At 35.8% G+C, this 61,663-nt stretch overlaps 1 protein-coding gene across 2 annotated transcripts; it reads left to right on the top strand.

The window, feature by feature from the left end:
• Nucleotides 1-2,918: 2,918 nt before the first annotated feature.
• On the top strand, nucleotides 2,919-22,190 carry LOC132555431 (innexin unc-9-like). Of its 2 annotated transcripts, none has more exons than XM_060219780.1 (2): nucleotides 2,919-3,054; nucleotides 19,028-22,190. In XM_060219780.1, exons 1-2 carry the CDS (start codon nucleotides 3,044-3,046, stop codon nucleotides 20,292-20,294), a joined length of 1,278 nt encoding a protein of 425 aa, XP_060075763.1. In that variant the 5' UTR covers nucleotides 2,919-3,043; the 3' UTR covers nucleotides 20,295-22,190. The 2 variants fall into 2 exon arrangements, with proteins under 2 accessions (XP_060075763.1, XP_060075764.1); XM_060219781.1 differs by lacking the exon at nucleotides 2,919-3,054 and adding an exon at nucleotides 5,801-5,935.
• Nucleotides 22,191-61,663: the final 39,473 nt, after the last annotated feature.

Raw genomic sequence — 61,663 nt, 5'->3', positions numbered from 1 at the left:
TCCTGACTTTATCAAATTGCTGATGGAATGTTATCGAGTCTTTGTCTTTACTGTGACGTCATCTATATTGTTATGATTCAGAGATCCCTTTTCCTTGTCCCCATTTAAACATAACAACGAAATACGCGCAGTTCAATAGAAAAAGGGAAAGACAAAGATGCATTGAATGAGGAAAGCGGGATCTTGAGTTCGAGGGAAGCTCATAAAAACCTCTATCCAAGGAAGAAATTATCGGATGTCTCACCGCAGTTTTGTTGAGGGTTTAGAGAAAAGACCTCCGAGGAGATGAGGAATACTTTGTCTCGAAGATGACATGGCCCATGTTATTACTGCGAACAGTTTGTGATTCCCTTCTATTAGAATGTTCCTGGTGTCAATTATTCTTGGCTGAATTAGGAAGAACTTACTGTAGAACTATCTACTAAGTATACAACTTATATTGTTTACGTCAACGACTTTCGGTTTAGCACGTGTTTCTCTCAAGAGAAAGAAGACATCTCCAGAGGAAGGAGACATCTTTCCCTGACCGGGAGTGTTGCAATTTGTATTTGACGATGTAACAAACGTCGCCTTTCTCGGTTTCCTGTAGCCCGGTCGTTTCCACGGACAGATGTCTGGTGCGAATCAGAGCGACGTTACCATCAGATGTCAGTTACTTGATGTCGGTAATTTACTAACAAAATAAATCCACCATGACGACCTAACAACAGAACGAAAATGCTTGCTTTCTGACTTCCACAAAGTAGGGTTTTTTCTTGTAGATTTATTCTTTTTTATTTCCATATCACCACAAATATCCTTCCCAAGCCCCACGTCCCACGCCCCAACCCCAACCCCACAAAAAAAACCACATACATCACTTCTGTCTTAATTCCATTAAATGACTATGTTTAAAAATTGTGTTTTTACTATCGGTGCTATATTTGTTTTCTAAAACAAACTTTTGGTTTTATCTACCGGAGATTTTTTTTTCAGATATGTCTCTTTCTTGTATGATACTTTGGCATCAATCCTCCCCTCCTAAACTCAAACTCTCCAAACCCAGGTCCTTAACCCTGCCAAATATAGACCACGCCGGAAATTTGGGTTTCGGTCCGGAATGTTTGTGTGCTATATAATTAAATATCTTATTTGGTTAAACAGAGTACTGTTAACATGCACTTCACACCACAAGTATCGCGGGCTGGTAAATTATTATCAATGGCCTTTTAAATCGATTCTTATGCTAATTAGAGGCGTGGTGTAACCAACACGTGTGTGCTTTGAATTCCCCACCTACACAGCTGTGACGTCATATAGGCGTGGTGATTGGAATGTTCTATAATACGAGGTCGCCGATAACTCCGATATTACGAGTAATAACATATAAAATACCCACAACTCTTTGTTTTAACATTGTGTATTGAAGTATCAATATTAATAAAATCACGGCTATTAATTATATCGGGAATAATTTATATATTCATTTTTTTATTAGAAACCGCAATATCATTTGAAATTTTGATACAGCGAAGGCGCAACAAGTCCAGACGTAGATTTTAACATAGAAATTATATTATGGGGCGATAGTGATGTTTACTTATATGAAACTAATTGTAATATTGTTAAATCTGTTGAAAAGTTTATAAAACAAAGACAGCGTTTTAACACTACACTGTTTGTAGTCGGCATTGAATTGATATAAGATTGATATGAAATCTGTACTATCTTTTTCTCTCTGTTTTTCTTTCTATCATATCATCTCTTTTTTTCCTCCTTTTGACAAAATGATTTAAATTTACAATTGTACGTCTACGAATAACTTTTCTTTATATTTATAGTATAGATATGTATCACGAGCAGTATATTAATTATTTGTAATTTCATTTATGGAGAAGACTTCATAAGTTGCTAGAACTTGTCTCTGATCTATTTATCTGCCACTGATAATAAAATATGTTTACACCAGCAAATCCAAATATATAAAAAATATATTTATCAGAACTGTCAGTTCGAAACATGATAATTTATTTAAAGTGTTGATTTCACAATTTGTTATGCATACGTTTAGAGAAAAATGGTTCAGTCATCGATCAGTTAACTAGAAAAAAAGTGCTTTAGTACATAAACACTGTAATTCACTTTCAGTTATTGACTTTTGATACTTGTAAATATTTCCCATCTCTCTGCAAGGTTGCGTAACGCTCAACTAATTTGGATATGCCTGATTGAAATTGCAAGCCATGTTTTATGTTAAAAGTTCTTTAAAACCAACGAAATTCTCTACAAAAACTGTATAAATTATATCGATCCATGTCTGGCCTAATACATCAAAGATGATATTTTTAAAAGTATTTACATGTCAAGATATTTTACTGTAGAACTATCAGTCCTAAATATTTACGTTTGAAAGTAACCTGAGAATCATTCATCTTTTTTACATTAATTACCATAAATACAATTACAAAAACAACAACGACGCTAATGTATGGCATAAATCCAGTTTATCGTTAAAGAAAACACACTAAATTTGTCAAAATTGATAGGTAATTACCTGTGCACGCTGTGCAGTACACATGTTACAAACAAATTTTATCATTCTTCGCTCTGTTGATAAGAATGGGTAGTTTTTAAAGAAGAATCATTTGTGCTATATAAGGTCACTATATGAAATCCATATCTACACTTCTACCAACACACACGTACAGTAGTGTGTCACATATTTGTTGACACATCGCGTAGGAAGTCAAGCCCCAGATAGTCTCTTTTCCTTTCACCAGATCATGTGTCACTGGAGTAGTTTGTAAGACATATTTGTATGAGTGTCCCGAGCCGGAGCGTAACCCAAATTAACCCAGACTTTACAGTGGTCTTCGTGATCGAACGCAACTGTGATATCGGATATAGCCACAATGAAGCGCCAAGATCTAACAGCCAGCTAGGTCAAGCTGAGTTTTATCTTGGTTTGAGGAAACACGATTCACGCGTTTGTCAAGTTTGACCAGTACACCCCCACATTAAACAGACGACCGGGATACTGACCACAACCTGACCAGCATACAAAATGGGTGACGGGTAAGTTTTTTATTTAATTGTCAAATTGTTAACAATGCAACCGATATTTGATAAATCTGATGTTTTATTCTGTCTGCAATAAGATCAATACAAAATACAGATCACAAACAAATGACCAGGGACAACTGAGCAATCATCTTATATATGGGAAAGGTTAAAGTTATTCTGGACAAGTGAAATTTACATGATGTACCTGTCAAATGGTAGAGAGTGGTTTCCATTGTCTTGCAAGTGAATTATACTCCACGTGCTCATATTTCAATTTGTATTCATTAATATTAAAAAGGACGACAGAAAGTCTTTTGTTCAGCATCAATTTTATCTGTGTGACCTGATGTGACATATGCTCATAATTTGATATCTACCAATTTCTCATTCGAAATATTCTACGCATGAATTATTTGAATTCAAATATTTAAGAAAGAGCCGTTAAGAGGTTATATCCAGCTTAGGGACCAGAGTTTTTCATAACTGGATGTTGGATTGTATTTAAACCGAACCATTATACATACTCTCCTTCTACCCGGTTTTAACTGTTTATATATAGCAAAATAATTCAGGGTTTGATCGAACGCGCCTTTATCTGTTTATATGTGAGTGTCATTGCATACCAAATCCAAAGTGGGTTCAATAGAAGTTGATAATGGACCGAGTTTTCTGTGTACTTTCAATTTAAATCCCATATCAGAACATTAATATCCGGCAGGTACACGATCGTTTGTGGACAATCTCCATGTCAGCTTGTTCCCTTCTTTGTCCTCCATATTGGACCGGAAACAACAACTCATGTTTACATTTATATTTACACGAAGTTGGACACAAAGAAAGTGTTGTCCAGTGTTATTTTATATGGTGGTTGTAATAATGGGTTTATTTTGCACGTTTTATCGTTTGTCTTAGTCTTATTCATTTAAACGCTTCATCCACACGCGTGTACAAATATATGGTTCCGAATAGAAATTAACAGGTGAAGTAGTTCCGAATGTGCTGTCCTAGCCTGTGAGCACGTGATCTTAACATTGCTGAACGTTAATGATGTTGTTATGACAACCCGTACGCCCACCGTGAATTATGATAATGTGCTATGGGTCAAAGATAGTGACCAGTGATTAATGGACAAAATCATCGCACCAGAAATTATAACTACGAGGAATTAAAAGGTGAACCGGAAACGGAAGTTCAGTCATTTAAGATATTCTTTTAACATGATTTTATATCATACTTATAAAATGGATGGTATACATTTTCTGCTGCATATCAGCCAGGTATTTGAGTGTAAAGTTTAGACTGTACTTTTTATAAAAGTTTGTAATCGCTGTGTAGTTGCCACAAGATGTGCGACACACGTGATAAATAACTATTTATTTTAAGACAACATATCTCTTACCTGGAAATGTTGAGTATATACCTTTGGGCGACTGATAAAGGACAGGGGACTATGACCCCTACAAAACATGTTCAAAACGCAAGTGTTGTTTTGTTTCTTTTAAAAAGATATGTATCTCTCTTGTTTACGTGAAATTATTGTCTATGCTATCGACCGCAAGAACAAACATACTAAAATGTCATTATCATATTTACTGGCCTGTGAACAGCCTGTTTATTGTTACAAGTCTGAGCAGTGATTTTTTATATACGGCAACTGTAATAATATTTAACTGCTGTAAAACTGTCGCGTCAGAGGTAATTAGGGACAGAAAGTGAGTGAATTTCGGACTAAGTAAGGGCCACTTATGCTAAAAGTTTTATACCGATGTAAGTTACAAGGCAGGTTATATTTAAGGACGTTTTTCATGGTGCCCTTGGCGAGATAATGTATTCGTCAGTAAGATTTGTCCTTTTCCGTATAATAACGATATAATACTCGGCCGCCCTGCCTGTAGGTCACACTACACGTAATGTAGAGAACAATTATCGTGAGTTCACAAATGCCAGGGTTTAACGCTAATGTTGCAAAATTCTCACAGTTAAATGCGTTTTAGAATTACATCACAGGGGTTCGGATCGCGTCGATATATCGTACTGAAGTCTGAACAAGTTCCTGCTTCAGCGACAACATCAACAGGAAGTACATCAGCAGTGAAGTTGATCACGAACTAATCTTGTTGACATCCTGTGTGGAATAATACTGTTTGGTATATATGACATGAAATACGTATGTTCAAGGTCAAGTAGATACAAGAGTACAGAATAAAGCTGTGATTTCAACCCCAATGTCACCCTAAAAATATGCATGTTCTAAAAGTTTTGTGTCTTTAATTGTATTAAGCGTTGTCCATCTTCATTACTTGTTATGTAAGTGTTTATCAGCGCCCAGTCATTGCTAAATTACGAGAGATCCATGGATGAAAGTAACATACATTTTAGTCAAAACGCCGAGAAAAGTAAATTGGCATCGGCAGATGTTCGACAAATAATCACTAAAAGGCTGTACCAATCGTGATATGATCCAGATTGTACTTCACCCAAGTATTGCAAACGTGACAGTATTAATATTGGGAGAATGTTGCTATACACAAGTTGTACATTACGCATTTATTGGCATTTATGTTCCTTTTTCTTGTATATATATTCGATTATATAAGATAGGTGTCTGTGTGGTGGTGGTGGTGGGAACCGCGCTGCCATTTATAATCACATCATCAACCATAATTATCACGGATGACATTAACAAAATAAACAAGTGCATGTAGCCATCACGCGCCAATATACATTTATTACTGGGCAAATGACATTCCGCGAGATAGAAATAGTCCAATATCATACAGATGCTGATCATTGATACGAAACGATGCATTGGATTTATAAATACTGACTCTACAGGAAGTGACGCATGCCAGAGATTTTATCATACAACAGAAGTTTAATCCACCATGCCAGAGTAAGTCGTAACGCATGACAACACTAGGTTTTGTGTCATAATCGTTGTGTTAATTAAAAATGGCGAATCATGTGCATTTTCTACTCAATAACTCGTATCTTTCCGATAACTTTTTGATCAATATTTCTTTATTTATTTTTACGTAAATAAAAGTTATCAGAACCGTGAAGTCAGTTTTCAATTTGTATATCTGAGAATGTTGTGTTTATTTGCACACTTCGTTCATAGTTTTAAGTTTTAGATAAAACATGTCTTTAGAAACAAGCCTTTCTTACAAGAACTGATACAAATATATCTTTTTCTTTCAACTTAATGATATTTGGGCAGTGGTAGTTTTTGTAGTCACGTGATAGAAGGTAAAAGGAAGTATTGTTTGATTTCCGGGCGAAAAGTGAAAACGTACAAATAAAACACGTTCAGGAAAAGGTCATTTCTTAAACAGAGTTGACATAGGCGTCTGAAAATAGTCCGACAGTTTGATCGCAAGTTTGTTACACTTCCTGCTAACAACAGGTGATAATCACTTGTGACGTAATCAGTGTTGACTACGTTCGGTCAAAAGGTCAGTGGCCGCTATTCATATAAAGATATAAACAAACAATTTCCTTAGCTTTCCCATGTTTGTATTAACTGTCTTTGTGCTATAAATTTTAGTTATCTAACCATGCTCAGCATAAAGGTACAGATGTGAAGGTTGTCTATGATAAAATCCAATTAGGTTCGATCCCGAAGGACTCCATTAGGGATCACTTTTCACCTCCATATGTCGTATTCCTCACCACCATGTGTGCTCGTCGTGAAAAACAAACAAAATGCCTTAATGAACAAGTCTTATGGATATCCAGTCGGAACATATTGTAATAAGTAGAAAATGTAAACAAAATGCTATGAAATATGACGTCACATGATGACGTCATCACCTTTTACGAAGAATGATAGTAAAAGACACAGTTCAGTTGTTAGACAGGATTTTTATTCGATGATTATGGGACTCACAATGGCTTTCATAAATCCTAATTTTTTTTCTTGCAAATAGGGAAAGTGCGTTGCAGATACAATTCTTACCCTCAGCCTGCTGGAGAGTAGTTATAAAAACCCCAAATTTTGTCGCCTGTTATGATCATTCATTGGGAACAGCAGGTACATTTCTTACACCCTACCTGCAGGCATTTAAAAACGTAGGTGTAATAATTACTTAAGAATGGATTGGGCCATTAATGCGATGATGTAGCAGCTATGATTGTGGTGTGAATAACTTATTGTCTTGTGCTGTCATTTATCATCTAAAGCAGATCGGTTTGATACCAGACAGTTGTGAAACGAGCCATGTTTAAAGCTGATAATGCAAGTTTAAAAAAATTGAGAGAAAAAAAAATTAAACTTGTGTATTGTCAGCTTTAAGTAGAATATTATAGCGTACAGTACATGTTTAATATTTAGAAAGTATCCAATATATTTCAACTTTAGGTTCTAAACAATTTAGAAAATTGTTTTTGTTTTTCGATGCCTCCGCCAAGGACCGGACCTTGTACCCCTCTGGTTTACTCAAGTTGACGAAGGTTAAATGAAGTATCTAATTTGCTACTACAATAGCAATTAGTTGACGTTCAGTACTGATGAACGATGAACTTCACAGAAGTATTGATTTGCAGGTCCAATAGGAATCACATTGATGGTGTTTCCCCTTTTTTCTTCCACTTTAGTCGAAGATCCCACATTCCGTCAGAAGATTTGAACAACTGTTTACTATTCTCTATCAGAACCTCTAGGATTGTCTTAACTACCATGTATCGAGAAAACCACGTTTGTGATTTTTCTTTGTAAATGTAAATTTCTTTTTTGAAAAGTTTAGAAATAAACGCGCGTGCAGTGTTTCGCGTGTGTAGTGTTTCGGACATGTAGTCTAGGTGCGTTCGTGTATATATTTCTTCATCTAGGTCTACGTCACAGATTTGTATGATGGTATATTGGGACTGTGCTCTGTTTTTCCACAGGATAACTGATGAAACAAAAATGAGATATTAAAATCAGTTCATATTACTACTGTTTTTACTGTAATCGAATTCAGCATCGTTAATTTACAGAAACTAGAAATGTACATATATTAGTACAATTTTAAGACTGCAGGTGGTAGACACTGCTGATGGGCTTAAAGTACCTGAGGTTTGCCGTCATCTGCTTGCCACGTTTAAATGCAATCGAATATTGGCACGGTTCAGAAAACACATATGTACTTGACACTATTCTAGATTTATCTGATCTATCAAAATTACGAAATTTATCTAATTATGGTGCTGCTGCACCTCCCCGTCTCAATCAAGACTTTTCTTTTGATCACTTCGGATTTTCCTCAGTCTCCTCCTGGGCTTCAAACTGTAGACCCTAAGCATCATTGACGAGTCCTAGAAGGACGAAACAGCTGTATGATGTAGCATCATTGACGAGTCCTAGAAGGACGAAACAGCTGTATGATGTAGCATCATTGACGAGTCCTAGAAGGACGAAACAGGTGTATGGTGCAGTTTAATTCATTGTTTGGCTCTACTGTATCTCACTGTAAATCATGAAGAGGCGCTTCTCACTGTGTGTACAATCTGTAATGGTAGTAGTATTTTAGCGCGTTTCGTCTTAAAGTATTGTGGTAAAACTTACCGGCGCTAATTATAGGTTGTGTTGCTTACATAGCAATCATTGTCGATACACAAATCTATCATCATTATACTAGTTTGCCAAAAAGTGATAATGTGCTAAAATTTGATCGTTCCTAAATAGGTAGATTTTGTATGTTTACAGTACTGCCCTACAATAACAATTTGCTAACCATACGCATTTTAGCAACCAGATACGTGTAATTCACTAGATATTGAAATGACGTTCAGCTGTTGGTGAAACATGATTAGTGTGTTGTCGGTATAAACCTATCGTGTCTATGTTAATGCGGTCTAGTTTGATGACGCTTTAATATGATCCGTATAAGTGCCCCTTCCACTCGCATAAACTTCTGACACGATGTTAACGTGACGTTTATTGTTCCGAAGGCGTAAACTTATAAACGACGTAAATTGAGAAAGGCTCCGAAGGCCCGGCTTTGGATGGGTGAATACATACAAAATAAGGATATTTCCTCGTTAACGGCGTAAATAGAGAATGGAAACTACTTACATATAATTATACTTACTCATACAATACATTTCACATAGGTAACCTTTACAGATGACGAATCTGGACTTTGTACCACACAAAGCATTTTGACTAGTACATCTTTTTCTTCACCGAATGGAGCGTTTTTCAGAGGACTAAGTTACACGTTACATATCAGTGGGTTTGATGTTATTTCCTTTTTTTGGATCGCTGTATGTTTTACCAGTTGATGGCCCTAATGGCCGTTAAGAATGTAATAATATTAAAAGTTTCACATCTTATTTTCTGATAGAGGTTCGTTTGTCTTATTAGATTGACGTGTTGGTGTCTTTAATTAATCTACTTTTTTTCCATCACTCTGTCCTCGTTCACTTCTTGCTCGTTTTTTACACGATTATTATTATTCTCTTTATTTCCTCCTTTAAGAAGATTTCACAAAAAGAACAACATTAATTTAGTGAAAGAGAACGCTGAATTGGCATACAAATCAAAATTATTACCAAGATATTATAACATTAGGATTATTATAGTAATTAAGTCGTTCCAAAATCACACCGGAACATTGAAGTACATCATTTTTGCAATAGTGATTATTATAACATAAGTATAATAATGATTAAATAGTTACAAAATACCAAATCTATCTATTTATCTATCTATCTATCTATAGTCCCACAGAACACACGTGTTTTAATCACTCTCCTGATATTGTTACCGAGTCCAATAGGTTGGGTAGAGAACTGTGATTCCTGTGGTCTTGTCTGGTTTGGGTGGGTATCAACAATGCAAATTCTATGATGAAAATCGATATGGAGATATTAATACCCCAGCTGTGATATCCAAATTATGCTCAGAATAGAGGAGCTGTCGGGTCCTTATCACTGATCAATCTTACTGGGTATGAAAACTTATCGATCTATCGATATCCACGGTATCACACGAGACTAGGACCCTCCTGATAGCACCACGACGCCCCCTCAAACCCCTCCCCTCCACGATCGACAGGATTTTCCGTCTCCATGACTCCTCATGTGTCCGGGTATCGTCTCACCGACGTACGTCAGTGTCCTCCCCCGCTGTTCTGTATCCGGAATCCGGTATCCGATGTTTCCCACAAAGTCTTATAGTGGAGATTTAACAATGTTACAATCACCATTGTTTATACAGGTAGATATCTCACTGCGCTATATTTAGATTTAGACTAATCATTTCACATTTTCTCATGGTTTGTATCTTAACACGTGACCAGAACTGTATGAAATTGGCTCATTTACCGAGTAAATTGACTTTCACCATTATTTTAAATTGGTCCTCAAGAGATTGTCGGAAGCGATTGTTGAATATGGTGATATTAGTGTTTACTTAAACAAACTGGGGGCTATTCAAATGATTATATATATTATTGTAAGTTAAACAGAAAACAACGCGTATATCAAAAAGGAGTGTCGAGGTTCTACAATTTTTATTTGGACAGGACTGTACAATATCTATCCACGTTGTGATAAATTCATTTCTCGATCAGAAAATCTTGAAATGTGTTTAGCAACGTAGGTGTTTTAAATCTAATTTTATGGGGGAAAAGTCCTGTTTGCAGTTCAATAGTGATTCTCGGTGTTGATAGCCAGGAATTCAGTGAATTTTGACGAAGTGAAATGGATCTGTTCACATTGCGGTGCATTTTAACACAGCTGTAACATTGACGTTTTCACCCGAAAAGTTTGAGGATTGGGAGTGCGAGACCATACATAATGTAGGCTCGGATACTCTTATTATAACAAAGAAGCACACCTTTCACGGGTTTATACATAAACAAGATATATACGGACTCTAATCCCATATCACCCGTGCGTGTTAAATCCTGCTGTAATTGGTTGTGGGTATTCAGGGCCTTACCCCACTGACGCGCTCAAGTTATCACATCAACAAATACGCCCCGCCCACCCGGGATAGCGCATCCATTTTGTTGGTGTTTCGAAGGCTTACGGTGATCCTCATCTGAAGTCTGAAATGTATGTATCTTATTGTGTGTTTTATAGACTTACATTGTTTTTATCATTAACAGGTATGTTTTTGTTTTGACAGTATTCGCTTGTTGATAAGTGGTACTAATACAAATAAGATAAGTTTTGTACCTGAAATGTTTTGGAGAGGATAGTTCACTCTGGACGCTGATAGTTATGGCCGAAAATGTATGTATATCTTTATAGCCTTCTAATTATTGTGTGAAGGCTTTTTTTTAATTTCATTCCGAGTTTAAAGAATTGAAATACATATTTAATTAAGTAACGCACGTTTCCCATATATAACAGAAACCTATATCGGCAGGTAGTGGGCGATACATTTGAAATCGTTATTTCATTTTTAGTCAGAGTAGCAGCTATTTTTGGACTTATTTCAGACTTTTCGTTTATTATATCTATCCAGATAGATGTGGCTAGGTTCCGTAGGACCAAACGAACTGACAGGAGGCCATTTTCTGTCTTGGTTTTAGTGCTATAAAAGAAATATTTCTGTGTGTCTACTGAGGCGGATGGTAAATTGGTATACACCAGGCACTTCTCACATTTTTGTCACGCAGAGCGAAACTAATTTTTGACAAGTAAGACTCTTAAACCTTCTCAGATTCAACTATTGTATTATTTAAGAAAAAAACATGAGGTCAAACAAAGGTCATATCCTAAATAGTGATAGCACATTTTAAAAATACGAAGGAATACAGCGCTAGTAGGACAATCATTCAGCCAAAACAAAAGACTGTTGTTAGGTACGTAAGCATCTTTTTAAGTTCGACAAGCACAGGTTTGTTTTGAAGGAAGGAAAGAATTTTATTTCAATGGTGAACCAAGAAACAACTAGCATTAGGCCAGGCTATTTCGAAATTATCACAAACCGACATTCCTGTGGATTCTATCTAATCCTACTACCAAAGTGAAGGGATGAAGCAATGGTTATTTGTCATGTGGAAGGTTGACCTGTTTTCTAAGAAAGATTTTAGACCATATTGTGACACAGACAGATGAGAGAGTGTCGCTCGGTCTGAGGAAGCTGGATGGGACATAGAGGGATGATGGAGTGTCGCTCGGTCTGAGGAAGCTGGCTGGATTGATACAGCATAGGTCTACGAATGAAGAGGCTTTCTTACACGTAAATTTAATTAATTCAGAGGGAACATTCAATGTTAAGTGCGAAATAACTGATGATATACTTTCAACATATACTTCCAAAGACTCTTGATCTCTGCATTTGAAATTGAGATCGACGTTGTATACCAAATCACCCGTAATATGTGACTTCCGGAACATGGTGTTTCGAAACCCGTGGAACGATTTCTCAATGTTCAGATAATCTTCTGTTGTATGTAAACCCGAACACTTATACTTTAGCCTTCGATAAAAATACTAAATCAAAAATAGGTAATACAATAAAACATACGGAATGATTTGCAAAAAAACGTCCCTATCTCAAGCTGCAGGTGTCTCTGTAAATGCTGTAGGTGTCTCTGTAAATGCTGTAGATTTCTCTGTAAATGCTGTAGGTGTCTCTGTAAATGCTGTAGGTGTCTCTGTAAATGCTGTAGGTGTCTCTGTAAATGCTGTAAGCATCTCTGTAAATGCTGTAGGTGTCTCTGTAAATGCTATAGGTATATCTATAAATAGTGTAGGAATATGAAACTTTTATCTTTTATACAGGAAAAAAACTTAAGAATACTAGTCTCATCTTTTATCTATTAAATTATCTAATAAAAGGCTAAACCAGCTTAAATTATCCTGCCTCTTAAAGGTGTTGTCAGTTTGAGAATCTCTGAAATCACATATCTAATTAGCAATTCAGTGCCTTAACGTTATAAAAGCGACACGGAGGACCGTGTTGGACGTAAACGGATTACTTGTAATGTAAGACATATATCGTTCATGTAGTAACCCGCTGAGATTTTAGCAGTTTGCGGCTGACCTTCTTTTGACCTTGAGTAGTATAAGTAGGGCATATATTATACTCCTCTCATAATATTACATATGTTTAAAAGGATGTAATTTATTTATGGTGTGATAGAATACATAGACCTGGTTACACTGGTAACACTGTACAAAAGTCTGATGGTCGTAAAAGTGATATGTGTTGAAAGTGTCAACCTCCATAGCTCAGATCACGTGAATTTTATGGTACGAAAACTCCCATGAGCCAAATGTGTATGTAAGGCAGGGTTGGTTTTATTTGTGACACGTTTTACAAAACAATAGTGGATTTATTATGATCTATATTCCACACGCGGTGTTTTCACTGACAACATGTAATATCACTTCATGGCTAAGCCACCTCTCTTGGCTTTAAAGCAACTCATATATATATCACTTCCGGGGCAACGAAATGCATATATTTCTTAACCTTCTTATTGAAGGAGTTTTGATTGATGTCACGTGATAACATGGCGTCAGTCTGCTGTTAGGTTCTCTGGCTGAGAGGGTCCTATATTTGGTGGTCACATATACGAAATATCATAAAACAAGCAATCGAACGTTATTTAAGCGTCTTGATTCTAGTAATATTTCAGTTACAACGGATATTAAAACATTAGGGGTGTTTTTCAGCATCGACACCGGTACACTCTCAGACTTTGTACATGTTGTTGACTTTAGCAAGTCTCTGAGAGGGGAGGTAAATATTGCATGTCAAATTATACATACCTGGTATTAATTTCCCACACCGATCCCAGCGGACCAATGTTACAGCTGGTAGTGAACAAAGGTATCTTACAAAACCAAGGAGAATTGTCTTGCATTAAGTTTTACTGTGTATGGCGGATGACTTAAACTCGTGTTATAGAACACCGAAGGACGCCATCACGTATCAAGGTGTTCCATATCAGACATTTTTATTTGACAAAATAAAACCCTGTTCCTCCCCCTTGCTTTCCGTTTCACTAGTTCTCTTACCTATGTTTTGTTCAGTGTGTCAACCCTCTGTAACTGCCTTTGTCCTTTGTTTGTTGTGACTGATAGTCTTTTCTTCTCTTTCTACATTCTCATATCCCTCAGAAGACAACGACTTTGAAGCTACGGTGCAATCTTTCAGTTTCGTTCCTTCTGTCAAGTGTTGAAAATGATGTTTTGGAAATTTTGTCACTATAAATAAAATATTGCTGTGTAAATTTGAATGACTCATAACATATGTAAACATGCACAGCGTGCACAAAGAAGTTCCGAACTGCATCACTGATAACTCTGTGTTGTCTTTATATTTAGATCAAGAATAACTTCGATAACTAGATATCAAACATTAGATCTTTTGTTCTTAAATGCCTATCTTTACAGACTTTGTGGGTCATGTTGAGTTTTGAGCAGACGACACACCGTTTGTGCCATTGAGGCGAGATATTTAAAGAACTACTGTGTTTCCCCCATGACGTAGGTTGTGTATTCAAATTAATGTGCTACCCTGTTTGTGGAAAGTCCTTTAAACGTATATATTTTTGACTGAAATCGTCGGCCATCTTTTGTGACATATAATAAGTAACCCTGAGAAATCCCTATAATGGCGGAGGCAGCGGAAGCAGCTGCTACTTACGAAGACCAGGACTATGAGTTGACAGAAACACAAATAGGAGCCTTTGAATGGTAGGTAGTGATGCAGGGTATTACAGTGGCTGATTGTTTACATGTGCTCGGACTAATGACACAAAATGGCGGAGCGATTTCATTTTCTTGTACGAGAGTACAGTGTGTCCTTGTTGTTTGGGTCTGTTTCACTTTTTAAAGTCGATTTGTTATTTTCAATTATGTCTTTGTATACATCCGAAATCGAGTTGATTCCTTGCCTACCCTGTTAATCGGGTATATGGTTTGATAATCGTGAATCACTTACCTGTATCTACTATGTAATTGGACGCAGCAAGCTTCTCTGGGATTTGTAACAACTTTAATTGTAACATAGCTTCTGAACTTCCTGGCTACGTATTGTAGAGCTTGACTTAAATCGTGATCATTGTAGATAAGCATTGTCTTAAAACTTTAACAACGACTGCTGACGTAATAGAAATGGCCATGCTACGTTACCATTACAAGAAGTTTGCCTGCTTGATCCTGGATTAAATAGTTCGTGGTTGTCGTCTGAAGATTCATAGTTCGAATCGATCGCGCGCAGGGTGTCAGGGGGGACACCAAGAAAAATGATATTCGTTATTTTCAACTGAACCCCTTAACACCAGAAGTAAATGGCAGAAAAAGAGAAAAAAAATTATGTTTGTTTCATACCTCATAACACTAGAAAGCAAAGTAGAATGAGACAAGGGAGATAGTGTTTATAGCAAACCCCCTTAGCACTAGAAATAAATTTCAGGAAAAACAAGTTGGTATCAAACCTCATAACACTAGAAATAAGAAGTAGAATGAGAAAAGGGGAGATAATTAGTGTTAATATCATACCACCTTAATTCCATATACAAACAATAGATAAAGGGGAGAGAGGAAACCTGTATCATAACCCTTTAACCAGGTCACAAACAGTAGAGAAAGCGGAGAGAATTGATGTTAGGATAGCTGTATCATAACCCTTTAACCAGGTCACAAACGATAGAGAAAGCGGAGAGAATTGATGTTAGGATACCTGTATCATAACCCTTTAACCAAGTCACAAATGATAGAGAAAGCGGAGAGATTTGATGTTAGGACACCTGTATCATAACCCTTTAACCAGGTCACAAACGGTAGAGAAAGGGGGGAATTAAAAAACGTTAGAAAAAGGGGAGATAATTAATGTTATGACACCTGTATCATAACCGTTTAACCAGGTCACAAACGGTAGAGAAAGGGGGGATGGGGGATTAAAAAACGGTAGAGAAAGGGGAGAGATTTGATGTTAGGATACCTGTATCATAACCCTTTATCCAAGTCACAGACGGTAGACAAAGGGGACATAATTAATGTTATGACACCTGTATCATAACTCTTTAACCAAGTCACTGACGGTAGAAAAAGGGGAGATAATTAATGTTAGGACACCTGTATCATAACTCTTTAACCAAGTCACAAACGGTAGAAAAAGGGGAGATAATTAATGTTAGGACACCTGTATCATAACTCTTTAACCAAGTCACAAACGGTAGAAAAAGGGGAGATAATTAATGTTAGGACACCTGTATCACAACCCTTGAACCAAGTCACCAACGGCAGAGAAATTGTTGGGACCATTACCCCTTAAAGTCAGTATTGTAGCGATTAGAATCCAGATAGAATCGCAAATAAGCAAAGGTGATGTAGTCATGTTGACATACACATTTTCTCGATGTGTGGAGTATCACTTTAGTATGACAGACAAAAGTAGAAAAGCACGGCATCAAATTTTTACTTTCCTTGATAAATGGAGACCGTTTTCATTTCCGGTTTCTTCTGAACTGTTGGCAGCATCTGCATCAGAGCTCAGAACGAGGCAGATTGTCATTTTTAATACAAGTGGATAAATGTTCATGTGTGGCTGATATAATTAACAAGAAGTTAGCTAAGGTCACGCAAGAAGACAAGATGGCGAGATTTGTACGTGTTTTTCCAAAACCACTTTAGTTACCTTGCCAACATATCTTTCTTACGTCATGTAAGATCAGTTGAATTATTGTTACAGTGTTTGAGATACAATCTTGTTGCAAATCATAGTATACCGGAAGCAGGACTGCTTCGGAGAAAACAGCGTTGGGCTTAAGACATAGTGGCAAGAATTTATTTGTCGTAGTGCTAGTGGATGAAGGAAATATTCCAGACAGTTACGACCATATCGTTTTTCTTTTATTTTCCTTCTTTCGTCTCAAACTTCCACAACCCAAGATTCAGTAAATAAAATGTCTTCTTATCGAGTTTTCAAGCCGCGACTAGTCGATAAAAAACGACATGATAACATCACGAGAAGTCCTAATTATCCACCCTGTATAGTCGTAGTGTCAGACAGTTGACACTCTGATCCTGTTATACATATGATCATAAGATTATGATATTGACACACATTTAATAGGATGTGGCGACGGATTAATAATGGCTGAAACATCGACTAATTATGTATTGGAAAAATATTCTATGTCTTAATTTATTGATAAAAATTCAATTTAAAATGACGATCATTGATTGTATCGAATCAAGCTAATTAATTGATGATTTGATTGTCTGTAGTGATTAATATAATTGATTTATAAAGACAGGTTATACCAGAATAAACAATGGATGGCCAGAAATTCTCAGAATAAAAAGGTCCCCGTTTCGTTAGTTGGAAAATTGATATACACGCATTTTTTTAACATATCGAGAGAATATCGAGCGATGCTAGTAGTAAGGTGTCCTTTATGAGACTGGGGCTTGAGTAAGTCTAAAAGAAAAAAAAAATACATCCGAACATGTTATACCACATTTACAGGTAAACACTGTGTGGTGTCACGCATTCCTTACCAGGTATTCAGATTTGTCACGACTGCACTTACGTTCATCAACATCCCAATACACCAGGATGGGCTGGACAAGATTTGTCAGCTTCACGACTGATTTTTAACCTTTCTGATCGTTTCCCATACTGTATTATTACGTCATAAAGAGCAGAATAAATATTGTATTAGGAACACCTATCTTCAATTCAGTCTCATTTTAACGTTGTTTGATGAAGATTTTAGTTTGGAGCTTTATTTGCAAGCTTTAAAAGCTGGTTGATGACATTTGTACCCGAAGGCTATCAAGTAAACAGGTTTTCATGTGACACCCACGAAAACCACATCGCTTTATCTATATGGTACATACACTCAGAAAGTGCTTGGACGGGTGGATTTCTTCAGCTGATGTCAAAGCTTTCCTTGACTGTTTTATATGTTTATGTCTGTGTAGTAAATTTGTATTAAACATATAATAATCTCTCCTTATGATCTTGAAATTCAAATTTCAAATTCAATTTCGAAGGTACTCAGTAAAGAATATTTACTTGAAAATTAAAAACGTAATTGTTTTTTCCTTTTTATAGCTGTTAGTTAGTGCGTAATATATAGCATCTTATTAAAGTTTATTTCCAAATACACAAGCCCTCTTATGTATTGCGAAATACCACCGCCTATAATATACAGTGCAGTCGCCTTAGCCTGTGTAGACTGACCCACATTCACACATTATCTGTGTACATACTAAGTTGTTACATAGAAATATATATATATATGTAAGTATAGCTGAAAGCGTTGCCGCTCTGGTTACTCCGTTCTGTTTTATCTCAAATTGTCTAATGGTTATTACTCTATCTGTAAACGAGTATAAAATATCTAAAATGTCTTCAATATTTTCAAACGTCATTGCTAATGCCTAGTTCCTAAAGAATTATGATCGTAGGGAGTAAAATCGGGATCAGAAAAGACAGATTTAGAGAAAGTCAAATGTGTATGTTATTCAAATAATACCAAATCGACATCTTCATTAATATTTTTATCGTTCATTTCGAGATATTGTTTGCTCATTGTTACGTCCTTTTCCATTTCTTCTTTATATTAACCCCCGTTTGTGGTTAGACATACTTAAAGCGATCTTAATTTGGATTTTTCTAAATTGAGTTCAAAATTTTAATTCAGATTAAAGAAGTTTGTATAATTATATAACTTCATATGTATTGTTTGATTTATTTTCGTAAATAGTAAACAAAAGTTTTATTTTATGTGAAGATTCCCAAGCCCCTGCCAACCAACTCTTTTATTCGATTAAGACATGCTGGTTTCAAACATTAGGCATTGATAACAGAAACAGATTAAGTAAAGCAATGGACAAAACATATACAATTGTGTAATATGAAATCACCAATTGTATCTCAAAAGATTTTTTGTTTATCTTTGTTATTCCAAGTGTTTATAGCCATTGCAGTGTTTTTGTTTAGAGCGTTTCCATGGTAACTTTGCTATGGACCAAATACCAGTGATTGAGAAGCTTATGATATATGGTTTGTATTTTTCAGGGTGTCCGAGGTGCTGGGGTTCGTCCCCTCGTTAAACAAGTTACGAGGGAGCACGAGTGATGATTGGATAGATCGTATCAGTCACATGTACACGGTCATTATGTTAGTGATTTTCGCCATTGTGGTCAGTTCCGGTCAATTTTTCGGCGATCCGATTCATTGTTGGTGTCCAGCAGAGTTCACAGACGCTTTCGAAGAATACACCAAATATGTTTGCTGGATTTCCAACACTTACTATATCCCTATGAAGGACTCCATTCCGGATGAGGACGAGATCCGACAAGAGAAGGAATTAACCTATTATCAGTGGATTCCCCTAATCCTCCTTCTTCAGGCGTTCCTGTTCAAAGTACCAAATATTGCATGGCGAATGCTTAACACACAAGCCGGTATAAATATCGACAAGGTAGTTAGACTGGCAGAGGAAACCCAAGATGGTTCACCGGAAGATCGACTGGAAACCATTGAAAATCTGGCCAAGTACATGGACAAATGGCTCGGGACTTATCAAGAATACAAACGGAACATCATTGTAAGGGTGCGCGCGCAGATGACCAAGGTCATGTGCTGTTTGATGAACAGACGTGCTGGCACATTTCTCACGGGTCTGTACATGATCATTAAAATCATCTACGTCGTCAACGTCATCGGTCAGTTTTTTATCCTCAATGCATTCATGGCAACGGATTACAATATGTATGGCTTTCAATACATCGAAAGTCTCATTAGAAACGAACCCGTGCGAGAAAATCCGAGATTTCCCAGAGTGACCCTGTGTGACTTCCGGATTCGTCAGTTGCAGAATGTTCAGCCTTGGACTGTACAATGTGTTCTTCCCATCAACCTGTTTAATGAGAAAATTTTCATATTTTTGTGGTTTTGGTTCGTGTTAGTTGCAACACTAGCATGTTTCAGTTTGTTGAAAACTGCTATTTATCACATCTTCAAGCAAAATAAAATCAGATACGTGAAGAAGTATCTTAAAATTAACAACGAAATTCACAGCAACTATGACAAAAAACTCTGTGCACAATTCGCCGAGGGATATTTGCGAAATGACGGTATATTTGTGCTGTACATGATAGCCAAGAACTCCACAGACTTGGTTGTTGTCGATTTGATGAGGGAATTGTGGAAAATTTTCAAAGCAAAGCACAGTCCAAACAATAACGTCATGAATAATCATCCGGGTATCGAAGACACCGAAATGGCGCCACCTCTTGACGAGAAAGAACCACTCACCGACGGTGCTTACCAACCGCAGTGATCACGTGATTGTCAAAGATTGTATTTTCAGGGTATAAAGCAACCGATTCCAGTTTCGCTTTTGTTTTGAAATTCATTTGACCTACACCAGAATATAGACCCAATTCTGACAATATTTGACATATCTGTCCGTTTCTTGCTCGCGAAACTTGAGATCACTAGCTGCCATTTTGGTTCCGTTTTGATTGATATTTCATAACGTAATACACAGCGGAACTGGTAAGAGAAGTTCCGAATAGAAAGATCTTGCCGCGGAATGCACTGCATTTTGCCTGCCCCTGAAGGGTATATCCCCGTGTAGGAGACGACAGTCGCCAGGTGCTATAACTACTTGTTTATTGTTGTGAATTGTTATGAAGTATTATGCTTTATCTAGTACCACGATATTTACTATACAAGTGGATACGTAAATCATACAGTTTCAGGAACAGGAAGATTGAAGCATGGCTGAGTATTTATGATAAAATGGACAGAAACAAACTATAGGTAACCTAGTGTGTTAAAACGCTGTGCTAACCTAGACGGCCTTATGGGAAATTAGATAAGGGAGATAACTTACTTCACTAAGGTCACTAATGAACTGGGTGTTGTCGTATAGCAAGTCAAGTCTTGAACAGGATGTAATTGCACAGCAACTCCTGAACGTGATAGCGTAGGTACTAGATTACAAGTATGTCGCATAGATATCTTTACGTTATGAGAGAGGCGTGCAAAAGAAATTGATGGGACTTGTATAAGTCTAGTGGATGGTTTTAATTTTGCGTACTAAAACATTGCACATATTTCATTTACCTTGTCAGAAAAATGGTGCTACACATTAACAGGTTTCCTCTTTTGAATTCTGTGTTTTGCATTCCCTGTATGACAGCTCTTGGTCAATGATATTAATTATTTTTCGATATTTGTATAGTTTTCGTATTTTCATTTTGTCATCTATTATAAAAAGAGTTTGAGTTTTCTTAAAAATTGATAGATGTGGGAAAAATACGCTTGAAGTCTTATTTTATGTTGACAATTTAACAGTTTTTATATTTGTATAAAGCTACGCTATTTCATGTTAAAATATTATCGCTTCTTTAATGATATTAATACTCCTAAGCCTTGTCTAGTTTATTGATATACGCAAGTAATGTCAGCAAATGTTTAAGGTCTCGGAACTCTATCTTAATATCGTTTTACTGTCATGACCCATTAAGTTGTTTGTAAAAGTTGAGCCCTCGTTTTTTCATTACGTGGCAGACAGGATTGTGCCATGGTGTTTTAATATCATCCCGTCATTCCAAACACAATCAACTCCACCAGTAACACCGAAGTTTATACAAGATCACGGCGATTTCATCACTACAATCTTATTTCCGTTCATGACCTGTGCATTCTTTTCTGTTGTTTTTGAATTTTTATACTGACTGGCGATCTGTTTTTGAATATTTTTTGCCAACAAAACCTTTCTTGTCTCGTTCTTAAATCAACAGAACAGCGCAAAACATTCGATAGATTTTTCGAAAGTGTTTCCTAAGTTTTCGATATTTATCTTTTACAGTAATTACAGAATGTTAACTACAAGTAATATGATTGAATCTTGATTTACATAGTTTTTAGAGTTTTATGTGTTTTGTGAGTGATTTGTTAACCCTGTGGAGAATTAACTTTCGAGGGTTGATAAATCATGCTATCAACATCGTTGTTAGTCAATAATTGTATCATATTACCAATTGTAGTATTGTTGCCTGATGATCTACCAATGAATGCAATATTTCTTTAACTCAATGTTTATTATGAATCACGTGTTGTATTACATTTATAACAAACTTATATATTTATAATGTAAATACATTTAGTTACTTTTGAACCGGTCATAAATTGGTATTCTCTGTTGAAAATAAAATTCTGAAAACAATGTCGCCTTTTCATGTTATTATATATTTAAGTATTGAAAACATTACAAAAAGTGTCAAAACTTTTTCATCGCTGATGATCACTTCTATATCTTGAAAGAGATGTCTTATGTCTTAATACAAAGGACCGTGTTTAACTTTCATGATTTTTTATATATGTCAATATATATATATTCAATTCTGAGAGTTTCCCTTGAAAACACATTAAAAATTATGGTTTAAAGAGGAAAGTAGATACCATGGTGTTTCCCTGCATGTTTGATCAATGGTGGAGGTTAGTATATATAGGGAAACCCGGACAATAAAACAGTTATATTACAGGGACTTTATTTCAAGTCCCTGTGTTTGAGGTCAATGTTTGTCAGTAACCAGTACATACGTGAAATATAACGAACAAATTAAGGACAATAGTGAGAATCAGACGCGCGTGGTTTCCTGTGTGAAACCCATGACGTCACGACAATGAGAGTTTTGTAATAAGCCAAATCTGCATGCCAGAATCACTCCCTATATATAGTTTTATACATGTGTGTAACACGAGTCATCAGCTGTTGTAAATTTCTGTCCAATTTGTCACATCTATGGTAAAGGGTCATTACGGACGTACTAAAGGGCCATAAAGGGTTACGACACAAAGCTCTGGTCAGACTTGTTTACAAAACTTTGTCCTAATGGTCATTTTGTCAGTCTACCAAATGTCAAGACTTACTAGACAATTACCCACATCATAACATGCCACTAAGCACGGGCGACTTTTAGTCAGGCAACGGTCAATCGATGGGTCATTACTACGCTACAGATGTAATGATTGACCACTTGACCAGTACTTATGTTGGCCGGAACACATTGATGGATGGCAGGCCAAAATGCCAGAGGTCTGGTCCGACAGCGTGACATCTCTACACAGTAAGAAACAAATTAGGGGACAGTAATCTCGGGTCAGATGTCAATCACCGCCAGCCAATCACAGCCGAGCTATTTTGTTACGCTATACTTGGGGTTGAAGACTGTCACGCCACTTGCTGTGGTGAGATTAATCATCGGCTAAAATGATAATTTGACGTTATCCGTTCTCTCTTATAAGGTGTTATGAATATCGGTGCTCATTGGTAAAACAGAACCATTTGTTGACTGGGTTTGAGGTCAACATATGTTATGTGAACCACAGGACTAAACTTCGATCATAGACAACAGCTTGGTCCGAGAGTGTTCGATATAACACATGTTGACCGAAAATCCAGTCTGCAAATGTTTTGATATACTTTCTAACGTTGATATCAAAGAAACCGAATCATTATAGATAATTATCTGTCCATAATGGCAGACGTCATTTAAACGTCGGGCCGGAAGCTAACGTGTGGGGGTGAGGGAGAGAGAGGGAAGACCACTATTGCTTAACGGCGTAAATTGTCGAGTAGCGACCGGAAAGTACCGAACACTAATTAGTTGTGACGTAGGCAGTCAACATCGAAATGTTGACCTCTGGAATTTCAGACTTTATGCACTATAGAGAAGTATAGAGAATAAACAGTAAATGTATAACAATAGATCACTTTTGTTGGACAGTTATCCGACCCAAAGGAGATGTCCGACTTTAAACAGACGGACAGGGTGGACAATGTCTCCCATTAAACGTCGACACCTCATACCATCCGTCGATAATCACAAACCCAAGGTATGCGGGATGTCAAAAATAATCTGATAATAAACACGGCAGGACACAATAACAACTAAATGTTTTTCATATTCATGTTACAATGATAGTCTTAACATGAAACATTGCCAAAAATCCTTTCATCTTTGTTTTTGAAAAATGTCGCCTATCCTCATCTCACGTGTTACCATGACTATAAGCACGGACACTAGATTTTCGCTTTATCATGCAGTATTAATGATCTGAAAACAAAGAAAGATTTGTATACCGGTCTGATGAAGCACTGTGTAACGTGGGAGTAGCTGAGAAGTCTCTTACTGGGAACAGAAGACACAACGGCATTAAGTTCAACAAAGCTTACGTTTATATACACCAAAATTATGCAAAGACAAGATATATAATTACAAAAAAAACAGGAATACTACACACACACACAGCTTTCACCCAACTTTCTCACTAGATAAAGTCTTTCTACACGGGCCCCATCCAACGTGCACCGGTCCAAGAGCGTCGACAACAATTGTCCGATGAAAACACGCAACAAAGTTCTTTACACAAAAGTATGAGGACCTTTGCAGGTCTGTCTGCATAGCCAAAACTTCAGGCTCAAAGACCAAACTTGCGTGTTGCAAGTGAGTATCATACCACAATGTAGTGGTCCATCAATGACATAGTGCATCCACTGGCACCGCAGCTGCCCTCTTGGTATGTCACGTCTTCATAAGTTGTGCACGATAACTGGTCCAGTATAATGACACACTGTATATGGGAATGTGTCGCTGAGAAATAAAAACATATTAATGAATGATAAATGATACATACAGGAAATGATAGGGGAGTAGTTATAAGCTGGTGTTGTTGATGGTAAACCACACATATGTCTTCTAACCAGGGCATGACGTAAGTAAATATCATTGCTCGGCAATTTCCGGAAAGGCTCGAGAAACCGAATCACGAGCGTAAATTTTTACTGAACAAACCAGAAAGTTAGACTTTACAGATGTGGATATGGACCATGCCCGTTTGAATTGTAGATGCATATAAATTCGAATATGACAACGAGACAACCGCGAAAAACCGGTATACATGTGATGTGTCAAACTTTAGATTATCCTTAAATGTCAATTTGAGGACGTGTATATATTAATTGTGTTTCTTGTCACGAGGAGAGTAAATGATATGTGTATCTTATCAGCACCTAGGCCATACATACAATCTTATCCAGATCATATTATCAACAAATTAGATACGAAAAAGTCTCCATCTGGTGACATTATCAAATACTTCGTTGACAGCTGCTGTTTTCGGCGATAACATGATCCATTCGTATCTCTCTTTTTTATATATATATCTTTACTTTTACAGCGTTATAGTTAAACTTAAAAGCATTATTTAGTATTCAAAAGAACATGTTAATTAAATATATTTCTAACATTTAGACAAATATAGGAATATCGAATGAAAAACATATATTTAAAAAAAAATATGTATTTTTAACTTAAATTCACTACTTGATGAATGTATCCTTCACAATGGTTTCCGGTCAGATATTTGACAAAAACTTTAATGACGTGTCATACACATTCTATCAATAATACACAGCATACCATAAAAATGACATGTCTTCTTTTACTTACATCTACACAAATCTGCAGGTAAAAAACACATTGCGTGCAGTATGACGCCATATAAATGCCATATAGTTTTCAGTCAGCTAATTCTGATTTCATGTTTTAGTCGTCATTCTGTCAGATTCTTACAGACCGATCAGTCAGAGTAAATATGGTGTCTACTGGACCGTAACGTGTCGTCTCCCATATCGTCATGTTCACCAAGTGTGACGGACCAGTAACTTGCTCCTGGCCACACTGTCACCGAGATCAAAGTTCATTCTGAGAAGAGTGGCCATGTTATTCTGGTTCCGCCCATTGCTCTCATCTTCATAAGATTACCTGAAACTGTTTAATATTATCGGAAAAATATTGAACATCAGTATAAAATTTTCAAGTATATAATTTATGAAATATTTACACGCATTGTCAAATAAACATTAAACTACACTTGAGATTTCAGAGTTTGTAAAACCGACATCTTGACTTCATTTTGTTTGTCAATCTTTGTCAATAGACTCGTTTTTAAATGAGACAATGTACTGTGTTATCTTGTACTTATGATAATGCGTTGTAACACAAGTCCCTATCAAATACTCTACACATTGGTTCAATGTGCTACATCAATTTAGGTATCAAAAAATTGCAATTGCACTGTTCACTTTTAGGGATAAATCTTTGAAGATGGCACAAAAATCAGACACTTGAATAATACCTTTCTATAAAACATTAGGTACAATGATTTATAACAATAATCAAATTACATCACACAGCTGTTTCATCCTTCTAGGATTCGTCACTGATGTTACATCACACAGCTTTTTCATCCTTCTACGCCTTGCAGTGATGCTACATCACACAGCTGTTTCGTCCTTCTAGGACTCGTCAGTGATGCTACATCATACAGCTGTTTCGTCCTTCTAGGACTCGTCAGTGATGCTACATCATACAGCTGTTTTGTCCTTCTAGGACTCGTCAGTGATGCTACATCATACAGCTGTTTTGTCCTTCTAGGACTCGTCAGTGATGCTATATCATACAACTCTATCGCTTTCTAGGACTCGTCATTTAATGCAAAGGACCCAAATTTTAAAACTTAATGAGCTGACTGAAGCAAATACAAAATGATAGAAAAAAAGTAAAAATATGGAATGGGAGGTGCACTAGCCCTGTAATTCAATAAATTTCGTCAGTTTCGTATATATATTCATTTCAAAAGAATGTCGGGAAAAGATGAAAGGATACAGCTATGTATTGTACTCGTTTGTGATTGTTTATGTATAAACAATATATATATCCGGAACATGCATCAGCTAAACTGTGAGAATTGTGATCAAAAGTTCGACTATGTCCTCAGGGTTTACTAAACGTACAAACAAAGACTTGCCCGCCTAACTACCATAACAAGGTCTAGTTACACCACATAATGCATCACAGGCTAAGTCACGTGACCTTTACAAATGAAAACATCCGCCAGCCATGTTGTTTTTTCTTCTGAAAAGCCCCCGGTCATGGAAGTTTGGTTAGCTTTCGGTTGTCTCACACATTTGTTTCTTAACTAAAGTTATGTTAGACGGATAAATGACTTCTTACACATGTGACCTTTACAAAGTATTACAAATATATAAAATAATGACAAGACACAATTATGTACAGATAAATGTTTAGAAAAGTTTATTTTTCTTCAGAAAAAGTTACAATGAAAAGTAATATTTCGATAAACTGCTTGAAGAAGATGATTGGTGTGTTAGTTTAATTTTCATATAAAAGACTATAAAATTATTTCAGCCAAATGGAAGAGATTTGATGTTATGAATAAAAAGTAAATAAGTTAGTTGAGGTGATCTGGTGAATAAATTAGAGGACCTGACGACTTGCTATTAATGCTACTATACTTCTTAAACTCAATAACTGGATCCCCTCTTTAGATAGAAACATTCAACATTTTAATAATTCTTGGGAAAAGTGGTGTTCATATTCCTTATATTTTGTATAGGTGTTCCAATATTTTCCTGGTCGGTGTATCTGTCTGTAGTACATTTTCCTGGTCGGTGTATGTGTCTGTAGGACATTTTCCTGGTCGGTGTATGTGTCTGTAGGACATTTTCCTGGTCGGTGTATGTGTCTGTAGTACATTTTCCTGGTCGGTGTATGTGTCTGTAGTACATTTTCCTGGTCGGTGTATGTGTCTGTAGGACATTTTCCTGGTCGGTGTATGTGTCTGTAGTACATTTTCCTGGTCGGTGTATGTGTCTGTAGGACATTTTCCTGGTCGGTGTATGTGTCTGTAGTACATTTTCCTGGTCGGTGTATGTGTCTGTAGGACATTTTCCTGGTCGGTGTATGTGTCTGTAGGACATTTTCCTGGTCGGTGTATGTGTCTGTAGTACATTTTCCTGGTCGGTGTATGTGTCTGTAGTACATTTTCCTGATCGGTGTATGTGTCTGTAGGATATTTTCCTGGTCGGTGTATCTGTCTGTAGGACATTTTCCTGGTCGGTGTATGTGTCTGTAGTACATTTTCCTGGTCGGTGTATGTGTCTGTAGTACATTTTCCTGGTCGGTGTATGTGTCTGTAGGACATTTTCCTGGTCGGTGTATGTGTCTGTAGGATATTTTCCTGGTCGGTGTATGTGTCTGTAGGACATTTTCCTGGTCGGTGTATGTGTCTGTAGGACATTTTCCTGGTCGGTGTATCTGTCTGTAGGATATTTTCCTGGTCGGTGTATGTGTCTGTAGTACATTTTCCTGGTCGGTGTATGTGTCTGTAGGACATTTTCCTGGTCGGTGTATCTGTCTGTAGGACATTTTCCTGGTCGGTGTATCTGTCTGTAGGATATTTTCCTGGTCGGTGTATGTGTCTGTAGGACATTTTCCTGGTCGGTGTATGTGTCTGTAGGACATTTTCCTGGTCGGTGTATGTGTCTGTAGGACATTTTCCTGGTCGGTGTATCTGTCTGTAGGACATTTTCCTGGTCAGTGTATATGTCTGTAGGACATTTTCCTGGTCGGTGTATGTGTCTGTAGTACATTTTCCTGCTCGGTGTATGTGTCTGTAGGACATTTTCCTGGTCGGTGTATGTGTCTGTAGGACATTTTCCTGGTCGGTGTATGTGTCTGTAGGACATTTTCCTGGTCGGTGTATGTGTCTGTAGGACATTTTCCTGGTCGGTGTATGTGTCTGTAGGACATTTTCCTGGTCGGTGTATGTGTCTGTAGGACATTTTCCTGGTCGGTGTATGTGTCTGTAGGACATTTTCCTGGTCGGTGTATGTGTCTGTAGGACATTTTCCTGGTCGGTGTATGTGTCTGTAGGATATTTTCCTGGTCGGTGTATGTGTCTGTAGTACATTTTCCTGGTCGGTGTATCTGTCTGTAGTACATTTTCCTGGTCGGTGTATGTGTCTGTAGGACATTTTCCTGGTCGGTGTATGTGTCTGTAGTACATTTTCCTGGTCGGTGTTTGTGTCTGTAGGACATTTTCCTGGTCGGTGTATGTGTCTGTAGGACATTTTCCTGGTCGGTGTATCTGTCTGTAGGACATTTTCCTGGTCAGTGTATATGTCTGTAGGACATTTTCCTGGTCGGTGTATGTGTCTGTAGGGTGTATGTGTCTGCATTTTCCTGGTCGGTGTATGTGTCTGTAGGACATTTTCCTGGTCGGTGTATGTGTCTGTAGGACATTTTCCTGGTCGGTGTATGTGTCTGTAGGACATTTTCCTGGTCGGTGTATGTGTCTGTAGTACATTTTCCTGGTCGGTGTATCTGTCTGTAGGACATTTTCCTGGTCGGTGTATGTGTCTGTAGGACATTTTCCTGGTCGGTGTATGTGTCTGTAGGACATTTTCCTGGTCGGTGTATTTGTCTGTAGGACATTTTCCTGGTAGTGTCTGTAGGACATTTTCCTGGTCGGTGTATGTGTCTGTAGGACATTTTCCTGGTCGGTGTATGTGTCTGTAGGACATTTTCCTGGTCGGTGTATGTGTCTGTAGGACATTTTCCTGGTCGGTGTTTGTGTCTGTAGGACATTTTCCTGGTCGGTGTATGTGTCTGTAGGACATTTTCCTGGTCGGTGTATGTGTCTGTAGGACATTTTCCTGGTCGGTGTATTTGTCTGTAGGACAGAAGTTGACAATGAAGTATGAACACGAAAGGTCAATGTCTACACGGCAGCCTCTGTTACTCATTCTGTGTTATCACGAGATCACATGTCTGCCACAATTTACTCATTAACTTTACTTACTTTCCAGAGCTGACATGTTTGTATAAGAGAACTCTCCATGTAGTATTACACTGCGGAATTTATCAAGGGACCTGTTAGCGAACTAGTGTTTCATACTGACATTATGATTGCCAGATAATTCTGGTCATTTGACATCTCGCCCAGAATCATTCAAAATTAATGATAGCAAACAGTGAAAATTGTTTCCAGGGTCACTACGAGGACAATTTTAAACATAATTTGACAAATCTGTTCCCGAATCCAATTACTTTGTAATGTATTTGACGAATTACGTGATTCAACTTTGGAATCGGAATTAAAATATACAATAACATTATTTAAAACTTCTTATTTGCACAATGTTTGCATTGAAGGTTGTACAATATGAATCAGAAGACTTTAAAAAGTAAATAGGCGTTACTATAAGGCAACATACATATCTGAATTGCTTTACAGACCTAATGAGTCAAATAAATATTGTATGATTCATTTCAACCGAAGTTGGAAAAATGTATAGTATTCATTCTATGACAGAGCTAAATAAAATCTATTAAATGTAATATTTATTTGTTTATTATATCTATCAATTAATGTGTTTGTTTATTCGTCTCCGATTCATCTATATTGTGTGTATGTTATTAGGGATATTAAAAAGTTTCGGCCAATTAACTAAAATCCATCCTGTTTGACTTTTCCTGTTTACAATAAACCCCATTAACCTACCAAGTAAAATATATGTGTTTAGGTTTCCCTACCTAGACGCCTTTGTAGACGTAGAACGATACGCATGTGCAGAAAACGTGTGCTGGTTGCACCTCTCTGCATGGTCACCTGTATGGCGAACGTCCAGCAGTGTGACAATAACACCTACGTCAGTCTACTCCGCGTCAACCACTTGTGTAATATACATTCACTACAACTTCAAGTAATCTTGGTGACTTTATTTGACGATCTAAGTTTCAAACGAAGGGGAGATAAATTAGTACACTAAACAGCAGCGTGATCCTCTACAAACGGGGCTAGTAACCAGTGTGAAAATGTTTAACAATTATTTCCCTAGCCAGATCGTCATTAAACATGTTAAAAGGGTTTAACAATATGTTGCGGCTGAAGTTTTGCTCTTCTAAATTGATAATGCTTTTCTTTATAACACCAGCTGGTTATTGCTACAGATGCCTTTCTGAGTCGATCCCTATTATAATTTTACCATTTCTTTATATCTACATTTCTGCTTTCCCAACCTATGGTGTTTCCAGGTCTCAGTTGATTTGGTTTGTTTCCATAGTTTCGAGAGATGCTGGTTGACGAAGATTAAGGGGAAGATTTTTGGTCATCTTAATGACTCCATTGGGGGAATATTCTTTTATCTTTTTTAACATGAAGCTGGTCTGGTAGTTTCGTTCTTGTATACCGTGTTCTCGTTTAGGAACGTTGCATTACGTACTTGAATTAATCAATATTTACATGGCGGATGCCGCCGAAGAAGCAAAAGCTTACTCTTACTGAACACCTGGTCTTATTATCCTTGTACCTTTCAAGGATTCTTTATACAGCTTATTAATTTGATGATATGTTGCCATAATTTCATCAAATTTAAGTTTAAGTTGACATGTAGGTATTTTTTCTGTTTTTGTTACCGTGATCTGTTCACCTTTTTAGTTGTTGTTGTTTAAAATAGCGTGCTAGAGGTGGTGATTAGCTTTAAATTGTCTATCATATTTCTGTATATCAGCTGTGACTCACGAGCAGCAAGTTGTCCCCCTCAATGTTAAGGATACAGTTCCCTTCAGACAAAAGTCATATCATTCTAAAATAACAAACCAACCCTACATAAATACACGGAAATGACAACACGAGTCCTCCTTCATATCTTGAAACTCTCCTTGAGTGACAAGTACAATGTAAAACACCAGTGTAATTAAGAAAGATGGTATATTATTATGTCAAAAGACAAGGATGAATATCAAGTACAATTTATTAAGATTTTCCTATATCGGCGACAGAGATATTTTATATCTTTTATTGACCAATTACAGGGGCATGTTTCCGCAGTCGGATTACAAGTCGTGGCGGAATATCATTGGTCATCCTAAATTATCAATATTCGTCAGTTAAGTGAATTGAAGTTACATAAATGAAAGAGCATGTTCGTACCTGCATGATATCTCACAAGGACGCATTTTACCTTTCAAGGATTCATAAAACCGTCAAGATAAGAGCGACCCCTTGTCCTGGTTAGGACTTATAAACTTGTTATCTCACAACGGAATTCATGACGTCACTTCAGACAAATTAGCCAATCACACAGCCCTGCAATAATAATATTGCATTGCCAAATCTTTAATATTGAACTTACATTGAGATAGATTGTACCCTATGACCTGCATCAAAGAAAAATATTTGCATGTGAATGTCAAATATCTGAAAGAAAGTGAAGACAATTTTAAAAAAATAAATGAAATAAACTTTCTTATACACGAACATTTGAAAACTATATGTAAAGTACATAATTCCTATGTGAAATGTAAGTACATATATGTCATAGATAAGTCAGGTTTTCCTTGTAGACTACGTTCATGTACAATGACCTGAGGCCATTTAAGAATATATGGAAACGCAACAACACCATATAAACTCGTGTCTGTACGGAAATACAACAGCACCATATAAACTCGTGTCTGTATGTAAATACAACAGCACCATATAAACTCGTGTGTATATGGAAATACAACAGCACCATATAAACTCGTGTGTATATGGAAATACAACAGCACCATATAAAGTAGTGTTTATATGGAAATACAACAGCACCATATAAACTCGTGTGTATATGGAAATACAACAGCACCATATAAACTCGTGTCTGTATGTAAATACAACAGCACCATATAAACTCGTGTGTATATGGAAATACAACAGCACCATATAAACTCGTGTCTGTATATATAAAGTAGTGTTTATATGGACATACAGCACCATATAAACTCGTGTCTATATAGGAATACAACAGCACCATATAAACTCGTGTCTATATGGAAATGCAACAGCACCATATAAACTCGTGTGTATATGGAAATACAACAGCACCATATAAACTCGTGTGTATATGGAAATACAACAGCACCATATAAACTCGTGTTTATATGGAAATACAACAGCACCATATAAACTAGTATCTATATTTAAATACAACAGCACACATGTCCTCAGAGTTACGGCCCAGAATGTCTTTGTGAAACTCATGTCCCCACAGTTACGAGCCCAGAATATCTTTGTGAAACTTAAGTCCCCACAGTTACGAGCCCAGAATTTCTTTGTGTCCCCATAGTTACGAGCCCAGAATTTCTTTGTGTCCCCATAGTTACGAGCCCAGAATTTCTTTGTGGAACTCATGTCCCCACATTTACAGCCCCAGAATATCTTTGTGAAACTCATGTCCTGACAGTTACAGCCCCAGAATGTCTTTGTTGAACTCATGTCCCCACAGTTACGAGCCCAGAATGTCTTTGTTGAACTCATGTCCCCACAGTTACGAGCCCAGAATATCTTTGTGAAACTCATGTCCCCACAGTTACAGCCCCAGAATATCTGTGTGAAACTCATGTCCCCACAGTTACAGCCCCAGAATATCTTTGTGAAACTCATGTCCCCACAGTTACAGCCCCAGAATATCTGTGTGAAACTCATGTCCCCACAGTTACAGCCCCAGAATGTCTTTGTGAAACTCATGTCCCCATAGTTACAGCCCCAGAATATCTTTGTGAAACTCATGTCCCCACAGTTACAGCCCCAGAATATCTGTGTGAAACTCCTGTCCCCACAGTTACAGCCCCAGAATGTCTTTGTGAAACTCGTGTCCCCACAGTTACAGCCCCAGAATATCTGTGTGAAACTCGTGTCCCCACAGTTACGAGCCCAGAATATCTTTGTGAAACTCATGTCCCCACAGTTACAGCCCCAGAATATCTGTGTGAAACTCATGTCCCCACAGTTACAGCCCCAGAATATCTTTGTGAAACTCGTGTCCCCACAGTTACAGCCCCAGGATGTCTTTGTGGAACTCATGTCCCCACAGTTACGAGCCCAGAATATCTTTGTGAAACTCATGTCCCCACAGTTACAGCCCCAGGATGTCTTTGTGGAACTCATGTCCCCACAAGTGAAACCAGACACAGAGAATGTTGCCTGTTTCAGTTTAGATGCGGTGCAGTTATGTACATTATATATCTATGAGACATGAATTTCCAAGATTCATAAACGATTCGTCTAGACACACATCTGTTTACAAAATTCGTACTATGTTAATTAATGATTTAAGATTAAAACAAAAAACTGATTTAGTCATTTCTATATAGTGATAGATGATGTCTGGAATTTGTGATATAATTCATTACGTCAGAAGTTATATTTAAAATATCAGATCATAAATTAGCATATTTAATTATCAAGCCTGACGCGATCACAGACTCATTAATCATGTTTTCGTTAGTGACAGGATCAGCCCTAACGTTCTGAAGACATGAGCGTTATGTAAGACATGAACTGACCTTATAATTATAAATGAGTCGGCCAGTTATCATACGATCATAAATAAGTTCGTTTCTTATGAGATTTGATAAAACCGGTCTGATGTTTCGCTTTATAATTATTTTCTCGAGACTTGCCTGTTCTCAAAATGGTTATTCTTATTTACGGTAAATATAGAGCTTATTATGCCATTTGAATCGACATTTACTGATATCGACCAGAAATGAGGACGTCGGTTTTCACAACTCCATTTCAATCCAGTGGACGATCCATTACACAGATTGTGATAAAAAGTCCGATGTGTTTTAGTGAGGACTTTTTATGTGTAATGGTGTGATGGATGGTTTAAAACAAGGCTGTGTTGATTTTGTCGAAATCGAATCACGTGTGATTGTGAATTTCGTTTGTCTTGAGGCTTCAATTTACTTTCAATTACTGTACTTGTAGTAACGTGTTTCGTGTTTAATTTCTCATACTTCTCATTTCTCAAACAGGCAGAAGAAAAACTAGGCTGAGAGAAAGACTTTAGGCTACCTTGGTTAGATATAACATTTTTTGGCGGAAAAAAGAGAACGGAACGAGGTTAAATAAGATAAATGAATAAATATTAAAAACATGTATGATTATTAATGAAATACAAATTAATTGGGTAGGAAAATTGTACACACGGATTAACAAGACGAATTAACAAAGATGAAAGATCCAAGCAGTTGGTATTTTCGATATCATGGTAGACAAATTATCTGACGATCATGGCACAGACTACCAATAAACGTTTATGATAAAGGTGTTGATAGATCAGACGGAACAATGGAAGAGATGTTCGTTTCCCAGGCACTAGCGTCGCTTACGTAATCACGTTGACTGGGGGGTCATGTAACATTACATAAGATAGAATGTCGGACCGGCTGTTCTTTTGCCCTCCCTCTAGACGTGTCAATCAGTCTGGATATTCGCGCCAAATACTCTGACATTGACGGAGCAGATATGCACTGAACATGCTCACAAGCACAATTTAAGTGTGTCTTGTGATGCCAAGGTGTCGTATCTCACTGTACCATCTCTTTGTTACAGAGACGTACTCCTACACAACTGTCTTACAAACAGCTAGCGTACGATTCAAAGGTACATAAAAATAGGGAAACATTCTCAATTTGTATGAATTTTTTTATAAGTTTAGCACAGAGAAACAATGATTTATTTGATTTCAACTTATCATGTCCCTAGGGTAGTTGTTTATCCCGTGGGTGGATGTTTGTCCCGTGGGTAGTTGTTTATCCCGTGGGTAGGTGTTTGTCCCTTGGGTAGTTGTTTATCCCGTGGGTAGGTGTTTGTCCCGTGGGTAGTTGTTTATCCCCTGGGTAGATGTTTGTCCCGTGGGTAGATGTTTATCCCGTGGGTAGTTGTTTATCCCGTGGGTAGATGTTTATCCCGTGGGTAGATGTTTGTCCCGTGGGTAGTTGTTTATCCCGTGGGTAGATGTTTGTCCCGTGGGTAGTTGTTTGTCCCGTGGGTAGGTGTTTGCCCCGTGGGTAGTTGTTTATCCCGTGGGTAGGTGTTTGCCCCATGGGTAGTTGTTTATCCCGTGGGTAGTTGTGTTTGTTTATCCCGTGGGTAGGTGTTTGCCCCATGGGTAGTTGTTTATCCCGTGGGTAGGTGTTTGTCCCGTGGGTAGTTGTTTATCCCGTGGGTAGATGTTTGTCCCGTGGGTAGTTGTTTGTCCCGTGGGTAGGTGTTTGCCCCGTGGGTAGTTGTTTATCCCGTGGGTAGGTGTTTGCCCCATGGGTAGTTGTTTATCCCGTGGGTAGGTGTTTGTCCCGTGGGTAGTTGTTTATCCCGTGGGTAGTTGTTTATCCCGTGGGTAGATGTTTGTCCCGTTGGATAGTTTTTTATCCCGTAGGAGGGTGTTTTCCTTATCATTGTTGCATTTTCGACGAGGAACTATCGTATTTTGTTTTGGTTACTTATAACACAATTATAAACACAAGTTACTCCACCATTCCCCTAAATCTGTCTGGTCGATGGGTAATATTTTTTTTATCGACATAATCGCACGGCAGAAAATTCTTGTGTGTCAATCTTATACTAAAGACAAAATCTGACAACTTTTAGTTGGTAATATTAGACCCACAAAGAATACATTATTTGGTTTTAATCTAGACACCTGTTGTATGTCTGATACTTTGAAATTTCTAAACTCAAACAAAAACACCGACACATTATATAACTCTGAACATGCCCCGATCGTTTTCGGATTTCGCTTGACTAATCAATGATAATGATAACGGGTTAAACCAACTCCCGAAGGGCTCAGTTTGTAATGAAAATACACACTGTAGGGATCTGGCTGGTTCCTTACACTATATCAGTCATCGGCGTTATTAAACAGGCTCAATTATTTCCCTTTGGCACCAAATGAAATCATCTGGAAAACGGACTGATAAAATCTGCTTCCTACAGGCACTCCGGACGTGACGTAATAAGAAATTAATCACGTGGTGTTGAAAGGTCAAAGGTGTGTCGTGGAATACATGGTTATATACTATAACATAACGGTAATTCAATATAAATATATTGTGTAAGAAATAGATCCAGTTCATTAACCTGAAATTTCACCCCTCAAGGACTGTTTGATGTAATCTTTTTGTTCTCTCCTTCAAACACGATGTAGTAACTGTTCCATTGTCACAAGATTCCATACATTATACATATTTCGAAAAGAGACATGCACGTATCGATAGACGTATGAATGGACAAGAAGGGGGGGGTGTCGGGAGGGGTGTGTGTGTCGGGGTTTCTGCATTTGGAGAGGGCTGTGCTGGGTTGGTGATGTGGACGAGGGCAATACGTCTGTCTGTAGCGTGTAATTGAAATGATATGATTTTTCATGACCCTTTAAAAGCACAACTGTCGTGTAACCCCTTGAGTTGAACAAAAGTTATCGTGCCTTTATTTGAGTAGTTCTACTTAACAACTGAAAACATCCAAGGAGACAATAATTCTGTAAATATTTTCCATGCAGGTTTGTTTATATCTTCAGAGATTTAACGCCATCTTGACATTTTACTTTTTTATCGAACAATCTTCATGTCATTGACAGAAAATAATTGTGTAACAAATCGACATTATTAGTTTTGCCCTAGTGACCAGATGTTACTTATAGTTCACGCTTTGGCTCTGTACATCAGTAAATGTGTCACACCTATCACTTTGCCGTCCCCTCGGGGCTATGACGTCACAAAACCACATAGGTCACTTGGTGTTTGCGTGGCCGGAGGAATGGATCGCAGATGGTCAGTGTAATGGGTCTAAAAATAGGGAACAGGAATTACGAAGTCCGAGCGATAGTTCCGGATGACCGGTGTTTGACCGTTACGATACGCCGTATTTAGAATATTCATCACATGCTAGAAAGTACCGATTGAAGTTCCGCAGACCAATGATTTTGGGGCCAAAATGGGGGAAAACGACGAATTTTTGTCGGTTGTTCAAGTACAGGTAATCTAGCGTTCAATTGTAATCACCGATTTTTAATTAAATTAAAAATCATTATTTTATGGACTCCATCACACAGTGGAACCGGTTTCTCATTAATTAAATGTGTGGTGATTGGATTGTAGAATTAACTTCTCCGCAAAAACAACAAAAACATATAGGTATAGATGGATAGAGAACGTGGTATATCAATTTGCAATGAACATGTGGAACTATATACAGAATAGCTTCATAGTTGAACTCTTATAACATGGAATGATAAATAGCAATGTGTCCGCTAGTAGAAAGTTCCGCCTACTTGATACATAATTAAACAATATATCGAGTTGAGTATCGATGTTGCTTGCCAGAAGAGATTTTGTTTCTGTCTTGTATGTTTTTGGGTGTTACCGAAAAGGATACCCTTGTAGCCATCTGAAATAAAAGATTCTGTCGTATACCAAACTATTAGATTTCTCATGATAATTTCTACAGGTGATTGGTTTGTACTTAATATTTTTGCCAGGGCGGTTTGAAGAATATGTTTACGGGTGTTGGTGCCAGAAATGCAATTCAATAATTAAATGACTGAGCGCACACTATACAGCATTTCTATAACGACCCGAAATGGAAAACAATTCTTTGTCAATAGCTATTCAGAGATTTAAAATGAAAAAAAAGAAAAGGAAACAGAAAAAAGCTGTAGGACGAGAAAAAGTAACTCTGAATTCGGAGACAGAACAACAGTCTATGACGGGCCTCGGTATAGTTTCTGCATGGTTATTATATTGGTTCGTTTGTTTCGTTTATTTTCATTTTTTTTTGTTCTTGTGAGCGATCGATTTTCGTTCGAATAATGTTGTATAGTGATTCAATTGTTAAAAAAGTGACAGCCAAAATTGAGTAAAAAAAAAAAAAAAAATTCGACATAACTTAAGACATATTTAAGTCAATGACCATAGAAAGAGGTATATCGTAGTAAGGACTTAGAGAATTCCTGGATATTTGTGATCCTCATAAAAATGTGGAGGAGAAGGAAGTCCGGGTCTCAATCCCTGCTTTCCCCTCTTAGTCTGCCCAATCTACAAATCGAGTTATTACAAAATCTCAAATCTTCAGAATTTTTATCGTACACGAATTTTTTGAGAAGTTTACCAGAAGAAGATCTGACGCTATTCACGGTATATTCGTTAGAAAATACACACTTAAGGTTCAGCATACATATAATGAAACGTTTACCAAAAAGTGTTATTTTGAACGATATATCCCTGGTCTATTTTTTAATGGACGAAGCTATTTCAGATCTTATTTCAGGTTTTCAACAATAAAACCAAAATACCCAATAAAAAAGGCAGCTATATATCAATCACGGCTAAAGTGTGAAAAGCAGATAAACTCTCCACATAGAATTCGTTTGATATATAAGGATCTGATGTTAACAAATACATTTATGGTTAATGCTGGTAATTTATACGTTCCAGTCTCAATACATCCTATTAAATGTATTGCAGCTGTGAAGTAATAGATACAATTGTAGATAATTTGACATGTAGAAATACTGGTAACTTTAGCCGGTAATACATGGATCATTGTTAAATTTCATTACAGTTTTGTCCACATAACCCGGACGATTTATGTCTGCATGTATGCTGCAAATCTTGATATTTAATAGTAGAATTTGGATGCCGTCGTAACTACATAATTCTAAACTGAATTTGTTCCACGAGGTTATTTCCATCCGACATCAATTCCAGGTAGCTGACATGACGAGTGACGAGACAACACTTCAAAATATTATGAATTTATCTTCACTGATATTTTATTACCTACCTTATGAACTTTGAATATCAATCTTAAATTACTTATCTAACTTAAAAGATTTGAATACCCGTCTAAAATGTTGAATAGCTATTTAAATATGATTTAAATGTTAGTGAAACTAACTCCCAACATCTACCCAATATATCTAAATATTGATCGGATGACACTTAAGATGTGTTCGAGGACAATGATTTATAAATATATCTCCAATTAATATTGTCACGTGATGGTTAAATTATCGATGGTATTGATAAACTTTTCTTGTACTTTAAAGGATATCGTTGTGAGTGGTAAAAAATTGATTAATGTTGTTTACTGGTGGTCATCATGGTTACATTGACATCAAAGCAAACATAAACTGAAGTGAGGTAAGGGTTGGAAAAGGAAAAGATTTGAGTAACATTACATCTGCTCATTTCATTAACTATTTACATTTTTATTTCATCATCAAACTTTCGTGAAGTGACTGCAATTCATTTCAAGAAGAAAAAAATGACGAAAACTTATTCCTAACCGATTGAATTGAATAGTAAAGCAGGTGCGTGACTCTAGGGTATCAAACAGTAGGTAACAACGATTGGACGGAAGTACCAGGAGAACAGGTCGTGCTGTATGTTATACAGTCTATAACGGAAAAGTATGTTTATCTAATGGAGAAACAAGCAAAACAGAAAATGGTGGTCTTATCTGAGAAATATAAAACATTGTACCAACTTTGGCAAATGGAATAATTTAGGGAAGATGTCACTTTAATGTGTTTTTCAATCATATTAGACAAAGAAGTATAAAGTTATTGTTTAATATACGGATCTGTGTTTGCGTTTGGTACAAATTATCAACTTCCAAGAAAATATTGAATTGACAACATAATGCAGGTTCAAACTCAATACCGATTTACGGAAGGCGTAAATTATTAAGAAAGTACAAAGGAGAATGATGTCAGGGGTTCAGGAAGAGTAAGCGTCTTCTAGATTTTGATTTTACTTTTGATCACTTTTGATTTTCCTTAGTTGTCTCATTAGCTTAAAAAATTAGACCCCTATCATCACTTATTAGTCCAAGAAGGACGAAACAGATGTATGATGCAGTATGACACTGTTCTCACTCTAAATTATGAAAAGTGTTTTCACTTGTGTGCCTTTTATACAATATCTGCGTCATCAACGACACCCGCCATGTAACTCTTTCTCAATGAAAACAATAACGACAGTGTCAAGTTCTCAAATGAGAACAAGGTTAACAGGAACAAAACAACCAGGCAGAAACCATTGCGGGAGTATTTCTAGGATTCGGGTTTCTATGGACATAGAAATGTTGTAACGACTTTACAAAATTTGTGCAAAGAAACAAACGGAGGCTAATGCAGAACACAACATAGAATGAAAATGGCCAAAAACTGACTCCGGGAAACAATTCGTTTAAAAGCCATACAAAATACGTTGATGTAAATCTGTTTGTGTGTGGACCGAGTGTTCGCCACGTACGGTCCTGTAGACGAGTAAATGTTTATAGATACTCCATGACCTATAACATCGCCCATAAACTAGGTAATACGACATCGAGACTAATATAAGAATCCCTTAGTCAATATTTGACACATTAAACAAACAAATATTGTCCCCTCCTGTGTCATCAATTTCATAAGTGAAGTCATTTCGAAACTAAATACCTAATTTATCAACATTTCAAAGAATAGAATGTCAGGAGAAATGTTTTCCGTTTTTTCTGATAATGGAAGTAATTATTCACAAAATAACATCATATGATCTGTAATGATCAAAAAGCCAAATAAATAAACGAATAAAACAGTTCACACTCTGCACTTTGTCTCAATTTTAAACCATAAAAAAGTTTAAGAACCATATGATATTTGCTTATGAAACATTTTTTAACATGAGCAGGAACTGATTATGACAATGAAAATGTCATCCAGCATAGAATGAATGTTCGTCACCAGTAAAATCAATGATATTCTGTTACATATACAATCAAGATGTTTAGGATTTTAATGAGTGTTGTTATATGAACCGTTTATCAAAAATTAATTCAAAACATGAATAATACATGTTCTATTGCAGATAATTCACCAATATAATTGGGTTATCATTTTCGCAATTTTCGAAGATGAAAAAAAATCGATGGAAATCAAAATTGATAAGGATAACCAGAAACCTGTTTTACGACTTCCGTTCAAAACAACAAATAAAATATAGACATTTCAACAGAATCTTAATTAAAACTAAAATTCTATGAAACTAGGACAACATATGAACAAAAAAAAAAAGATTTACACAGAGACTCAGAAAAAGTACAAGGAGGAAAATATCAAGGGTTCCGAAAGGGTTAGTGTCTACTGCCTCATCTATAGCACTAGACATGTAAACGTTGTTGTGTTAGTTAAGCATAATGTCATATTCTCGAATTGGAATAAGGTTGACACCAACAAAACAACCAGGTTTACCTGAATCTTTTTTCTACATGGCTATGACAAAATTGTCAAAGTGTGAATCAGCGAAAGATTTACCTTAGCACTGTATGATATATTGAACCAATATTTTTTATCATTTTGGGGACAAATTACTTATCAGAAAATGAAGTGTCCTTTATTCGGATAGGTTTAAAAGTACTTCAAATGATTTGCTGTTAAACTAGAAAAATAAAACATGTGCGAGCTTTTAAAATGATGGTTCTGATTAACACGTAAATATTTACCCTATAATATCTCAGGTAAGAGCACGTACACATCTAATGAATAATTTGTGAGGACAATTTTCTTCAAGTTTATTCTTCAGATTATCTGTAAGTGAAAGTTCAATGGATAATCATCTGTCTCTGTCAAACATGCTAATTTAAAGATTTATTCATTAAAACTGAATAATGAGGTACTTGACCAATTTAGACCTATGTCATTATTACGTAATGTGTTTAGACTTTTGAACACTTGACAGTTTGGATTTTATACACAAGATTTCTCTACAAAAATATTTCTAGTGCTGTGGCAGGATTTAAGGGAACTTCAAAAGTGTACGTGTGTTCATGGAACGTACTACAGCTGAATCTATGTAAAACAATTGTTATTTCTGAATACAACTTGTATTGAAAATCATATATTTATTTGGATTTTATATTTCATTTCAAATTTACATCTTTTATTTTCAGTTCTGGTAACCCGAAATTGAAATAAAAAATCATCCTCTTCCCTTCCAAAATACTTGGTCTTATTCCATTTCTTTTTCAGTGATCTCTATACAGCATTTTTGTTCATATTTTGAGATTTGATTGGATTAAAATTCCGTTGTCTTGTTGGTATATCCCTTGTTGTTAGATATATCTTATCCTTTTTAGGGGAAAGCTGTTCTCTACAGGATAGACTAGACAGAAGACCTGATGGTACCATTTTGAATACTGCAATACCTTGTCCTGATGACGTCATCATTATGGGGGTACGCACTAATTGTTTCATCAGAAATGAACTTTGACACCTGAATAAATAAAGATGATATTTCGTTATTTAGGTCTAGGTCTACTTTAATTAAGTCTAAATTTCTTAAGGGAGTTTTTCATTGTGTGTATAATCGTCTATTATCGAGACATCTTTCAACATTTTAAAATAAAAATATTGACAAGGATGTGAAGAGTGTACTCCATCTATGTATGACTATCTCTAACACGTGTTTTATAAAACAAATCATAAAGCGAAGATTTTTAGATTCGGCATCATTCGTAAAGAGACAAAAAAAAATTGTGCTAATTCATGATGTGATGTTATGCTTCTAAGCGGACAGAATATACTTAACATCTACTATACATATATTACATATATTGATTTTATACTCAGACGGAAGTTAATTTCTTAATTGTCCTCATTATGATATATCATAACGAGTATTTCAGCCTATTGTTATTTCTAGAGGTTAGCGTGACCTATATTTAAACCCAAACTATGTAATCCTACATGTATTTCGTCAGAACACGTTTCTTTACTTACTTTGTACATACCCGCCACACCTGTATACACAGGTAAAATGCAATCTATCACAACCTTACACAACCATGTCTTATCCTAATCCTTGCCAATCCTATGGAAAATTCTTTCAATAAAAATATCGATATTTTCCTGAACTCAAGGAACAAAACAAGACCTGTTGATTCCATCAATATTTGGATTACATATTTATCTGCCTAGATAATAAGTCACTCTAGATCAGTAGACTATTATGCGAACGATTGTCTGGAAATGCTGTCATAACGTTTTCTGTGAATATTTAGAAGGTAATTGGTATGATGCCATACAATGTTTAACTGTTGTTAGCATTAAAAGACTTTGGCAGAGATAGTCCAAAGTGTTTAGATGACCTTTAATGCTTAAACAACACGGTACATTTTTGGAAAGGGATGAAAAAGTGCCATGCCCGCAGACCAGTAAATCTTTGAAGTTCAATTAGGTGCTATTTGGCGTTATACCTGATGATATAAACGTGTTTTAACAGTCATGGCAATGGCCTTTGAAGTGGTTCCCAAATTCTACAACAACGTCCTTTACAGCTAATGGTTAGTAGATGTTGAAGTTGTGCTATCATAGTAATTCTTTTGGTTAGATACATGACTGAGTAATACTAATATCAATATACTAATGACCAATTAAAGGTTCTTTATAAAGAAACAATAAAACCTTTGTTTTCGGAATGAAACAATGTCCCTTATTCAAATGCACTATATATGTTTTATTTGGTGTTACGTTAGGGAAATCAATAGATTGCGGAAATTAATTTTACATCATTTACAACGTTCGTTTGATGTCCGTGCTTTGTTTTTCTTTGTTAATGAATTTTTGTTCGATAAATAAAATCTTTGGGGTATTATGAAAAACATTGCTCTGAAAGTATACATTTTTCATGAATGTCATGAGGAGGACTACAAATTTTTGTAAAAGCAGTTTTTCAATGTATTTACTTTCAGCGATTTATTCCCTTATCGAAACTTGTAAAAAATATAGATTTTACAGTAAATTATGAAACGTAATTTGCATTGTCATGTACACATACCAGCATGATCCACACGTACGGAAAACAGGCAGATTGTGACGTGTGTTGAAGGGTTTGTAAACAAAGGTATTAAGGTGTTTTAAACTTCAAACACATTGAAGTAGAAAGATATGAAGTTTCCAAACATACATGAGTTTAAACAACGACGTGATTGTACCTGTCCCATTTTAGGGAATTCTTCTTTTGATGAACTGGCTATGATAGATATGTATGAAGTGATATTTGACCCCTGTTAATCCTTTGACCTAGAACAGAAATATTCAATAACTAGAACGAATAAATTCGATAAGAAGAATGTCGGTAAATCGTTATTATCAAAAATAAAAAATACAAATGAGAATGTAATATATTTATTATTGAAGTTGTTACAACTAAAACCGAGTTAAAGTTAATGTGCCCTCCTACTATGATGTTACACATTTAATTAAGGGTGTAGGACATATGTTGAATAATTTCAGATGAGGAATGTTTTATATGAATGTGAACTGCCATCATGGCATATTGATGGTTGATTATTCTGTAATGTGCAGACTGATTGTGATGTGCTGTTTGTGTATCAATAACATCATAATAATGTTTACATATTTACAAACATATGTCCGTAGTCATAAAACAATGTGTTTCACATCATAATGTGTGAAGGCAATGAATGGACATCAGGACAAAATCAAGATCGTATCAATTTATTTTTATACCTGTTTGGTTAGGATTTTGACATGGCGAAAGAGTTTTAAACAATTACAATCATGACTAATCGATGTGAATGGCTAATATTGTATGATAAAGTTATAGCAAAATAATCCAAAAGACCAGAGGATGGACAAATGGAGTGGGAGGTGGGGGGGGATCGGATGAGACATAGAGTAAGTAGTTCTGCTGAATCATAAGATCAAACTTTGGGAAGAACGGATGGTCGAATTTAATATTGCTTACGTAAAGAGGATACGACCACGCTCAAAGGCCTGTAAGGTTTTAGGTTTGTGGAGAGAGTCTGGGGTAGGCATGGATGTTACAAAGTTGACAGAGCATCATTCCTCATAAATCAATGTGACGAACTCAGCTTTTATAACTTGGCTGATTTACCGTTTTTTGTTACTTCTATTAATTAATCAATGCCGAATATTTGCGATACATCAATTAAAACAATAATTCAAGAATAAAAATACAACAATTTGATTTTATATTTTGAACAAATCTAAATGTTGGATTGAGCGTCACCATGATCATATAGAGGAGAGGGACGTCTACTGCTTGAGGATTACATGTAGATATATGTCGGTAGTCCTCAAATTAGTTTTTCATCCGCAAAAACAATATTATACCGGTTTGTTTACTGTTAAACGCCCTAACACATCCTCTCTTGGACAACAATTTCGAAGACAACATTATACCGGTTTGTTTACTGTTAAACTCCCTAACATGTCCTCCCTTGGTAAATTTTCTCGTCACTTTAATATTACCTGGTCTCTTGGACAACACTATCGGAGACAACCTCATACCGGTTCGTTTTTAGATAAACTCTCTAACGTATCCTCCCCATACTTTCCCTTTATTTAAATAATTTGTTCTCTACGACATCGACTCCTTACTCACGTCCATTGTTTAATGTTAGGGTTACGAAAATCTACGAAACACACACTTGAAGTCGTATTATATGATATTGACCTGGTTATAGTAATTTCATTAATATTGTTATCATTGTTTAAGTTTTGTCGTAGTACTGCTGGTCTGGAACATACATACGAATGTAATATATAGTATATTTAATTGATGATAAATTGTATTGTTTTTTATCCAAAATAAAACGAAATAAAAAAAAAACATTGTCTAGGGTTTCAGAATTTGTATGGTGGTTTAGTTTTAACGAAATTGTTTACTAAAGAGCTTATTGATAAATGCTTTCATTATTTTTTTCATATTGATTTATAAATTACAGCTGCGGACAGGTTTATCAACGTATCATTTCTCACCTTTATGTAATCGCCTCATCCCACTGATAAAGGACAGGCGTCGCTCCTCTATCTCTAAACTTTGCTGCAGGCATATCAAAGTCCAGGTTTCATGGACAATTTATCATTTTCTTACCTACAGCAAAGTTCAAATATGAGAAAAAACAGCACACGGAAAGTTTTTATTATACTATGAAACATTCACGAATCTGTGAACAATCTCTTATTCTTTAATTTCAATGAAACAAAGATCCGTTTATAGGAAAATCAAAAGGAACACTGATCTCTGTATTTGCAGTATGATGTTTGTATTAAAGCCAGGACGTATCGATAAATACCATAATAAAGTTTATGAAATGATTCGCAAGAATGAGAGGCATAACTGGATGTTTTGTGAATGACGTCACGTATTAATGTTAAATAGAATGCAGCATTAAAAAATAAACCTCGTCTTGATGTCATGTTTCTAGAAGCATATCTTCACACTTGTTACACATCATTTGTTAAAATGTGAAAAATAGCATTTTTTGTAAGTTTAAGAAATAGAACAATTCCATTAGTATTGAAGGTCAATGAGCTCCCGATATGTTCAGATATAAGATGATGAGGGGGTCTAGGATAAGGCCAATTTAATCATTTGAACCATTTAACCCAATCACCTGAAAAGTCGACGAGTTAAATACCAAAATACCTATTTGTTTCCAGTGTAACGATTGCCAATACTCTAACAGTCTCACGTAGTCCAGACCAAGCCTAACGGGATACCGGGATGGAACGTACAAATTCGATATATGTTTTGTGAATACACAATTTATAATCGTTCTTATCTCTGACGTCGGTATTTGTTCCGGAGGGGTTACTTTTCTGTATGTTGGTTACTTATATCAGAACTTCTAAAAATGACGTTCCTACAAGAATATTTACGTCACCCAGTTACCAAGTGTTTGAAATGCAATGCGAGACACCTCGAGAGCGTAATCACCGTCGTAGTTCCAAACATTCTGAAGATTACAAAATTTCAAAATTCAAATGTTGAGATTTAGGTCAACAACGCCATGATTGTTTAACGGTTTTGCCCTGAGATCAGGATTACAATGCAACGTAAACAGTTGTCTGGTAAAGGAGATTTGGAAGATGGTGTCTGATTAAATTGCTTAGAAGATTATCCTTTTGTCACCAGGAGCGTAGGGACGCTCAGTTAGGGCTGACCGGTTGACGTCAGGCCACTGGTGTGAAGTAACTGTGATTCTGACACGGCGTATCTCTCACACTGGAACAACAGTGTACACACATCATCAACCCTATCAGCAACATATTTGCCCACGTAAATATTTAACATAGGTACCATACCTATTTGACCTAAATATTCCACATAGTAATTTTGTGATAATTTTCAGCAGCCGTAACCTATTGTCAGTTTGGTCGATGTAAATAAATTTAACAGTAAAGAACTTACTATATTCGATAATGCATTGAAGGAAAACTAGCAAACAGAGAATAGGAAAGGTATAGAAAAGTAAGAATAGCGTCGATTAACGATAAACACTGACATTACCCACAGAACAGAAATATTTACATATATTTTTATTGAACTATCTATATATATATCACTGGTACTTTTATTTTATCCCTTTCCATACCTCGTTGTAGCCTCTGGCGGCCGTTTTTGTTACGTCAAAACCTCGTTGCTGTAAGCTATCTGCGGTGACGTCATGAATATGATGTTACAAAATACCAATGTAATCGATTAACGGTGTTCACTTCGTGACAACCGAAATAATCCTAACATTAGCTTATTTAACATCCTGTCAAAAAAAAGCCGACAAGTAATTAAACTATGATATATTGATATAACTCAACAGTGGCAAACTAATTAACTTATAAAATATGTGGTACAGAGATACTTGAACAAGAAACAACGGTCAATAGATGGTAGTTACATTGGAATTTAAGCAGATATTAGTTCCTTGTTGACTTTATCATTGTTGTTTCACCGAGTAGTCATTTAACTACACATTTATCAAGGGTTGATCTTATTACCATTTATTTGAGTTAAATCAGGTTTTCACCTCCGAACGAAATTTTTACGAGTTTCTCGAAGTCTTTGTCGACTCAAACGAATGATTAAAGAACATATTTATCCCATATGGAGCAGTTACAATTTGCATATTGCTAAAACGATTTTAATTTGAATTTTTAGCTTTTCAATTTGGAAACGTTATCATAAAATTTTTAATTAGAATTTCTATAATTACCTTGTATCCTGAAAATCAACGAGAACATTTCCATAACGACTACTGAAGAAAAAAAGTAGATAAGTTTTCGTTAATTGCATTTAATTGTTGTTTCATGACTGATATAATATAATGTTAGTATCCACAAATACATATTAGAATTTGTTTTAAACAAGGGTCATGCTTTCGTACTACGTGCAGAAGTCAACATGTAATCTGAAAGAGTAGTATACACTGTAATTTATTTTTGCGGTATAGGAACATGCATACATATATAGTTAACCGTTACACCTCTAATCTCTTTCTACGTCAGAGACAAATTATTTAAATCGTACGCGGACACACGCACGTTTTAAATTGTGTCTGGATTGAATACGTCTGGGTTGATAACCTTGGTAGGAGATTGAGAAATTTGTCCTGATTTTACACCGATATATAACGTATGACTTATTTTCTTATATCTAACTTTGTAACATATTCATAAGAAAGCTGCCATTGCGTTTAACCATTTGCATAGATATTGCAAATGGGTAAATAAAACAGTATAATCTTTTAGGATTTCGGATCACGTAGGGTACTGTGTACCTGAAATTGGCTGTCCACCAAAGACCTTTCAATAAATACGTCTCCTTCTTTCCCTCCCCAGTCCCCTGGCTAGATTACAGGTAAAATATAGGGATCAGAATCCAATGCTAGGATGAAAACCAATTGAATTGTACAGCGAGATAAGGTGACGAGGAAATTTGTGAGTGTAGCAACGTCTCCTAACAACGTCATATTGCATGGCTCTTGTCCAAATCTTCCAACAGGCAGAACAGATTTGAAAAGTTAATATTCGCCATAAAAGTAAAAGTGATAAAGAAACTTGTTTATTTATACAAAGTCTCGTCTTGCTTCGTTTCACCTAATTTAGGGACAACGTCTGGACATTGAAAAAGTAATAACTTTTTGATGTCGCTTCTTGTTGTAATTGATTTCATTTTTCGAATGTTTTCCTTTCACTTTCCTATGCTGGGGACATTTTTATACATTTTCTATGCTTTCTGGTTGACCTGCCCAGTGTCGTATTCAGCTGAAAAAGCCTACTGAGAAACTATGAAATATCTCTGATGTTTGTGTGAAAAGCTTTGTAATACCAAAATTGAAAGACTTGAATATTAAAATGCTGATCCGAATACACATTACGAGAATTTTTTTTATTGGATTGATATGGATTATAAGTAAGCCTGCGTGGGATAAATTCACACTGCAGAATGTAGATGATTAAATATGCTGGCAATATTCGGAAACTCTGTGTTATTGATCAGATCCCATCATTCATACACGTCAAAGCTAGCCAGGCAGATTATTGCACACCGCTCTCCATGGGATGTTTATTGATGTTCCTCAAATTGCCTCACATGACTCCAGAGTAACTGTCAGATCTGTGGACGTTTCATTGATGTTGCTGTTTATACAGACTTCTTCTCATTATAAAAGTTGGAAGACAGCTGGGCGTAACCAATATTCTCTCGCTCATTATGATATCTCTATATCATATAAAATTTTGTTCATATATAAACCTTAATTGTTTTAAATCATGGACCTCGTCCGCTGAAAGACCGAAAGGTCGTTATAGTGGACGTAAAACCTGTTAATATGTAAATAAATCATGGACACTGCTCAAAAAGATGTTCCCGCTACAGAAACATGATATAGGATTCCCATGTTTCCATTTTACGGAAATAATTAGAAGCACTGAACGTAAAATTTTTAATATTAATTTTCATCGAAAATAGGCATTGAGAATTCGTGCATTCCTCTCCAGTTTCAACATGAGAACTTCGGCAGATAACGTCATAGTAATGAAGATTCTTCTGAGGTCATCTGAGGTCGGTTATGTAGTTAATAAAGTATTCATTCTGATCTGATTCATATCAAACACCGTTGACTATGTGTTAAGTGGTGTTAAGTAATGTTATTTCGTCAGTCGAGGGGAGGGTAAGAGGCGTATTTATAAACACTAACAATGATTATCTAAATTAGTTTTTTAATAGGTTATAGGTATAATCAGTTTGTCTTCGCCATCTATATTTTCAGGTAAACAAGCCCAATGCGATTTTGTGGAAACAAAGAAGGAGAAGAAAAAAAACAATGATGATATTATGTCTTTTTGCTCTATTCGTGAATATTGAATCGATCAAAAATATATTCAGATGTTTGACTTTTATTGTACCTGAAACGTATGTTATTTAGTATTACGAGGTGTATTGTTTTGATGAAGAATTATCTAATATTCATAGTTACATTTATGTCATTATTATAAATATTCCACATGTGTCATGTAATATAATTGATCAGGATACGCCTTACGGAGATATTGACAGATCTATAGGCAATAAAGAACCTATAGGTATATAAGGAACATAAAGTGCAATAACCAGGCGTCACACCTGTAGACAACAAACGATATTTGAATGTCAGACGTAAGTTACAAAGATGATAAATTTCATTTAACATTTATTACCCGGTAAGATAGACATACAGCTTGTGACAGATGTGAGACTGTATTATAAAAGAACATATACAATTATAATTAATTTTACTTAATTTTAAATATAGGACCATGAAATGTCAAATGCTTCATCTCAAATGACCCGATGAAATAAATATATAAATAAATAAAACATAAAGATGTGAAATAATTTTTAAGAAACAACGTCAATATCACACACGATATTGCCAAGAAAGGTAGGTAGACAGCATTAACTAAGGGCTCTACTCAATAATATTATGAATTGCAGGTTGGCATAAAAACTAATATAAATTAATGCCATGTCAATCTACCTTAGATTTAAACTGAAATTCAAAAGAAAGATTTACATTAAAATGTATATGGAGTCAGGGTTTCCGGAAGAGAAAGCAGCTTCTGCTTTACGGAGATAACTGTCGTTGAAATCTTAGCTAATCCAAGAAGGTAATGTTACGTTCCTAAAAAAGTTAGGCAACACTTAAGAATTCAAAGAGACTGACTACATTAGAGTGACAGATATTGATGACCCTTTGTTGAACACGCTGTCTCAGACATGACGTATTCATTAAATATTCAGGTTTTAATGGTATGACCTATTTGACCTTTTGTTTATTTACCATCATGAAATTATAATGTATCGCCAATACAAACAGAAACAAAGCTTGCTTAGGTCCTTATGATAATTTTAATGTTAGTGTTTAGCGAGTGCACGACCTTTTATCATTGAATCTTACTTTGACCTTGAGAATAAATGAAATCATAGGTAGTTCATTAGCATACACTGTTAACATTAAAACACTAATAGACAAACGTGTGGTGATTAAGATGGTCCGTACCTGTATAAATGTCAGGTGTGAGATATTACCTGTCATTACACTCTATCTTTCTTTGTTACTTTACAATATACCTGTCATTTACTGAAACAGTATAAGATTTTTATAATATAACAAACTAGACGAAATCGTGGTCAATTTAAGTGCTTTATGTAAAACATTGTAATATATTATAATCATAAGTACTTAGTTAGGCAGATACAGCTGCTGTCCTGTCAGGCAGATGTCATTTTCCCTGAATTTTCGATCTTCAAGATGAAAGTTTCTGCCACGACAGTAAATTAAAAACAACTTCAGATCTGACAACCTTCACGTTTTTTACCTTTTACAATCAAGTGAATTACGTTGCAGTTAACATAAGTGTTCCCTTGTTCCAAAGTTCACCTTTCTCTTCTATTTTCAGGTGTTTTTACAAAACAAAAATTATATATGAAATATTCATAAAGCAGTTAGTCCTACTTAACAGACTAAAATACAAAAAAACTGTTATGTTAAGTAGCTGTAATGTTGCTATCTCCATAATTAGCGACGGTGTTTCATTGCTAGTACTTTTATTTGTACTGGGAGATATGGTATATTGTGTGACGTGAAAGATGTTTCATTGCTAGTACTGGGAGATATTGTATATTGTGTGACGTGAAGGATGCTTCATTACTAGTACTGTAAGATATGGTAAAGTTTGTGACATGAAAGATGTTTCATTGCTAGTACTCAGAAATAAGGTATATTGTGTGATGTGAAAGATATTTCATTGCTAGTACTCAGAGATATGGTAAAGTTTGTGACGCGAAAGATGTTTCATTACTAGTACTGGGAGATATGGTATGTTGTGTGACGTGAAAGATGCTTCATTACTAATACTGGGAGATATTGTATAGTTTGTGATGTGAAAGATGTTCCATTGCTAGTGTTGAGCGATATTGTAAAGTTTGTGACGTGAAAGATGTTTCATTGCTAGTACTGGGAGATACGGTATATTGTGTGACGTGAAAGATGTTTCATTGCTAGTACTATGAGATATGGTATATTGTGTGACGTGAAAGATGTTTCATTGCTAGTACTGGGAGATACGGTATATTGTGTGACGTGAAAGATGTTTCATTGCTAGTACTGGGAGATACGGTATATTGTGTGACGTGAAAGATGTTTCATCTTTAGCTAGATACGGTATATTGTGTGACGTGAAAGATGTTTCATTGCTAGGTATATTGTGTGACGTGAAAGATGTTTCATTGCTAGTACTGAGAGATATGGTATGTTGTGTGACGTGAAAGATGTTTCATTGCTAGTACTGGGAGATACGGTATATTGTGTGACGTGAAAGATGTTTCATTGCTAGTACTGGGAGATACGGTATATTGTGTGACGTGAAAGATGTTTCATTGCTAGTACTAGGAGATATGGTATATTGTGTGACATGAAAGATGTTTCATTGCTAGTACTGAGAGATATGGTATGTTGTGTGACGTGAAAGATGTTTCATTGCTAGTACTGTGAGATGTGGTATATTGTGTGACATGAAAGATGTTTCATTGCTAGTACTGGGAGATATGGTATGTTGTGTGACGTGAAAGATGTTTCATTGCTAGAACTGATTAAATTACCATGACCATGTGGTAGAATGTTTCATGATTACTGTGAGGTGATATTTCATCTAATTACATCAGACATTGTCACATGGATGTGCAATTTCAAGATTGTAATATCGTTGCTACAAAAATGTTGTTTTTTGCTTTTTCGCGGAAGTTGAAAAATTCAATTTAAAGAGAAATCATCCCATACCCACTTCCATAAAAGTTTCACCGTTATTGCTATAATTTTTTTGGTAAACCGAAAAAAAATAAAATCATACAAAATATTGACATATTCTTACTCTTTTCATGGTTTTGAATTTGTCCAAATGATCACTGTTTAGTTGATGTAACAAGGAAAGGAAATTGCGACAACACGAATTGGCTGATCTATGTATAACTTTATCTAGCACGGTATGACTGATTTTGTGTGCCTTATATATAGCTGAGTGGACATAAAGCAAGCTACAGACTTCAGTAGCCGCCGAATGCGAATACTGTTTGGATAACATATAATGTTGTTTTTTTTTACTTCACAATAAATCAAGGTTGACCAACAAATTTATGCAACGCTAGTTCTCCCATGATGTTTCGGCATGTCTTAAATGTGTATAGGGTACTTTTCTGTACATGTTAGTGTATATGTTTAACCTTGATCAGCTGATAATTGTGTCATTTATCATTGGTGACCTACTTTTACTGATGGCGTGGTCACGTGGATATTGTACCGTCGCTGTTGGTGATCGCTATAGGGCAGATATAATCTTGTTTGTACCTACATAGATGGACAAAATTCGCTTGTGACAGGATCAAATTCCGATATCATCTACCTGTTTGCTAGGTGGGACACCTGTGTATCGCCGTAATGGTTAGCGCCCTGTACCTTGTAAGGACCCCTGCTGCTTGTTACCTTTACTTAACGGTCATAAGGGATATTTTTGTAACCTTTCTGTTTGTATGTTTGTTAAATCTGTCATATTATATACCGTTACATATGATAAATACCGCTTTTATATGTGATAAATCAATACAACATGACACTTTGTTCTGAAACATGACCATTAGAACAATTTTGGATACCATACCTACCTTATAGAATGTTAATTATATTTTAAAAGATAATGTGATGTACATTATTTCACTAAGTTCCGGAAAAATTAAACTGTTGATATATGAAATCAGCAAAACATACGCTTAACTATTTTGTTTTACTTGTATAGGAGAAGAGGTTTTATTGCAGTTCGGGAATTAGTGTTTGGGCAGACCAATCTTTGTTGATTTGTTCAACCTTCTATGTCACATGTTGGGCGTAGTTCCACGAGAATCTGGGTGGCTTGCTTGTCAAAATAGTATCGTCATATCCAGAAGGGTTCATGACACTTGACTCGGCAATTTTGTTGAGATGAACTGAGGCAAATGCTATAGACGATTCCTTGCAGCATGTATTTTTACCCAATAATATTTCCTTTCATGTTATAGTCTTATGTTCAATTGTGTTACGTATATTATCTTTCCGTGCGATTATCTCCCCTGCACATTTGGGTGTAATGTTCATACGTTATAATAGTAAATGTGTGCCGTTATTGAAAAACAAATGTTGCCAATAATTCACACATTGTCGTTTCGCCAGAAAATGAATAATTTTATGCGCGTTGATCTGAAACAACAGTAAAAGTTTTTATAAAGATGGAACTTATGTCAATATTTGCTATTTAATTCTTTATCCCAAAACATGACAATCAGCTTTATCATTGGGAGGTGAGCTATGAATAGGATCTTTGAATCGTCGAGTCGTGTTTCTGTCCTCACAGTCTCTTAGGAATATCATTTATTGCATTGTACAAAGGATACACAAGTGAATTGCACTTTTTAATACAGATGTAGATAAGATGCAGTAGAGCCAAACAATGAATTAAACAGCATCATTCATATACTGCGTCCTTACAGGACTCGGCAGTTATGCTAAGGGCCTAAATTATGAAAGCTAAGACTACATCTGATTACCCAGTTACTACCAAACTTATCCCCAAATCTGTTTGACATACTCGCTAGCGTTCACTTATATTGCCGATGGCGTTCCTTCCCTAATGTACTTATTTATCAGTCATCTTTAATTTTAAGTAAGATCTTTTATCATATATTATCATGGTCGTTTTACAACAAGTGAATTTATTTCCAGAATTTATGTTACTAAACTTGACTCAAATTCCGCGCTATATTCTGTCTTCGTTCTGGTGGAATATCTATAACTCTTTAGATATGTTAATCTATAGAGAACTTTTGTCATTTTACAGAAGTTAAAGAGACTCTTCTTCATCAGCTGCTTATATCGATCTTTGTCTACAACGTTACTAACATGGACAGCTTTTCACCAAGCTGTATGTTAAGCGTAATGATCTCAATTTCCCTATTTTCTTATCTGGATAGCAACATCCCAACACTATGGTGCTTACATGTCACATTTGATTCCATATCGAAGGGTCTGTTCCCATTATCATGATTCTCTTGCAAGAAGTCGTCAACTGACAAATAAACTCGAAACAAAAGGTTTCAAAAGAAGCAGGTTGATGAAAATTACGGGAGAGTTTTACGGTCGATAATCACAATGATCTCATTGAGAAATGATTCTTTATCTTTGTGCGATATGAAATTGGGTGTGTACGTTTGACTATTAGTTTCGTTGCTGTATACATTGTTCTCATTTGCGAACGTGATTTTTATGGTGGATATCGTCGATAAAGCAGAAGACGCTAACTTTTCCGGAACACTTTTTCCTATTTTCCTGATAATTTTGTTCTGGTGTCTTCGTGTAAACCTTTCTTTTGCTGATATTTGCCCTAATGTTATTGAATTTGATTTTGGATTATGTATATGCAAATTTAAGTGTGTAGTACTACTGTACTGTTGTCATAAACACCATTTTATCAAACTACTACTTACTGGAAAAGAAGTCGGTATTGTCAATCTGTGTCTGAATGTTCATTATGAAGTCAGTAATTCTTGCCTGCAATTTTTCATTGGCAGTTTGTCTCTTTCAATCTTATTTGATATAATAATTAAAACATTTAATTCAGTCAAAAATTCCGGTTAAAAAATTTCAATTGTTATTGCAAAGTTCACTTCGGAAAAAGTTCTTAAAGTCTTTAATTAAAGCTTTTATTTAATCATGATTAAAGGAACCTTGCATATGAAAACAAAAACAAATACATTTTAATATTAGTATGTGGCAATCCGGATTTATTTCACATGTCGTTTCGTCAAACGATGTGCATCAACAAAGGTAATCGAATGTTGATATTTTCCATGTTTCATTCTCTCTATCACTTCTTAATTGACAGTGACCAGTGTGTAATGTTTATAAACACACAACAAACACACAAATGAACAGCTGTTTTTTACTCGTTTATTTGATCCTTAGATCACCAATCACGGTTAATAAATTAAGGTAAAGATGGTAATTCCCGTGGGTCAAATTTTCTTATTTGAAACGAACATAATTTTAGCGAGTGGATGTAAATGGACATGTAAAACACGTGTTAAACTATAATTATCCCCGCGAAAAACACTCCGACTATATGGTTACTAATTTATCATATAACGCATCTATTATGTGAATATGTTCTTGCTATTTTTCTGCAGTAGTGTAATTATCCTTGTACGTTTCTCATTGGCTGAGTCAGTCAAACTCGATTGTTATGTTATGATATTGACAATGACGTAACAACACGAATTGAAAATGGATGCCTTTGTTTTGATTTTGTCCTTAGCATTTTAAATCAAAATCCTAGCAAGGCATAACTATTCTGGGCTATGTGAACACGTCCAAGGCTCGCAAAAAAAGAACTTTCATTCATTTTATAAAATCTCATTTTTGAATGAACATATATTGGAGAAGACTAGTGGCGCGTACCATAACTATGAAGAGGAATTACTGTCCCATGTTATAGTGTAAAAGTAACTTCATTGTATTCTCATTCTACTTTAAGAGTCTTAACATCGAATTGTAACAAAGGGCCATAAAGATATATACATGTATTATCATCGGTACAGTCTGCCACAGACGTATGGAATGATAGAAACCTTTATCATGGGAGATACTTGTCTCCGTAATAAACCTACTCTAGCAATGACTGTAAATACAGTTTTACGACAGAATCATGTTAATATCACCTCGCTTGTATATGCATGTAAGTCATAAACTTTCTTTTGTCCTCTCCACTTGTACACAATAGTGGTCACGGCTGGTCAATGTCACACCATTCATTATACTGTATTGTGGATTATAAAGTGATGGCGTTTGCGTTAGCGTCTTTGTTTTCAAATGTGTATTGGTTTTCCTTTATTTGCATTTTGCACATATTTATAAATGTTTTCTTTATCCAAAGAGATAAATATTTATGTACGCTTGAAGACTTTACGGACCAGATTTGTCCTTTGCCTAATAAAACATTTCGTAATATACCCTATATCGGGGTATGTATACTTATAACATTACCATAATAAAGACCTTCGAAGGTGTCATGTATAAAAGACCATGTATGGACTTCATTATCTTAATCGTTTAACAGCTATGCCACGTATGGTATTGACCTTTGTCATTAGATTTAGCGATAATTATATCTATGTTCTTCTACTCATCCGCTGTACACTTCTAATCCTATGAACCATTAATCCTGTTCTGTTACATCGGAAATAGCAATCATCCTCCAGTTGTAAAGAAAAATGATATTCTTAAACGTAAACAATAAGGACATTACCAAAAGGTGTTTGTTTCCTCAATCTGTTGTTATGGTATACAACCTTTGAAACCTTTGTTTGGAATCCCCTTATCGGATAAATGGGGGATTCTCTAGGTGACCCATCTAAGTGAGGAGAGCTTTTGAGATCATATAGTCATATCAATGATATCATCATTTCGCTACCAAAAGCTTGTGTTGAGAAATTATCAACCAATGTAGACGGTTTGTGACCTGCTCCCATTTCTCACTGGATAACCCCGAAGAAAGCCGAGTACCATCAAAGCATATAAAATGTACACAAGTGTTTTGCTTTGCCTTGTTTAATCCGAATAGCACAAAGGCCTCTTGTATATACTAGAAACAAGAAAAGATTTGGAATTGAGGACAGATAGATGGGTTTGAATGTATCAGTATACGGGTGTAATATTTATATAAGTCATTAGCACATATTTATAAAAAATAAAATACAGAAGAACAAAATAAGGAAGTCAGTTGTATCCTTTAGCTATTTTGTCCTTCTAGTCTTGTAAGTGATGGTAACGACTCAAGGGGTCAGTAGTTATCACGTCTTTCAGTTACTGTCACAACACACAAAATGTTATGTAGGGAGAGTTAGGAAGGAATTGTCAGAAACTAGATGTGGAGATGCAATATCTCGCTTTAAATAACGAAATGTGTTATTTTATCTATTATTTAGTTTAAAAACCGAATAGTTAACCACAAAACATAATTACTCCATAAAAATATCAGTAATTGTGTAAATTGTATGTATCACATTAACATACGTATACATTGAAAACAGGCGACCATGATCTTTGTCGAGTAATCTTCTACCTTCACTTTGGTGGTCAAATTTGATAGGGAAAGTCTACGAGCAATGCGATAGCCATGTCATGTACCTCAACGAATCCCCTTTTATGTGTCTGATCCCTGATAAGACGAAGTAGCTGTCGACGTTAGCTTTGACCCGACCAAATGAAATGTACATCTCAAGTATCTGATTACATGTGTTTCTAGTATCATATTCCTTTGTTATCAGATCTAATACCTCATAAGGAAATTAAATAAAAACATATTAAAATATTCAAGACAATAGAAACACCACAGTATCTGAATTAACAAAAGGTCTTTATTCACATATAAACTGAAAAAAAAAAAAAAACAAAAAAACAACAACAACACTGAAAGTAATAAATGAAAAAAATATTGCATCAAGAGAAAATGTTACTTATTCAATAAGGTGGATATTTCAATAAAAGAACAAGTTTATCAGGTGTACGGTTAGTTAAAGAAGTAAACACTAAGTTTAATGACGTAACGTTGTTATGGAAACTAGACAAAGCTAGACGCTTTCATTATATAAGGTGATTTATATCAATTCTATTTTGCTGTTATCAGTAGATTAAGCACAATAAAAGACAGGTTCAGTACAGTTTGTACGTGAATTTACCTGTACTAGATGGGGACGCCCAAGCCAGCAAAAACATCAGACGCATCAGGTTCAGGAAATAAGCCAATGACCTTTAACTTCTATCAAAGGACTTTCTTTTCCGAAACATTTCGCAGGCGTCGTCTCTATTCGACAGTCGATGTATCACCAAGTATTCCAGAGCTACAGACAATGTCAAACAAGGTCGTTGAGTTGTTTTGATGGATATTACGTACAGTTACAATTAAATTCGTTACTTTTAAGTCATTTTTTCTTTCACAAAAACACACGTGATCCATTTCTGGAAATATGAATATAAGAATGTTAAACATAAGGCTGGGAATTTCAAACTGGAATTCAAATATAAAGATAGGCAAATCAAATATCAAATATTCCAACAATTGACTTCAAACGAGTAGAAGTATTTTTTTTATTAGACTACATTTATATGTTGTTAATATTAATGAGTTTTCACAAATAAATATTAACTGTGTTCAGTTGCCATGACAGTTGATATCAACAAATCACGATTATCTTTTTCCCGACTAACTTCTATTTTTCCTATATAAGGCTGGGTGTACTTTATGATTGCCAGGATAATTAAAACAAATCCGTTGCTTTCAGTCTTAGACATATTTCAGATACACTTTGGATTTTGCTGAGTCGCCCTTTAGGCTTCAAAACATTTAATCTCATTGTATCAATGACGAGTCCTAGAAGGATGAAACAGCTGTACAATTAAGTTTAATTCATTGTTTGGACCTACTGAAGTCTATGTGCTCTTTCTCTAACTTTGTACAGTCTACAATGGATGTGCATACCCTTTAATCATAAAGCAATGTTTCTAAAACGTTGATGATATCAATATCTTTCCGCAATTTTTTTAACCAATCGACCCCTACATGTGTGGTATTGCAGCCATCGACATCCCTTACTTTGTTATTACACAATGAAGTTGTTTTAAAAATCTTATGTTTATCATGATCTCCTAGCTGGACGTCAACTTCTGCTAACAGACGGATTTAGTAATTAACGAAGTAAATCTACAAATTCTGTTGAAACGTCTATTTCATTATCGATTATTGATATTGAACTTTGTCATGTCATCGGTTCTCGCTTTGAGAACCCGACATTATGATTTAGCATACATTTCCATATCGGATATTGTGGTTGTGGTATTTCGAGTTTTTTTAATTCTTCGTCAGGTTCTCTTGTATATATCAAGGATGCGGTTTATGAAATTCTGATGTTTGTAAATCGTAGCAAAGTTAACCTTTTGATATGAATACTAAGGGAGCTAATTTCACATGTATTTTACTCTCGAAACAAAATAACACTGATACACCAGTAAAAAGTTTCCCCCACAATGTACAATGAAGAATTCTTAAACGCAATTTACGCCGATGATTGTGAAAGCTTGACATTAACAGTACATAATTATTAAGTATGTCCCAGATAAAACGAGCAGGACGAAAATGTGACGATTTTTTCCCAATAAAAATATCAACAAAATAGGCACATAACCATGGGCGATATTTATAAATGTCACAAAGTAAACATTGTTATCAACCACATGTTTTTTAACATGAATATTAAGAACCTACTTTTGAGAGCAATCTACAGATTTGCAGGTCCTGTTGGTGATATTGTATGCCCACAAAGCTTCTCAATTAACACACCGCAATAAAATACAGCTACAAAGTTTTATCTAAACCACCTGAAGGTCTGTTTTACATATCAGAAACGAGAAACATTATTTACAGATCATGCTTCATGTATCGTCTAAAATACATGCCTTATTTTCTGGTCACGAGGGCACTTCCAGCTCTCTGGAAAGCGTCCCAGCAAAGCTAAT

The sequence above is a fragment of the Ylistrum balloti genome, unplaced genomic scaffold, assembly GCF_031769215.1.
Source record: "Ylistrum balloti isolate Yb309-2 unplaced genomic scaffold, AGI_CSIRO_Ybal_v1 Utg370488, whole genome shotgun sequence".
NCBI classification, from domain to species: domain Eukaryota; kingdom Metazoa; phylum Mollusca; class Bivalvia; order Pectinida; family Pectinidae; genus Ylistrum; species Ylistrum balloti.
This window is presented reverse-complemented; position numbering and strand designations above follow the sequence as displayed.